Below are 71,434 nucleotides of genomic sequence, written 5' to 3'. Positions count from 1 at the left end.
ACTGATATGCAGCACACCTCCTTTCCTCTCCTACCTTTCCACACATGAGGCACTCACTCATGCTGTGAACACGCAGCCTGCATATCCACACAGTCAAAACTCTCTAACAGCCATTGCTTAGCTAGAAGTGACCAGCCAAGCATGGTAGTGAATGTATGTAATACACAAGAATTCAGGAGACTGAGGAAAGACGATCATGAGTCCAAGACCAGCTTGCCCTGCCAGCCTGCTCTGTCTGAAAAAGCAAAAAAAAAAAAAAAAAAAAAAAGCTGAAATAACCAGAATGATGTAATCACTCAGTCTCATCTATTAGCAAAAGAAGCTGGGAAATGCAGCCTATATTCATAGATTATGGTTTTTGTGTTTTTTTTTTTTTACTCTCTGAAGAAAAAATAGTGAGAGTAAACTAACAGTCTCTGCACAGACACATACCTTTTCACAAATCATACTTTTGTTTAGACAAGTAAGTTCTTCACAATCTGCTTTCAGAGAGGTGAAAGCAAGAGTTGGAGACAAGACAATCCTGTCAGTTATAATTGACGGTCAAAATAATTGCACACCTGAGCATTTTTCTATGGACAGCCAACATGAAGTGTTCCAACTCTGAAATTTTGTCTAATTTTCAGATCAATCAGGGAGAAACAAATGAGAGGGTTTTTTTTTTCATTCAGAAGATATAGTATTGTTATGGTATTCAATACAACAATTTTAATCTTAAACCTTGGGAATAATTTGGATCTTAAACAAACAGAAAAGTAAACCTAAAACCTGACCATACTTAGCAGAGACTTTCAAAAATACTGAGCCAGGGCTGGGAATGTGGCTTAGTGGTAGAGTGCTTGCATACCATGAATGAAACCCTGGGTTCCTCAGTACCACACAAACAGAAAAAGCCAGAAGTGGCACTGTGGCTTGAAGTAGGGTAGTAGCCTTGAGCAAAAGAAGCTCAGGGACAGTGCCAGGCCCTGAATTCAAGCCCCAGGACTGGGAGAAAGAAAATATATATATATATATATATATATATATATAGTGAGCTAGTACCAAATCTGAATTTGCCAATCCCAAACAAAAACAAAAAATGTTGTGGTGGTGTTCTTTCTGCTGGCCTCTCTGAATATTAGGACAGGACAGATTTCACAAAAAATTAGAAGCATCTTCCACATCATAAAATTGTAACCAAAAGTAGAATAATTGCAACCACATGTTACATTGTAATAATGTAATCATAGTGTAATCATATCAATGTAGGAAAAATGCAATTATATAATAACATAAGACACAACCTTTTTGTAAGTTTTTTATTGTGAAAATACTGTACAGAGAGGTTACAGTTACATGAGCAAGGTCATGTGTACATTTCTTTATACACTCAAACAACACTTTGAAATCTTGTGAAAAATAATAGCAATGATTCCATGATGAATATATCAGGCCTACCTCATCTGGGCCCCAGCAGGAAACCATTCTCCACTGAGGAAAATGAACTATCTCTCTATTCATAGAGCAAGAGAAGCTCTAAGCACACACATTGCTTTAGCTCTCATCTTGGTGAGAAACCAAGAATGAAGCCCCAAGCAGTCAGTCATTGCTCTTTGCTTCTGTATACTCCTGATGATCAGTGTTTTGCTATGTCCATCCTTTAAACCATGATGAACAGAGATCCTCAGATGTCAGTCTTCTGAGTAGCGGGATTACAGGCATGAGCTGCTTATCCGTTCCCTACCATTCAGAGCACTGAGTCACAGAATATGGCTGCAGAAAACAACAAATCACCCTACAGGTGAACACATCAGACACCATAAAGACTCTGGAATGGAATAGGACAGCTTTTGTTTATTTGTTAATTTCCATTATGTAAAGGTCAAAAATAACCTTAAAATGTAAACAGAGAAACTTTATCTTCTGATGCTTTCTTTATTAGTTATTTTGTCAGCAATGAAGACATGCAGAAGATAGATTATAAAAATAAGATGAATCTGGGCACCAGTGGCTCATACCTGTAATCCTAGCTACTCAGGAGGCTGAGAGCTAAGGATCATGGTCCAAAGCCAACCCGGGCAGGAATGTCCATGAGACTCTGATCTCTAATTAATCACCAAAAAACTGGCAGTGGTGCTGTGGCTCAAGTGGTAGAGCACTCACCTTGAGCTGAAGGATTCAGGGACAGCATACAGGCCCAGAGTTCAAGCCCCACAACCGACAAAAAAAAAAAAAAAAGATGAATCCCACCCAAATTGCCTTCTTAATACAGCAATGAACATTTATACTGGGCCCATTTATATCGCCTCATCAAGTATGAGGAAACTCACAAGTGTGAGCATGCTTCCCTTTCCATTTCTTTACACAGCCTCAGAAGAGGATTGTGTATACTGTATACTCAGATGCTGGCTTACTGTCTGAGACCTGGCAGCTAAATCCAGTATTCTGTTGCTATCATGTATAAATCATATGTGATTCATTATATTTGTAAGATTTACTTCATTGTCCTGATAAAACTCTTTCCTTTTATAACATTGTATTCTATATACTTTGTGGGCCAAGAGAGACAAGAATAAATATAATAAATTAGTATAATATTTGATAATTCACAATATACTTATATCTTATTTGATCCTGAGAACAGTCTTGTGAAGGGAAGACTGTTCTCATCTGAGAACATTGAGGCTTAGACAGCTGGATTGAGCATTGGGAGTCAGACTGAGAGCTGAGGACACAATCAAATATTATAGTGCACGCTTCCTCCATGTCTCATGCTTTTGTACCATGACTTCTGCCATAGCACTTAACATGGAGGCAGAAAGTATCAATGGCCACTGCTGTTAGAAGATCAATGTGGGACCTGTAAGATGTGCATTTAAATTGAGCATGGTTTTCCCTTATTGGCTGAGAAGCACTATGGTAGACAGCAAAAACAAATGCCTTACAAAAGGCAGCAAAAAGGGAGACAAGAGGGCTGGTAAGGTGGCTCAGTGGTAGAGTGCTTGCCTTGCATGCATGAGGCCCTGGGTTCGATTCCTCAGCACCACATAAGCAGAAAGGAAAAAAAGCCAGAAGTGGCGCTGTGGCCCAAGTGGTAGAGCACTAGCCTTGAGCTGAAGAGCTGAGGAACAGCGCCCAGGCCCAGAGTTCAGGCCCCACAACCAGACCCAAAAAAAAAAAAAAAGGGGGGGGAGCCAAGACAAAAGTGGTAGATCCATTTTCTAAGAAAGGTTGGCATGATGTAAAAGCACTGGCCATGCTCAGTGTAAGAGATAATAGAATAACATTAATCACAAAGACTTAAGAAACACAAATTGCATCTTAAAGGGTCAAGTATTTGAGGTGAGTCTTGCTGATCTTCAGAATGATGAAGTTTCATTTAGAAAATTTGAAGTAATTACTGGGGATGTTCTGATCAAAAACTGCCTGACTAGCTGGGCACCAGTGGCTCATGCCTGTATTCCTAGCTACTCAGGAGGCTGAGATCTGAGGATCGTGGTTCAAAGCCAGCCCGGGCAGGAGAGACTGTGAGATTCCTATCTCCAATAAACCACCAGAAAACCGGAAGTGGCGCTGTAGCTCAAGTGGTAGAGCGCTCGTCTTGAGCTGAAGAGCTGAGGGACAGCGCCCAGGCCCAGAGTTCAAGCCCCATGAAAGAAGTACAGGCAAAGGATTTGAACAAAGTAATTAATAAAATGATTCCAGACAGCACTGGGAAAGATATAGGAAAGGCATGCCAGTCTACCTATTCATCCATGATAACTTTGTTAGAAAAAATTAAAATGCTATGGTGAACATAGTAATTCTGGAAAAGCTAGTGTGGATGAAACTAGTACTAAAGTCAAACAAACTGATATATGTGAGCCACCAATCCAAGGAACCACTTAAAATTCAGATTTTTTTTTTTCTGGCTGGCATTATACCACTTTGAGCACTTCTGGCTTTTTCCTGGTTAATTGGAGATAAGAGTCTCTTGGATTTATTTGCTAACCAACAGACAAACAAGCTTCTAAACTTGATCCTCAGATCATGGGTAGCCAGGGTTACAGGTGTGAGACACCAATATCCCACAATTGTATTTAGTGACAAATAAAAAGATCTGTTTGTGATGGTTTGAGAAAAACAGGGTATATTTTAAAGAAAAGTGAAAACGTGTTACCACTACTTTGAAATCTGAGTGACTTTCTGTTTTTATAAGCAAAGGGAATGGCAAAATATTTTAAAAGATTAAAACAAAGCTGGAGGAGGCGGGGCAAGATGGGACAGAGAACCTGGGAATGTGACTTACCAGTAGAGTGCTTACCTAGCATGCATGAAGCCTTGGGTTCAGTTCCTTAGTACTACATAAACAGGAAAAGCCAGAAGTAGCACTGTGGTTCAATTGGTAGAGTGCTAGGCTAGAGCAAAAGAAGCTCAGGGACAGTGCCCAGGCCCTGAGTTCAATACCCAGGACTGGCAAAAAGAAAAACGAAAGAAAAGAAAGCTGGGCATCTGTGACTGACACCTACAATTCTAGCTACTCAGGAGACTGCTATCTAAAGGCTCCCAATTTGAAGCCAGCCCGGGCAGACAATGTCCATGAAACTCTTAACCTCCGATTAGCCAGCAAAAAACAAGTCATGGAGTTATGGCTGAAGTAGTAGAACACCAGCATGAGCAAAACAGTCAACTAGTACCAGCCCCAAGAAAGGGTTAAAATTTTAACCTATCAGTTGTCTTCAGAAAATAAACAGTACCTGACAGTTTGGTCTTGGCAAAATATAAAAAATATATATAAGCTGATTAAACTTATTTTAATGAGTATTTACCTGCAATTTGTCTCAAATCCAGGCGAAATGTAGATTCATTATCTTGGCCCTTCTGCCTAGAAACTGTATGCTAAGCACAGGTCTAGCAGGCTGGTAGAGAAAGAATTAGAAAGGGAACCATTGAGCCAGGAAACCCCATTCTATGTGTCTTTAGTATCCGTTTTGTTGCTACCTCAGAAGGAGCAAAGTGTACAGTGGCTAAGCCTAGGGCAGAGGCAGAGACAGGCACTAGAAAGAACTTGAGAGTCCAGCTCTCCTTGCTACCCCCCAAAGCTGCACAGCAAATCCCCTCTGCAGCTCCTAGCCTATGGCTTTGGACTTCCTAAGAGCCTGAGGGTGCCTTTTGGTAGCAGCCCCCCACATATACAACTTCACCCCATTTCTATGGCTGTATAGAAATCTCCATTGTAGACAAGGTAATGGGAAAAACAGGGAACTAGCCAATGTTTCTGTTTCCTCCAAGAATCTGAGAAAAGTAAACCAGTTGGAAAAAAAAAAATAATACTCAGCTTAGAAGACAAAATATGTTTGTGCTAGTGAACCTTGCTTGCCTTAGAACCCCAAGGGCTAAAGGAGAAAAGATGAGCACTTTGATTTGGCTTATAAGGTTCACAGTCAGATCGTCATTTTCATTATAGTCTGATTTTTATTTACACCCTTAGTAAAAAACTCAGTATAAAAATGTATTCCCCTCAGCCTTTAGTCAAAGGAGGTCACCAAGCTATACAGCTCTGCAAGATTTTTTTTTTCCAGAAGACAGATCTAGGGTATAGCAGCATCTGAACACTTCCTTGTCAAGTATGTAAAGGTTTTGGAAGCCTCAAAGGAAAACTCCCTGACGCACCTGGCAAGCCAAGAACCCGATCCCTCCTCCTTCCTCCCTGCTTCACATCGCACTGACAAGGTGCACAGGGGGGAGCTCTGAAAGAAAGAAACCAAAGCCCACTGCTAGAGAATTTCCATTGCATGGTGAGCATATTTCAAGCAACAATCCAAAGAAGCCGGCAAACCTACACACAGATTTACAAATCTCCAAGAGCCATCCCTGAGCTTTTTCTTAAGGACATAAATATCCAGCTTGCTTTGTCATCTAGCATTTGGCTAGAAGCAGTTACTCCAAATTTTTATGCTCAGAAGTCGCACACAAATGATAGGTGATTTTTTTTTTTCCCTCAAAGCCATTCAACCTAAAAGATTTCTGAACACATCACATGTCACATTTAGCTAGTTTTGCAATGAAGGGCTTGCAGCCAACTGGCTTGCATTCATTTGCCTAGAAAAGAAGTAAAGAAGAGAAATTCTTAGCCAGTCAAGAAGCAAATAAGTGAGCTCCTGAAATTTAAATTGTATTTTGCTAGTCCTGAGTAAACTACACTAGTTCTCCCATTTGGAGTATTAGAGCAAGATGACCCTTCAACCAAACACATCCTGCAGACTTACAGGTATACTGGTCCTACTGTTAAGCAAATCCTCATTCAACATGTCAGAATCCAGTTTACCACTTAAGACCCAGCTCAGATCCCATCTCTGTGAAGCTTTTTCCTGCTCCCCTTCCCCCACCATTTCTGCTTTGTCTCTGCCTTTCTGGTATGCATAACTTGGAGTGTTTGCTAAAGGGTGACTTATGTGTTTCTCTTAGTCACATTACCAGATTATAAGGAAATAAAGTATGTAGAAGGTGCTCTGTTTATTCTTTTAGAATACCTTGCAGATTCTAAATATATGTTGATTTCCTAAAAAGTCTAATTTTACTATCTGATGTTTGTGAGGTCCCAACCAAAAGTGTACACACACACACACACACACACACACACATGTTTATTCATGGTAACTAACTTCCATATAACCTATAAACCTTGCAAGTACCAAGTCAGAGTTTCTTTTAAGCCAGGCACCAGTGGCTCATGCCTGTACTCCTGGCTTCTCAGGATGTGGTAATCTAACGATCATGGTTCAAAACCAGCCCAGGCAAAAAAGAAGTCCCTGTGAGACCCTTATCTACAATTAACTGCTCAAAATCCAGAAGTGGCACTGTGGCTCAAAGTAGCCTTGAATAAAAGCACTCAGGATAGCACCCAGTCCCTAGGTTCAAGAAAGATGTAAAAATCTCTTATATCTCTGATCCTTTTCATGCTGGTTTTTGTTCAGGGAATCTTTTCTAGAACAAAGGAGAAATAAGAGAATCATTTAAAGAAATAAATATTTAAAGAAATGTTTAAAGTATTTAAAGAAATTAGAGACATATTTAAAACAGAAATAGGTTTCATTTGAGGTGTTATTTTTATTAATCATTCAAGAAATAGGCATTTAATTACTTGACAAGTAACAAGGCTGGGTACTGGGGATAAAATGAATAGTTCCCTGTGAATATTACTATATGAATAATAACGTCACCTTTTTGGTGTTTCTGATATGTTTGTTAACCATGTATATATGTTCCCTATGTAATGTTGCCTTCTCTCTTAAATATATTTGCATTAAAAAGGTAATATAAGCAAATAAAATGAAGAACTATCTTTTCACAAGTTACTTAAAATGCCTTGAAATCTTTTGAACATTTGCACACAGCTTATGTTTACGTGAGAGTAAACAAGCTTTTCATCAGAAAAGAATGCAGTTGGAACATATGCTTGTGGACCATAATATTTTGACACACACAAAAAAATGGTTTTTTTTCATCTTTTTTTTTCTGGTGAGTCATATTGAAGGGAGTTTTCCAAATGAAGGGTTTCATCTAGATTGTCTGCAGGTCCCATGCCCTCTAGAAAGCTCTGGTTAGTCATCATTGAAGAGTCTCATCCTTCCCTACCCATCCTCACACACTGTGTGCTTCACACAACCAACAGTTCCTTGATAACCCCAAGGGATGGCTTCCAGAACCCCTTCGGATAACAAAATCTACAGATGCCTTGTAAATAATGGCAGGAGGTTTGCATAGAACCTGCACAAACCTTCCTGTATACTTGAAATTATCTCAAGATTCCCTGTAATATGTAACACAATGCTGTGTAAGTAGGTATTATAATGGGTCCAGAGAAATAGCAAGGAAGGAAGTCTGTACATGTTCCACCCATGTCTTTTCAAATATATCCAGGCCATGGTGGTTTGAATCCAGAGATGTGGAATCCATTGACAAAGAGAGCCAAATGCTTGTGTCCTTAACTGTGGATTTTTATGAAACAGATTGTGGACGAGGAGTACTGATGGATTATATATTCTTTCTAAAACAAAAACCTATTTTTAAATATGAATAAACTGCCCATATATAGTAACTACTATAATTATGGTCAGTTAGTATATCTGTTTAAATCAGTCTGTATCTTCATTAAAACATTTGGGCTGAGGGGGAATATTCAAAGGCAAACTATGCTTTTGAAGACATGCTCCAACACAAAAATACAATCAAATTTAACCAACACCTGGAACAAGACATAGTTGATGTACCTAAGCATATAAAAAAAAAAAATCCCTATGTTTGCCAGCATTTTTTCAATATGTCAACATTTCTAAGAAGGTTGTCAGCTCCAATCAGAACTATAATCCTGCCAGCTGCTGGTGGTTCTCGCCTGAAATCCTAGCTACTCAGGAGGCTGAGATCTGAAGATCACAGTTCAAAGCCAGCCTAAGCAGGAAAGTCTGTACGACTCGTATCTCTAATTAACCACCAGAAAATTGGAAGTGGTGCTGTAGTTCAAAGTTGTAGACTGGTAGCCTTGAGCAAAAAGAACTCAGGGACAGTGTCCAGGCCCTGCTTCAAGCCCCACAGCCTACAAAAACAAAAATAAAAAACTATAATCTTGAAACCAAATTATCAAGTCAAATTACAATGGGATATAGGCATTTGTGTGGAATTCATAGTTCCTGAAAAGCTACATCGGATTTAAAAAGCATGTTGGATTCCTGTCAAAAACAGGACAAGGCCAGGTGCTGGTAGCTCATGCCTGTAATCCTAGCTACTCAGGAGGCTGAGATCTAAGAATCATGGTTTGAAGCTAGCCGAGACAGGAACCTCCCTGAGACTCTTCAGTCAACCACCAAAAAACAGAAAATGGACCTGTGGCTCAAATGTTAAAGAGCTAGTCTTGAGCACAAAAGCTCAAGGATAGTGCCCTAGTCCTGAGTTCAAGCTTCAGGACCAACCAAAAAGAACAAAAAAGAAGGGAACAACAACAACAAAAAAAAAAACCCTTACTCTAATCCATATATTTTTCAATTTGTGCATTTACATGTTTTTATTTCTACCTAAGTAAGTAGAAAGTCATAATACATTTAGGTATAGACCCTGAAAATATCCCACTAAGATACTTGGTCCAGTTTCATCAGTGGTTTGTAATTTGTAAAAAAAAAAAAATCTAGTAAGAATGGACTTCAGTCTGAAGGATTGTTTTAGCAGGAATTTTACATGCAAGACAAAAATGCTGATCCACAGAGCATAATATTGTATCCGGAAGAATGCTGGTGAAAGCAAATTTAACGTTTTCTTCTTCTTTTCCTTCTCTTGGAATCCTCTGCCATAGCGACTGCATTTGCCTCCAGACTTGTCAGATACAGTGAGCCGCTCAAGCAAACAGGATCTGGCAGATTCCGCCAAGCTGCTGGGCCCAGGTTGTGGCATGATGGCCGGAGGCAAGAAGCACCTGGACTTCTAGAGATTCCTCCTTAGTGGTTGCATGCAGAATTATATGACACTCTAATTATGATCGCTAACAGCTTGTATAAATATTGTTCTTAATGATCTGACCCTTCCAATCCCTGAAAAACACAGGATTACAAAATAGGACTGCCATTCTTTATGGGTTTTTTTAACCAACTTTTTATACAAAAGTATAGGGCTGAAATTCTTTTTTTTTTTTAACTTTGAAATTTTGCTTTTGCTATGTGGAGAGCAAATAAGTAATTTATTTTTAAATAAACACAAAAAAATCAAATGCTTTAAGTGATCTTTTTTTTTTAGTGTGTGTGGACTATCTGTGTATGTAGCATCACAGTGAAGTAGCATATAAATCATGAAATTTATGTTGGGCATGAAAAGTTTCTCTTCATTTCTGAAAAAGTCTCTTGCCATGAAGCTTGCCTCAAAGATTTTCCTAAATTGTATTTATTAATATATGAAATCAATTTGCATGTTTATCCTATTACTAAAGTGTAAAAGACAGAATAATATTTGGGGATTTGGACCCTGTTAGAGGTAACTAGTCTGCCATAAAAGTTAATAAATGTAAAGAATTTGAGTGATAGAAAGTGTAGAAAATGAAATTGGATAGTCTTTTGTTTGGTAATCCTAAACGATTAAAGTCAGCACTACGAAATCATATATCAGCAAGCATAATACAGGACTGAAATTCAGATTGACAACTACCTGAGGAAGACATGCATTAAAGAGTAGGTGAGAGATTTCAAAAATACAGGTCTAATACAGCGTGGAAAAATGAAACCGACCCAAACCTAATATGTCACATAAACTCTTCATTAATTGTGAACATTGGCTGAGTATGTAAATGTGTAAACATATAAGTATATATAAATAAAATATTGAACCAGTTTTCAGCTATAACATTAGGTTTTTAAATCATAGATCCAGATTCTCAAAACTGTTGACCAATAGGTAAAAAGTGAGAATTTAAAAGTAATTTATATATTTACAGAGTCTCTGTTTTTTAAAAGATGTTTAATACCCACTGGGAGAAACTAAATTTCCAAAATTTTGAAGCAGTTAAAACTAGCCATTCAAAGCAGTTTGCTTTTAATATACCATGAGTGATACTTTATTTGCTCTTGACAACATAGTGGGAAACAAAGACTAGGTTTTTAAAACTGTCTAACCAATATGATGAATGTCAGTCACTTAAAAAAAAACCAATGTAGCATAAACACACACTGTATACAGCTTTTATTCAGATTAGAATAATTGAATCAATGACAGTGATTTGCTAGGATGTCAAATCTCTCCATCATATCCTGTCACTACCAGTTTATTTTTTGTGATCAGAATCAAAAAGACAACTGTTTTGTCACCGCTTGTTTCATTAGTACTAAGAAATCACGTTTATTCTTCTATTTTTTAGAATGTCTGCTTTACTTTTTTTTCTCTCTTAATTCTAAAGACACAAATTCTTCTCATTTTCTTTTCAAAATAAAGTTTCAGAATTGATCTGTCAGTTAAAATTAAAAGGCTTTTATACTAAGCAAAGGGGCTTTTAAGATTTAAAGCAACTTCAAAAAATCGATTTAGTCCATAGATAATAATATGCAGTTACTCCACAGTTTTATTATGTCCTTTGAAAGCATTATGAATAGTACAAATATATTCCATATGAATGTTTAATCAGGTTATTATTTTAATAACTCTAACCTTTTCCTTACCTTGTTGTGATTCATTTTACACAAACATACAACAGAACAATTGCATAGCATTTGACTCTGAAAAGGAAATGTGAGGTCATCAGATATGTAAATTACTTGTCAAAATACTTAATAGGTCATTGATTTACTTCCCTGGCTGTCCTGTCTATAAAATTAACAGCCAATTACTAGTTAATATATGCTTTGCAAATAGATAAGTATAATAAAAATTGAGTGAACATCTTTCAACCCTTGTTTTAAATATAAATGAAACTTTCAAACTCAGTAGAAGTGCATTTGAATAATGAGAGTACCTAGGCTTTTCAAACACAGTAAAAGTGCATTTGAATAATAAAAATATCTAGGCTTTCTAAAATACTGGGTCCATGTGCTTTGTTTTTCTGATTCATTGGAAAAATAAGCTACTGCAGAGGGATGTATATTCTTGTTTTCTTCTGCTAAAAAAAAACCTTCTGGAAATACATATTTTCCTTCCTTCTGGAATCATTATTTGTTCTCTAGTACCCTAATAGCGTACACATAAAAATATTGGTTTCTAAAAATGCTACTATATGCATACATATTTATCTGATTGATTATGTGTACTCTGATAACAGGGGTTTTTTTAACTATCAATTTGACTCAAAAATTGAAATACTGAAAACTGCCAAATACAGTAGCTGAAATGTCCTCATATAGATCAGTGTTTCCAGTATATGAGCCCTGAGTAGTATTCATTTCTTGTGGTAGATTTGCCTTTCTTCAATATGAGGTCAATATTTTGACTACTGCAGTCTGCTCAGGTACTGTTCTAAGACTTACTGAATTTCTTGCTAATAGCCACTAGATTATATCCACTTTTCTCTTCCTCTTTTCCATGTATTTTTTTTTTTATCTCCACCTCCAGGACCTTGTAATTCTAAGCCTAGACCAAATAAAAACACTTCAAAAGGGACACTTTTCAACCAATTCCCTGTCTATCTCTAAATTTTAATGGAGACACATATAAACCCATACAAAAGGGAAGTAGAAGACACCCTATTCATTTGTTTAAGCCCATTATTAATGTCATTTCTGAGACATCATATTACTGTTCTCTAAAGGTAGTCACAACAGCATCAAAGTTAAGCAATATTAATCCTAACTTCTTATACTTTGAACTTTAAAAGGGAGCACTTTTAATTATCCATGACCAAGACAAAAAAAATTAAATATTGTCAACATTAAAGTGCAAAGCAGAAAGACATGAACAGCAGAGTATAAACATCATGCCAAGGTAACAAACACAGAACAATGTTGAATCTCAATGCCATAGAAAATAATCTTAGGAAGCTTAGTTATGATTTAAAAACAGAGGAAGAGGTGGCCATATTAGCCATAGTTATTTATCATTTCAGAATTAGGATGCACAACTTTAATGGGAAATATCCTTGGAAACTTATGGCAGTTAAAAGCACTTTCTACCTAGAGTGATTCAACTATGATTCTGTTGACCTGATTTCTTCTAAAACCAGTCAAATTTAAAAGAAAATTTGTAGATTTTCATCCTAGAAAGTAGCATCACAATATCCCTGAAGATTTCTTTTGATACAGAAATATACAGAAGTAAATGTTTACAGCAATGAGGAAAAGGCCAACTCCCAGCATTGCTACCACAGTGCTTGTGATACTGTCCCCGGAGGGCCTGGGCTTCCATACGAAGGGCAGCTCCTCTCCCTAGGGTGCAGACAGAAGGCAGATCAGTGGTTCCTGTCCTGCTGGACCAGAGGGCTTCCAGAGCTGAGCAGCAGTTTCTTCAGACTATACCAGGCTGTGTCACTGTGTCCTGGCAGCCTTGACCCTCAGAGGACATGTGTACGTGCTCAGGTGCACGCACACAGACAACGAGTTCCCGTGGCAGTCCCCTTCTCCAGTTCCCAGCACTTCTACCCACCATGCCACACCCAGTTCTCTACAATCATCTCTACCCAGCAGAGCCATGGCTGCCTGACCCTGGCCCAAATCATAGCCAGTTGGAAAATGTCCCTTCTTGCAGAGAGGAAGCAGGCAGCCAGCTGCTGCTATAGCACACACGCTCACACAGCTTTTCTCTGACAGCTCCCTCAACACATGTCCCTCAGGGAATGCAGACTGCAAAATGTCAGGAGGTAGAAATGTCTGCATGGACGACTATACCAACAGTGTGTACGTGCCAGTGTGTGATGCAGGCTGAGTGGAATATAACCACACACACACACACACACACACGCACGCATGCACACGCACACACACACACATGCACGCATACACACACACACACACACACACACACACCAAGAACTACAGTCAACTTAGGAAGTTGTCTCTAAATGCAAAGCAACTCTGAGAGGAATAAAATTATTAGTATATAGCAGCTGAGAGAGATGACTCCCAATTATCTGTTCCCAGTAATTTCTTGGCTAGAAAACATTAGAAGGATGGACTAGAAGGTTATGTTTAAACCCTCCAGTTAATGTCTATATTTCTGATCACTTACCTTCAGAGATTTAAAAAAATAAATAAAAGCAGGGTACAATCCCTTAGCAGTGTGATTTCCCACCAGAGGTTTGTTTGTGCAAGCATTTTAATACAGAATGCTAGAACTCCCAGCATTTTTACAGAAGTTTGCACAAGAAAACTTACCTATATTGTTTTATATGTTGCATAGGATAGACAGAAATAACAGTCTCAGACAAGCCTTTTTTTTTTTTTTTAACCCAACAAAGGCTTATTTTTTCCATCCTTTGCTTGGGCTCAAGCACCCCTGCCCTGCGTGCCACCACTTTAAACATGATCAGATCTGTGCTTCATTGCAAATAACAACTGACCAACAATGGGCCCTGCTTCATAGATTTGGGAATGTTTGGCTTAAGCTGCCAATGACTGAAGGCCTTTAACTCCCACCGGCCAGTCACAGTCCTCTTTGTTGTTGTCTGTTGATGTGTCTGTGCTCATTATTCCTTGACATGCAACATCCCCCCCCCCCTCCACCCTCCAACCATCCACAACAGCACAGAAAGCAAGATTCAAATGGGAACAGCTGTAGTGGTTCAATGGGAAATGATGCCTCGTGCAAAAGGGAGAGAGACAGAAAGGGGAGAGGGCCTATCTGAGAAAGGCAACAGCTTTCAGAGAGTCTTGTTTAAGAAATCTACTTGTGAATATACTTCAGTGAAATCATTGTTGAAAGAGGCTGACAATGGAAATCTGCCCAGATTGAAAATGCCGGCCCTAATTCAAAACACAATTCCTAGTTAATAGCTTGTTGCATTTTTAAATTATGTCGGCACTTGGAGCATTGAATTAAATGGCTAAACTAGGAAACCTTACCATTTTGTGTACAAGCTGTGGGTATAAATGGGCACAGAACATCTGCACACGGCTTAAAGTGGAATTTTTTTCCAACACATTTCCAATTTAGGATATCTATAAGAATTACTTCTTTAAGGGTCATTAGGATGTAAAATAGAGTATGTATGAAAGTACTTGTTGGCTTGGAATGTTAATTTAACATAGAAACAAAATTTGTAACACCACACTATAAGGTTAAAAAGAAAATAGTATAATAAAGAAAATACAAAGGCTTTGGCATGGTTTTTACAATCAACAATGGTTAATTTTGATATGTAGTTGTGAACAACTTCAAAACACTTAAGTTTAAAACTCTTGCAAGCACTTTTAATTGATTAGGAGTGATTCTAGATGCACAAAATGATTGGACTTGTGAACAATAATACAACTATATCTAAGAACAATTAACTTTTGCTGGCCAAAAAGAAACGTATGATTGAATGAAAATGTGTATAAAACATCTATAGAGTATTCTTGTCAAATATAAATGAAATTAACTTTATTATAGAAATCATTCTGGGATTTCTAGGGAAGACAAATACTTACATTTTGACATAAAACAAATCGGATTATATCGAAGACACACTCTACCTTTTAGCTATCAACTTTTTTCTTCCTTGAATTTATATCTTACCCTTTTTTTTGCACATAAACTTCATTTGTTAACAACCTTTGGAAAAACCAACAGATATTTCTTACATAAATCTAGTGCATGTTGTCCCAGGTTTAATTATATGCAAAGGAATGATACAAACTTGGAACATCAGTCCATAAACTATGAGCAGATGGGTAGAAGTATTCAATATATCTTGATAAAACTCTTAAATTCATGGCAAATCTTGTTGATCATGATTTCCTTTTTTTTTTTTCTTTAAACAACTTCATGACCAACACAGATCAAATATCCATCCAGTCTACGTTGTTCTTTTTTTTTTTTCATTATAACATACAAATGCCCATTTACAAATAATACATCAAAAGGAATAAAAGTTTGGATACCAAAATGAAGATTTGTTCCAACTGACACTGTGCCTTCTGTATGCAAAGGTCCTTGTTTCAAGTCCATCCCCAGGCTTCCAATGAGGACAATTGTAGAATGAAGTGCTTCTAAACAGCCATTTTTCTTTCTTTTCTGATCACCCAAATGTCGTGTCCACATAGTCACTGTCTAAATTAACATTTTCCTGTCTTGTTTTTTTTTTTTTTACTGTAATCTTGGCCAATATTGGGACATATCAGGTTCACTTCCAGGAACTTGAACTGGAACTGACACCCCAGGGGAAATGAGTCCTGGAAATGGATGGAAGAAATAGACATGTAGATCTTCTCTTCCAGAGATAGACATGGTGTATGAACTTACAGACTTTCTTTTAAAAAAAAAAAAACTAATACTCCTTAACATGTTTACCATACTTTAAAAACAATATTCCAACTCTTACAAACAAAAGCAGCACCTTCAGAACATGTTATACATTACTATTTGACTCCCAAGTTCCCCCACCACAAAGAAAAGAACACAGCATCTATCAACATATATGTATGGTACTTTACCAAGGAAGACAAACATGGGATATTCAGTAACAGTGGGAGACAGAGTGTGCTTAGGAGAAGCCCACAACTTCCCGAAGCCCACCCTGAGCTCAGTGAGCTCTATGGGTATGCTTTGACTAATAATCTCTATTCTCAGAAAACTTAAGTATTAAAGCCTTCTCTCCACATGCAACTCATAAGTCCACGTTCGGAAGACAACTACTGTCTATATTACGCCAAGTTACTCTCATTTTAGTCGGTTTTTTCCCTCAGAGACAAAGGAAGCAAGGGGTTAAATACATTCTTATTTCTATGCCTAGCCAGGTTTGTAAGTAAACTATGGGTGCCATTTGAGAGATCAGCTGGTGAAAGATGCTCTACAGGACCCCTCATCCCCAAGAGCAGAGCTCACCTGTGGAAGTGGTGCCCGAGGTGCCCATGGGCTGACTCGTCATGTGTGTCTGCATGTGCGGGGGTGTGTAGGTATCGTAACTCCGCCCATTCACTGAAGGACTGGTGGGCAGCATGCAAGAATATGAGGAGGTCTGGCTGGGGACAGGGGGCTGTGAGGAAAAAAGCAAACCTGTGGTTACTGAGCATACCACCGCTTCTCCGGGCTCACTCTTCCCTAGGACTTCTGCCAACAAAGTCTGCTCACAGAGAATGCTTTTCATGCCAGGCACTGGAATTCCAGGTGATAGACCAAAGGCCACAGCCAGGGTCCAGGTGCCTCCACACTGAACATCTAAAGCACTGTGAATTCAAATTCAGCCATTGGATAAATACTAACAAGACTTCATCCATGTTCCTCTTTCACCTCTGGTGGCATCATGAGAGAACTTACAGCACAACGTAAAACACACACCCGTTCTCTCTCAAATGTGGACCTATTTAGGACTTCCGTGACCCTCAAACCTGAGATCTCAAGCTTAGGGACAGAGCATAGTAGGAGGAGCCCTAGGTAAACTGTAGTGAACTTGTAGGATTAAAGATTCCTTGAAGTGCCATCTCTGTAATAACCTCGGGTTAAATCTAATTCATCCTCATCCTGAGAAATCATTATGACTGCCTAACAGATCCAAAAGCCCTGATTGAGTTTTGTCCACAAAATTAAGCACGGAGAGTGGTAGCACTGAGGAGGCAAAAAACCTTCTGGTAACTAGATAAGAAGTATGTAGATGGGGGGCTGGGAAAGTGGCTCAGTGGTAGAGTGCTTGCTGAGCATGTGAAGCCCTGGTTTCGATTCCTCAGTACCACATAAACAGAAAACGCCGGAAATGATGCTGTGGCTCAAGTGGTAGAGTGCTAGCCTTGAGCAAAAGAAGCTCAGGGACAACATTCAGGCCCTCCAATTCAAGCCTTGGAACTGGCAAAAAAAAACCTGTAGATGGTCCGTGCCTATAATGTCAGCTAGTTCAGAGGTAGAGTTTGGGAAGATCATAGTTCAAGGCCAGTCTGGGAATGGGAAGGAATTTTCAAGCCCACCATCTCAATCAACAAGACAGACATGATATACCTGTAGTCCCAATACAGAGAAGGCATATGTTGGAGAATCATGGACCAAACTAACCTGGGCAAAAATATATAAAGTAAAAACTAAAGCTGGGAGCCAGACACCACTAGTAGCTCACACCTGTAATCCTAGCTACTCAGGAAGCAGAGATCTCAGGATCACAGTTCCAAGCCAGCCCATGCAGGAAAGTCCATGAAACTCTTAACTCCAATTAATCACCAAGACGCCTGAAATGGAGCGGTTGTTCAAGTTAGCCTTGAGCATAAAAGTTCAGCAACAGCACCCAAGCCTTAAGTTTAAGCCCCAGGACCGACAGACAGACAGACAGACAGACAGACACACACACACACACACACACACACACACACACACACACACACGAGGATTTGCCTCAAGGCTTAAGTGGTAGAGCACCTAACAAGATTGAGGCTCTGAGTTCAAACACAGTGCAAAAAAAAAAAAGAAAAGAAAAGATGCATGGCCAGGACAAAGCCCCTCTATTTAACGGAAGAAAATTAACAGAAGCATAGACTCTGTAACAAGAGAATAATGATCCACCCAAGTAAATGGACAGAATGCTTACCCCCATTCCAAAATACAAAGAATAGTTTTCTCTGAACAGTAAAATTTACTGATCTGTTTTATTTTCATTATGCTTTATGAAAGCATGTACTTTTTGAACTATATAAGTTACATAATTTTGTTTGGTGGTGGTGGGATGGTGATGGTGATGGTGGTGGTGGTGGTGGTGGTGGTGGTATGGTGTGGTGGTGGCGGTGGTGGTGTGGTATGGTGGTGGTGGTGGTACCAGTCGTACTACTTGAACTCATGAACTGGATACTGTCCCTGAGCTTTTTTGTACTCTACCACTTGAGTCACAGCTTCATTTCCAGCCTTTGCTGGTTAACTGGGGATAAGAGTTTCATGGACTTTTGCTTTAACCCCAACCATGATCCTCAGATCTTCAACCTCTTGAGCAGCCACTGGCATAAGCTACTGGCATCTGGCAAATTGCATCATTTCTAAGTCAGAATTTGAAATAAATTGACTCAACATGCCAATGTGAATGTCAGGCAAAAAAAAAAAACAACTAATATCTTAGCCATGTGTTCATTTCAAACTTTTCCCAAATACACATTTTTGTCATCTTAACAGAAACCTAGGTGTCACTACAACATATAAAACTCAACATGATTCCCAGTGCCCTTATTGAAATCAGATGATGATTGCTCATGTCAAGTTCCAAGAGTCAAACAGGACAAGAGAGCCAAGAAAAAGCAAAGGATATGAATCACAATGCATAAGTCAGAATTGCAGCTTACATTTGTTTCTAATTCCTATAGTCACCTCCTCTCGGGAAACCTGACTTCTGAAAAATTCTGCACCAATGATAACAACATTAAAGCAGGAGCTGTTAATCCCCTAATCACCAATTGCACTGTGGTCAATATCCAGATGCAATCAAAATAAACATGTTAATAAGTCCTCAACAGTTGATTAGCTACCTGTTCTTATAGTCTGAAGACTGTGAAACATTTATTTTGCTGATATTTGATTTCAAAGACCAGCTATGTTCAGTACAGAACAATCTATGTAACCCCAGAACCATTTCCAGAGGGGTTCAACAGACTAGCCTCAGACCATTGAGCTGCTGTATGGAAAATGCCCACCTGAAGACAGATCTTTAATTTCCCACCAGGAAATCATCCCACCAGGAAACATGCCCTGTACAACTTACATTACAAAGCACTAACCAAATACAGATGCTAGTGAGGTAAAGATTGATAAATATTTGGGACAGAACTAAAAACAAGGGCAGGTTATAACACCAGGTGAATAGCATCAAGTTTCCAGTCAACTAGGATTGTCACAACTTATTACATCAGTTACAGCCCAGACACATTAAATTTCCAGCAAACATTTTCTATTACATTTTTATTTTAAGATGTAGAAAGAAAACGGGTTTTTTTCTACCATGCTAAACCTAACTCACTGTGTAAATGTAAGCCCCCTTTCTCATTCTTTTTTCTTCTATACCAGTTTATCCAAAGTACCCTAAATAATGCCCAATATGCATACATGCATTCTGTATTTACTAACATGAACACCAAATTGTCTAAATAGTATCCTCGTAGTGTCTCATAATTCACTAGCGTTATTTCCACAAGTTTCATTGGTACACAAAACACGCCTCACTACCAGCAACATTATCAAGCTAACATGATGATAAAAGGCAGATTAACTTGACTGAACAGGTCCAGTGTTTGTTTTTTAGGGGCATGAATCAATCAATCAATCAACTAAAAGAGATTGGATTGACTGTCTCAGACTTGACTGGTCAAGCTAATCACTGTCGTGAGAAAGGCTCCCAAGAGGGCAAACATAGCCGATGAGGTCTACAGGCCCTGACCCATTACCAGTTCCTCACTTCTGACCCATTACCCATTCCTCCCATTTTGTGCAGCTGGCGCTAGCCTCACTTACTTGCATAGGCAGGTTGTTAGCCATGGTGAAGCTGGGCATGGGTGGCAGAGCACTGTATGTGTTGGTGAGGGCGGTGTCTGTTCGGCCCAACATAGAGCCAGATGTGAAGGAGGAAACTACAGGGAGAGAGAAATGGCAGATCATCCTGGTGAGAGTCAGAGTCCACAGCAAAGAGGTTTAAGCACATATCTTGGTAGTGCTAGTATTTCAAGTTACCAGGCGTGGTGGGCTGTGGGATCGGTTGGTAGACACTGGTGCTGAAACTACTGCTGATAGGAATGTGACTAGGGGTGTTGCTAGCCTGTCTTCTCTGGTTCCGGAGTTTTTCTTCTCTTCTCCATTTGGCCCTCCGATTAGAAAACCATACCTAGAAATTTATGGAATAGGTTAGCCTTGTTTTCTCCAAGTCTGTTACCTCCACTGCCACCCTCCTGGGCTTATGGGTAGTAGAGTATTATCAGGCCAAACCTGACACTAGGTGTATAAAGGAAGCACATTTGTGTGTAGAAATATCCAATGGTATGCATCACAAAGCATAAAGAACACATGATCCCTGAGTACCTGTATTCTTGCTTCAGGTAGATCTATTTTGGCTGCTAGTCTTTCCCGGGCAAACACATCTGGATAATGGGTTCTCTCAAACTCTGAAAGAATAAATTGATTTGATATACTGTGGCCAAACTACACAAAAGGCATGAACCAAGCTTTCTTGATTCTGTCTCTCCACTCATTCCATTACCTCCAACTAATTTCCCTTCATTGCATCCACTGCACTTCAAAGAACCTTCCCACCAGAATCAACTTAAAATTTTGTGTGGAATGACATTCAATGACATGAACTCTGTCTGTGGCTTGAAATAGCCAAATCATCGTTTTCCCTTTATATTTCAGACGTTTAGTCTTTGAATCACTCACATGTGAAAAGAAGAAAGAAAACACACACGTACACACCCTGAAAAGGTGGCCGGAGGGAGGGAGGAAAAAAAAGGCAGAAAGAAAAAAAAAAAAAAAAGAAACCTTTTCAGATATCCCTGGCTAAATTTAGCTCTTTGTATGGAAGATGTGGCATTTGCTTTGATCTACTGCCTCTCTACTTCGAAAACTCCCATCACCTTTCTCCAGAGCCTCAATCTGCTCTTGGGTGAAGGAGGTTCTATTTCTCTGCAGCTTCCGCTTCAGCTGAAGGCGCATTTGAGCCTCATCTGAATCCTCTCCATTGGAACTGATGGAGTTGGTATTCTCTCCCCCTCCTTCCTGTTGCTGGCAGCCATCTGGAACAAAAAGAACAGGACAGTAAGAGAAATGTGGAATCACTTGGAGCCGCCAAAAGGGACCTGATGTAGTTATAAACTCCAAGAGCCAGATCATCTAAGTAAGTGTCACAGAAATATTCCCAAGGTAATGGTCAGCTTTCTTTAGTGAAAAGCATTGGCCACCACAGTGGTTACCAGATCACTATCCCTTTCTCCCTGTTTTTATCAAGATAATCACATACTCACTACGTGACATTTGTCTGACAAAGCAAAAACTGAAGTTTCCAATCAAAATGATCTTTCCTAAGTAAGCCTGAATCCCCAAATGCCTCATCCCAATCCCTTCCCCTACAGAATGTATTTACCTATAGCTGTGTTGGGAAAATAGAAGAGGATGTTCAGGATTTCAGCTGATCTATAATCAGTAATTCCTATCGAATCAATTAGATGTTGATAGGTTTGTAGAAAATGCTATTAAGAAACCAAACCAAGCTTGTAATCTTTAAAAAAAATATTTATCTAGTTTTTATTTGAATTCTGCACAGTCAATTTCATTTTAAAGGTTGTGAATTTAGAAGTGCTCGCATTGTTCTGCAGTTTTATTCAACTATTGTATGAGTGCGCTTTGCCTTGACACCTATTACGAGCACAGCTGTAATTATATCATCACCAAGAACAGGCTATAATTGCTGAAAATGGAATTTTATATTTAGATAAAAGGACTGTCCATTCTTTGTAATGTGTTGCACCAGAGAAAAGTAAGATTTCTTTTAAAATTTTAACGTGTAATTTTAAAAAAAGAAATAGTAGATAGTTCACTAACTAGCTAAATATGCTATGCTGCAGCTGAATCCTTGGCATATCATTTAAATGGTACATTTTTAATTAGGGCATTCCACCACTTTTAATGTAATTTCTATCATTAAACAGGAGAAAGTTTTATTGTTTCCTTTGCTGCTTGGAGGGCGAGATGTGCACTTTGGCTAGCTATCTCTGCCTCACACCTTGCCTGCCAGGCTCCAGCCTGTGGGGCAGGAAGGGAAGGAGTCAGGCCCTGGCAGAGTGGGTCTTAGGTTCTGAGTCCCAAAGCCTCCAAGGAACAGCAACAGGGACCGCCCCCCCCCCTCCCAATGGAGAAACTTGGCCAGTTGGGGTGGGGGTGGGGAAGGGCCCCTGCTAGGAAGCCATGGTGGGAATCGGCATGCCCAGGAATATCATTTATAACCAGAAGACAATGGGCAGCGCCTTCAAAGAGTTCAGGGAATTGTGACAGGATCTAGTGGGATCTTTTCAGGAACTTTCAAATGTTTTAAAACCCAAACTTTCTCCCCCATTTAAACAGGCGGATTCATCGGCACTGGCCACCATATGGGCCCTTGGAGAACTATTGAGATGACCACCAACACTTGAATAGCGAGGGGCTGCTTTTCAGCGCCACACAATGCCCTGCGAGTAAGGGAAACTATTAAACTCCTGGGGCAGGAGCGTTGGCAAACTTTCGTGGGCAGAATTTTGAGGCCACAATGAGCACGGACAACAAAAGGATTCTCTTGAGGCGTGCAGCGGGCCACATTGTGTAACAAGAAGCCCAGTCAACAGACTTTTCAGCGAAGTGTGTTAACCCCTCTGCTCTGCTATCATTAATCACTGTCCAAAGAGCGGGCGCCTCAGTGCTATTTAGGGCGTTTGGCTGGGGGATGGAGAGCGGATGGGGAGGGGGGAGGTAGGGGGTGGGGCAGGGCAGGGGGTGGAGGGAGGTAGGAAGGTGGAGGAGGACCCAGGCTGGGTGTGTGGGGAGGGTAGAGAGAGGAAGGATGGGGAAGGGGCAATGAGGGAAGGGGGAGGATGGGACTGGGTCCGGGAGGAGCCAGAGGAAAAGGGGAAAGGGATCTCCAGAGACATGGAAGCTGAGAAGGTAGAAGAAGAAAAGTATGCAAAGAGGAAAGAGAAGAGGGTCAAAGGAGAGAGAGAGAGAGAGAGAGAGAGAGAGAGAGAGAGAGAGAGAAGATGAGGGAGTGTGTCTTAGTAAACAAGCCTTGGTTCTTTGGGGTCACCTTGCATTATATTAGAAAGGTAGGGGAGGGAGCAGCTAGTCCCAGGGAGACAAGCTGGACTCACGTGTGCAGGCACAAGGGTCTGTGCTAATTTACTGCCCAAGTTTCTGGGTGACGTGTCCATGTAGGTTGCAGGGGAAGAAATGACTAGCGCGTCCCCTTCCCTTTCCCTTCAGGATGGGTGAATGAGGAAAACTAGAAAGAGCTCTTTTTGCCAACTAGAAAAAGTCCATGGGCTGTTGCTTTTGGCAAAAACACAGTGACCATCCCACGTGGGGGGGGGGAGGGGGAAAGAACACAATTGCCATCCCCCAGGGATGGTCACAGCCTTCTAGGAAGACTGTGAACCCAGCCCCTTTTCTGGCACATTAGGTCTTGCTAATTCAACAAAGCTGCCGAGGTCTCCTTCGGAAGACCCTTGCAGTTACCATTCTCGGCTCTCCTTTTTGCTTCTCTGACATGCCCCTAGTTTTATAGCATGGCAATTTATATAAGTTTATATGAATATTTATACTCTCTCTGTCACACACACACACACACATCACATGCATTCTTACACATGCCTGCCATCCCTACGTGCCTAGAGCCCGCTGGGTCTCAAGTGCAGGAAACATTTAAGGGAAGGAGGAAGTCACCTGGGACACCCCCCCTCCTCCCCACCCACCCCCAGGACTAGATTTCAAATTTTAAAGACAAAAACAGAAGGTTGCAGTGACAGCCAACAAGGAGAAAACCCATTGCTACAGGATGCCCTCCACGTTGCTGGAAAGTGTACACCTCTTACAATGTGTTTTCCTACTTAAACTAACAACTATAGTCACTCAGATTGGGCACTTTTTACTCCTCCCTCCTCCACCCCACACCCTTTAGTGGCTTTACCTTCCACTCTTTTAACAAAATAAAACTAGAAGTCAGACCTCAATTCCCCACACCATAGACCTAAGTGGTAGACAATTAAGATATCTTCTTTAAAAAGGCGCCCCCTCCGTGCTGCGCAAAGAAGGGGGGCTTCAATGGGCGCCGTCCACCTTCCAGCCTAATCCGTGAGAAGGCGAGAGAAATCCTCTCCATTATCCCAGCCCCAGGAACATCTGACGCTGGGGATAGGATTTGTTTCTTGGAAGGAGGAGAGGGTGGGGGAGAGACTCTGGGAAATAAAATCATTCCTTAGTTTCTTAGTGTCTAAATCAGTGAGGCGGAAAACAAGCAAGAAAAGATAGCAACCCGGTTGCGGCACCTTTTCAGCTTTGGAGCTCAGATCAAAACATTGTAGCATCTGTTGAAAGAGAAGACTGACTAAATCCTATAGAGGGCCGGGGTATTATGGAGGGGGGTGGGGGTGGGAAGGGAGGAGGAGATAAGAGAAAGTGTCTCCGTGATCTCCCCCCCCCCCAAAAAAAACCCACCAAATCACTGGAGAATTCGGGGCTGGATAGAGTTGTCTCTGGTTGTCAGCCCACCTCACGATTAGCGTGGATCAGATGGAAACCGTATTTGTCTCCCTCTAAGACCTAACCTTGCCTTATGCTTTTGGAGTAATGGACCCTTTAACACGTAAGAGGAGCTTTCTCCCGGGTCGGGAAAGGGGGCCAGGAAAGAAGGGGAAACCTTCTCGGCCACTGGGCTAAGCTCGCTTGGGACCACCATGCGCCTTTCCCACCGCAGCAGGGGCTGTGGCCGTGGGACAGGGTGGGGGGGGGGGGCAATCCTGGAGGCCTGAGTCCTCTGGACAGGTGATGTCCCAATGTTCTCTAGTACCTAAGCTTGTAGAACTGAAGAACTCCAGGATTAGCGCCACCTCCCGCCCCAAATGTCACCACCAGGCTACTGGCCCACCAACCAACTTGCCTGGATGAAAATCTGCCCTCACCAGGCCCTGGTGGCGCTTCTGTTCTGGAGCCAGGTAGCAAAAAGAGAGTATCCATCTCCTGGGCTCCTTTCCCCCCAGCAATGAGCCCTGGCTTCTAGAAGCCTTGTGGGTGGAGGCTGTAAACTCCACTCTTCCAGGCCTGGTCTGGAGCCCTTTCCCAAGAAATCTTTGGAGGGAGACTGCAGGGGTGAGATCGGCAGGGGGAATGGACGTGTGGAGTGTGAAGTTCAAGCGATCACTGGGGTGTGTCCAGTGTGACCGTGGGGATCCTACTGTTTCAAATCACTGATCTCGGTTGTCTACAACTGGGCAGATCACTCGCAGGTCCGGGAAAGTGTGAGCTCAGTGATGCACTCGCAGGGGTGGTGGGTTCGAAGCCCCGCAAGCGGTGGAAAGGGTGATGCAGAGAAGTGGAGCCCCTGGCCCAACAGGAGGCCTTCCAGCGGCCAAGCGGCCGCGCTGGGAAACAAGGACCGAGCGCTTTGCTCCCTATCTTCCCAGTGTCCGTCCTATATTGTTTTCTGCTCTTAAAACTGACATGTCTAATTGGCAATTGGTGCCGAATCGTGTCCAGAGGTCTCTTGTGGAACATTTCTACAGCTGTCTCCTTCAACTAGACGCTTATTCATGTCGCCTTAATGAGAAACAAAACGTTCTCTAATGAGCAATTACAGAGCGACAGGATTGTTCCCATAACAAATTCTTGCGAGTGACAGAAGCATCCTTTGTACCAGATATTTCGCATACTGTTACCGATTTTTCCCTTCTCTAGCCTGGCTCCGTGGAGGCGCGGGGCACGCGGAACCGACCTGAGGTCCCCAACGTGGGGACTAGCGGGCAAGCCCCGGGCAGCCACACGGTCATCGCGGTCCCTACGTGCCACCCCCGCCCTGGAGCCTCGGCCCGGGTCCCCAGGCTCTGTAGTGCTCCCAGGAGTGAGACGCCACGTCCCATTATCCCGCATATTATCTCCTTGTCACGAGGACAACAAATACCGATTAATCTTCCTAGTAAACTGTTTCCTATTCTTGACCAAGCTACTTGTGGGGGGAGGGGGCGGAGATTGCTAACCGAGCCCCACCCGCTCCTTTCCCTCCACCCCTTCCCACAGACCCCACCTCTGCGCCCAGCCCCGAGCCCACAGCGCACCTCCTAGTCTAGTTAGTAGCCTCCTCACCTACCCCACCTCTTCTGACTAGTCACCACCCACAGAGAGTGAGAACTGGGGGCTTAACCGGAGGGGAGGGGGGAGAGAGACGTGAGATGTTGACCTGGGTGCTTTAGTTGGGAAAGCACCACTTCCCATGCTCAGGCTTTCCTCTGCGCCCTACTCATAATCACATAATTTGTCAATTACGGCAAAAGGCAAAATGATACAATCATGTTTACCTCGCAGCCTGTCAGTGTGTTAACTTGTCACATTTCTACAGCAAGGGGGCTCTCCGTGCATTGTAATGTCATATTTGAATGGGGCCACCACAGTGCTTTGCTCTTACACATACTCCTACCCATGAGTGCGCACACACACACACACACACACACACACACACACACACACACACACACACCCCTAAGGTCAACAAGATGGTTTAACAAATACCACCTACATACAATGCAAGTCACGGTGACCTAGGCTTTCTGGCGCAGTCCCCTTACTACATTCTCCAGGTACCGAAGCCTGGAAGAGGAAAAGGTTGGAGCAGGAGAGGATGTCCATGGACAGAGGGAAGGATAGCTTGCGTAGATTACCTTGTGGAGGTTGCCCTGGCACCGAAGTCCCGGGATACCAACCAGGGCGGGTGCCCCAGCTTCCGGTCTGTCCATTCAACATCCTTAGCTTATCATACATGCCGTCTGCGCCCATCTGTTGCTTTTCGCTAGCCAGGTTGCGAAGAACTCTGTTTATTGATGACACCTGCAAAGCAAACCAAATCAAGCCAAATGGTAGCGTGTCCTGAAGATACACTCACTCCAACCATTTTATGTCCCCCATCTCAGCTCACCCAACACTTGAAAGAATGACTCTCAACACATTACAAAGCTCCCAGACTCCCCTCTCCCCCCAGTGAGTGAGTTTGAAGTTACTTCATGAAAAGAATGATGACCATCTTTTTGGGCATGGAGACTGAGTTGGGTAGGAAACTGGCAGGTACTTCATTTTCTCTAGGTGTCTTTGGTGACCTAATGCAGGGGATTGTTTTCTTTGTTTAAAACCTTCCTGATCAAAGAGTTAGACTTAGCCTAGAAATTGCTCTCATACTATTTGATGGTTTTCTATTAGAGCAGAACTAGGTGTAAGATGCCTGAAGAACTCAGGCAGATGCATTTGTAGGGAATAAGAACCAGTTTTCATTTTTATTTTCCTTCTTGATTCAAGTGTATTTCCCCAGCCTCTGCCCTTTGGTTTGAAGCATGCAAATGAAAAGAATAACTTTCTACACTTGATTCCTATATCTCAGACAAAACGTCAGGGCATTGCTCTCAATATCTGGCAGGTACAGGGGACACTTGCGAATCAGGGAAGGGACAATAATGAAGAGACACTGAGAGAGTGAAGAGCAGTAAAGAAAGAGGTGGCAAAAAGGAGAGGAAGACAGCAATGTGGATCTTAGTGCAGTGAAGGCAAATGTTCTCAGTGAACTTACACTTGGTATGTTATCGTTGGTACAGACCCCCTCGGACAATAATCTGTCTCGGATTTCCCAAGCAAAGATGGACGGGCACTCCCGCTTATACTGGGCTATTTTGCTTACAACTTCTGGAGTCGCTACTCTCGGTTTACTACCACCGATTGCCCTGGGTCTGATGGAGCCAGTCTCGTAATACCTGCCCAGAATTTTACTCACACATCCGTTGGACACCTGCATAGGGGAAGTGGACAGAAAACCACATTATTAATGATTTCAAGACAAAAATAAAATTGTTTAAGTATGCATTAAACAATGACAAGCTTACGTTTTGATTGTCCAGCACTTGGACTTTTGCATCTGCATGGGTCTATAACACAAAAATATACCTTCAATGGTATGAGAACTTACTGTAGAGAGCTTTTTTTTCTTAAAATTACATTTGTAGCCCTAAAAACTACAAATATGATGATACTTTCAAACATTTTTGAACTAAAAAAATAATTTTTAAAAATTTAAAAACTGTTTTCCTAAACAATGCCTGAAGATGCATCAAAACGAAGTCAAGTTAATTTTTGTTTAGTGTGCTGATTTGCTTAAAGTGGCATCATGTCTTAAAGAACAAAGGAGAAAAGTTAACTGAATTTTTGCATTTTCTTTTCCCTTACAAGTATGCCCAAATGATTAAATGTGAATTAGAAAGGGGCAGACAGCATTTGCTTTTTCAAATCAATATATATGCTTTGTATGCATGAAGAATGCAAACAAATCTATCAAAATCTAAGGTGAGCCAGGGGGGATGGGAAGAGGAGAATTAAATTAGGCCAGTTTATATAACTCAGCTCCTTACAGTTCATAAACTGTTACTACAATAAATGTATGCCTTTATCAAATGAAAAGAGAAAGGTTTAAAAAAATCTTCACACACATTTTTTCCCCTTAAGCAGATGAATTATCTTATGTAACTGACTCAGGTTGCTTGCAAGAGGTAGGGAAGGATGGTGGAAGGGGGGAAAGCGGGAAGGCAGGGGAATGGGGATGGGAACTGGGCCCAATAGGTAAAGGTGGGGGGGTCCATAATTAGCGAAGTTTACAGTAAGAAATGAAGAGAGAGCGCTGAGAGTGGAGGGCCGCAGGGGGGCGGCGGATGGGGCGGCGCGCCGGGAGGATCACCTGCAGAATTCGGGAAATGTCGCACGGCCGGGCCCCGCTGTGAGCTAGCTCTACGATCTTCTGCCGGGTGGAGTCCGGCAGTGGCCTCCCGTTGACAAATACACCACCGAGCTGATTCACTCCGCTGTGACCTGAGGAAAGGAGGAAAAGAGGAAGAGAGAAGAGGAGAGGACAGCAGATCAAAGGGAAAAGGAAGAAGAGGAGGAAGAGTGGAGAGGAGGAAGAGGAGGAGGAGGAGGAGAAGAAGAGGAGGAGGAGGAGGAGGAGCAAGAAAGAGGAGGTGGAAGAAGAAGAAAAAGAAAAAGGAGAGAGAGAGAGAGAGAGAGAACCACAATGCATCCTTAGCTCCCTGCCAACCTGTGCCAACCTCAGCAATCAGGTCCTTGGTATTGCTCAAAACACCCATGACAATAGGAGCACTAGCCCAGCAGAGCACTGGGCAGCCGGGCCTCACATACATTCTGTTCTCTGCACCCTGGATTGCTGAAACTCCAATGTCAGACCCAGGACAACCAACAAACCAGCAATGTTTCCAGCCCACTCCTTCATAAGTGATCCAGCTGCCTTGAAACTCACAAGGTGCAAACAAACTGGCTCTACAATTTTCTTCTCAAGAATCCTTCTATATATCTTTTCAAACCCAGATTCTATAGCACCCCACTCCAGCCTCTGTGGCGTAGGAACCGTGAAAGCAAATCCCACAGCCCCGCACAGCTCTGTTGGACATTAACATCCAGAAACATTTGCATCATGATCAAAACTCCAGCAAAGGCACCCCCACAGCACAGGGGCTTTGTGGACTGCTAGCATTATTATTATTATTATTTATTTATTTCAATAGAAGAGAAAGGAAAAGAGTAGAGAAGAGCCAAAGCAACAAATCTGTAGCTAGTGAACCCTTCGCTGGGTTTTTGTGCCACCACTTTCAAGCACTTAGGTTCAGAACCCGCACCCAGCTGAACAGTGCTCCAGCCCCGCAAGTAGAACTGAGAGCGAGGAGTTTTCTCACCCAACACCAACACACTTGCTTTACTTTAGAAGCCGAACTCTCGCCCTCCCTCAGCCAAGGACACAAATACTAGCAATTTTTTTTTAAAAGACAGAAAAGAAAAAAACAATCTATCATAGTGTCTACATCCCTTCTTCTGTATCCTGTATCCCACAACCTCACCCCATTGTCTGGTCTTAGAAAACACTTCTAAATTACCCCCTCCAGAGAAACCACAGACACACAAATACATTTCCACTTCCTCAAAAATTCTCCAACCTGCAGCCCCGACTCTAGCAAGCAGCCCTCCCAGGAGAAGATGTGGCTTCCTGCTCGTCTCTTCTCTCTTCTCTCTTCTCCTCTCTTCTCCTTGGAGCCTCCTGATAAATTGACTCCAGGAGCCTGAGCTTCTTAGCAATAAATAAGCTCCAAATATAGAAGAGGGGGGAAAATATGATGAGCCTCTCTGACATTTGTCTTTAAAATAAAACTAGCTGCACGTCAAGTTTGAGCTTAATTTCTGGAAATAGGCGGAAGTCGCTCCGGATCATGCATGGAAGGCTAATTGAAAAGATCAGTCGGGGCGCTTGTGGCAGCCTTGTCACTTTGTGACAGTGCTCCGCTCCGGGAAATTGCATCGTCACGACAAACGGGACCGTGATAAAACGACCCTTTCCGTCCCTATTTGTAGATCACTCAGACAAGATTGAACTGCACTCGTTTCCCCTTCGAGGGGAACCGCGTTTTCAGGGTAGCCCAAGGCTTAGGGCTGGGGGGGGGGCTCACTCAGGGAGGGGGACCCAGAACTTCAACTGGATGAGAAGTGACAGGCCTTTGGGGATCTAGGCTCCAGCCAGGGCAAGCACAAGCCAGGACACATCGAGGACAGCGCTTTGCCTACAGAGCAAGGCCTATGCTGTGCTTCGGGTTTCTCCTGAATTCCCTTCATCGCCTTCCTTGGTCTCCCAATTCTCCTATAATTGCTTCAGCTACAAAGCCCCACCTCTGGGCACAGAAGCCTTCCAGAAAAAAGAAGGGCTGGCCCACAGAAATGGAGAGGACTTTCCAAACTCCGTGCATAAGCCGGTGCAATTCCAGCCTCCAGAAAAAGCCGAAAGCCGAAAGCCAGTGGAGGCATGCAAGGCCACCTCATCTTAGACTTTCCTCCTTCCCCATCTATTGCAAAAATAACGTGACCACCACAGCAGCCACTATGGCTGGCGGGTGTTGGCCCAGGAGACACCAAGAACCAGACAGTCTCTGCCAGCATCGAAATGGCAGGGAGGAAGCCCGGCTCTCAAGTCTCCCTCCCAGGTTAAGCCTCAATCATTGTGTCCCTTCCCTAGGGACGGCTGGCGCTCTCGCCCAGTGGCGATGATTATGCGCCTAGAATTCAACCGCGAAGCATCTAATAGGAAAACATATGGTGTCAATTTGGATGCTCCGCTCCTCCTGCACACCCGGGGAATGAACGGCACAAAGCCCTGCAGGCTGGCCCGCGACCCCGTGGCCCTCTGGGCCTGCCAGCCAGACCTCAGTGGTAAATGCTCGGGACTGAGAGCCTGGACCCACCTAGCCTGCTTCTAAGGAAGTCTGAGTTGGGGGTAGGGGTGGGGATCTAGTCACCTGGTAGGGTAGGCAAAAGCATTTGCCACATGATGGAGGGTAGGGGGATCCTGGCCAAGCCCTGGGCTTTGCAAGGTTCTGTAAAAACGTGCCTCAAGGCTCTACCTCTGTGCCCTTCCCTTACCTTTGTGTCTACCAACTCCTGTAGCAGTAGGAGACAGCCAGCTCCACCAGAACTGATGGGGACTCTCTTAAAGATGGGTCACCAGAAGACCTAGGCCTTCGCACACTTCAAGTGAAGCCTAAGCCCGGGTACAGACTCCAAACCTGAACCCAGCCTAGTTTTACTGGGCCTTCAGGCTGCCATCAGGCCTGAGGCTCTAGGCCTAACCCTGCCATGCACCAGCACCTACTGACTGAAGTCAGGCAGGTGGTACCCAAAACGGCCCAAGCAAAGGAAAGCAGACAGACACTGGAATATCAAAGGCACCCGTGGGCCTGGGATCACCAGGATCCAAGCAGGGAAGGGTATTTCCAATTCTTGACACAGCCTCCATGCTTTTTCCATGTCTACTAAACCCTGCTCTCAGCCTTACACCGGTAACAATTCCCGCAGTGCTGTTTACCAGCCCCACCCTGCCTCAGGCCTGGGGTGAGGCTTTCCTGCAAGGCCTCTAGCTGAAATGGGGAGGGGAGGAGCTGAGGGTGACTAGCGGAGGGAAGCCCCCCACCTGGCCTTGTCTGTGGAGACATTCAGTCTTGGTTAAATCCAAAGGGGCCTCCTTCTCCCAGCACAACCAGAAGCCTTCGCCCCGCCCTAACTCAGCCCAGCCCTTCTCTCTGGGGTCAGAGCCCGGGCAGGGGCGGGGAGGGGGTGTGAGTTACAGGATTTGGGGGGGTGGGGATGGGGTTTCTCTACCGCAGCACGGAAAACTTAGGCTGTTTCTGTTGGGCGCAGCCCTTGAGTTTCCAGAATCAAGAAAAGCAAAGCAAATGTCCTCCCCTGGCGGGCTACTTGGCGCTGAGGGGTGAAGACACTACGGCCGATCCAGGGCTTTTTTTCCCCCTCCCGCCAGGTGGCCAGACCAGCTCCAGTTGCCCTGAGCCTCTGAGCCCTCCCCTGACCAAGGCTGGTTCCCGCGCCTCCAGCCCCGAAGTCCGCAAAAGACCGAGGCACTTACTGTTCTGCATACTGACGCTGGCGGGGGGCTTCAGGATCCCAGGAGGCTCGAATTTGGGGCTCTGTTAGCAAGAAAATAAAAGTTAATCACCAGGTAGACTTGATTCCCACCCAACAGCCTGGGGCCAAGACGGGGAAAGTCTTCCTCTTTCAAGAAACTGATCTATTCTACCACTTGGGGCCACCACAGGGTCAACAAGATCCTGCTCTCCAGTGCATACCAAAATCTACCCTTCAGCCTTTCAAATAAAAATGCTCCAAGATTCCCAGTCCCCCCCCCCAAAAAAAATCCTTTAGTAGTTAATCTTTTAATCAGAAGAAACGATGACCCGATTTTGATTCCCCCCCCCCCCCATCTGTACTATGATGAGAAAATATTCTGGAATGGTTTGTTTCAATTCTTCCAGGTTTTAAAGCCCAGAGAAGCATCGCAGAACTTGCCTGAAATCTTGGATGTCTGTCCACTCTTATAAAAGGCCTCACACATCTGCACAGCCCTAGTTAAAGTCTTCCCCCTAAGACAAAACAGAGAGAGAAAGAGAGAGAGAGAGAGAGAGAGAGATGTCAAACTGATTTGGAAGCACAGGTAGATGGGTTAGGGCTCAATCTCTCTGCCATGAATCCCAGCACCCTCTCCCCTAGCCATCAATCTCACTGTTTAGAAAAGGTTGCTTTGGCCTGGTTGAGAGAATTAGAGAATCTGATCAGCTGTGGTTCCATTTTGCAAAAATATCAAGAACCAGGAAGAGAGGAAGGGGTAGGTCAGGGAAACAGTGGGATAAGGAATGGAGCTAAAAACTGGGCGAGCGGGGAGGGCATAATACCTAAACTTTAGAGGTAAAGAGGAAACCTCTAAGAACTTGGTAGTTCCTGGGGGGGGGGGGGCACAGGTTAGAGCCATCTGAGAGAGCTGCTGGTGCACATTCCCTCTTTCTGTAAAGAATTTCACCCCCTCAGTTGTCCCAAGGTCCCCAGATTTTCCTTCCCAGTCATACCTCCCTCTCCACCTCACTCCCAGCCCTTCTGAGACTTTACAAGTGGTGAGCCCAACTTTCTTCCCCAAACTCTATTTATTGTGATTAAGTTCTCTTTTGGTGTTTAGATCTCCCTTCTTTTTACTGTACTGTGACACACGCTGCCTACCTCGCCTCAGTGCTTTAAAAAGTACGAACAGGAGGGGGTGAGCATGGTCGACAAAGCCTACAGGCGGTGAACAATGGCTTCTATTCTCCGGCTTTCCCCAATCCAAAGAGCAAAACCCAGACTCCCTAACCAGCAACACAGCTTCCAACCAAATGTACCAACAACTCACCAACTCACAAAGGGAAAGGAGGGAGGGATTCTTCTCACTTCAGAAGTCCTGACCCAGCGCAGGTCCCTGAAGGCTCTCTCACTACCACCCCCTCCCTATCTTTCCCTAAAGAAGGTTCTTGGGGGAGGATGGAGAAAATAGAAAAGTAATTTCTTGTTATAAATTTCTGGAGGTAATTGTGTTACTGGTGTGAGTTGTTAGGGGCTGTAAAAAGATACAAGGGCACCGTGGGGAGCTCAATTGGGAAGGGAGAGTTACAATAAAGAGTGCATTCAGGAGGTTCGACCAAAAAAAAAAAAAGGAAGAAAAAATAAAGAGCTAAAATAATGAAATACTGACAGCATCATCTATTTTTAAAAGCATTCTTTTATCCATTTTGCTTGTAATGCTTATTAATTTTGCCTGCTTATGAGTCAAGAATTTCAAGAAGTACCTTTTCCTCTCCAAGGCCTGTTCTGGTCCAATTTTTTAACTAACTGGGAGACAGCTTAAATTCATAAAACTGAAGCTACTAAGAAGACTTTTTTCTCAGCATCTGATTGTGCCATAGCAAACAGTGGCCACAACAAAATGTAACCTCTAAAACCCTATGGGGTTTCACTCTCTAAAGAGCCTCCCTCCATCTCAGTCCTAGAATCTACAGCCCTGCCAACACCAGACATAAACCCCAACTCTGGCTAGAATGTACTTTTCCCTAAGTGCACGTAGCAAAAGGTAGAAGATGGGGACAGAGGGAAGTGAATTCCAATTGGAGGGGTAAAACTTTCTGAACTTCTCTCTTTAAACCCACCCCCTACACCATCACAATTGCTTGCCCTCATCCTTAGCTAGTTTCTTCTTCTTCTTCTTCTTCTTCTTCTTCTTCTTCTTCTTCTTCTTCTTCTTCTTCTTCTTCTTCTTCTTCTTCTTCTTCTCCTTCTCCTTCTCCTTCTCCTTCTCCTTCTCCTTCTTCCTAGCTGATCCTTGAACAGCCTCACTGATTAATTTTCGAAGCAGCTGGGAAGGTGATAGCATTTCAAGTTCCGGTTCTCCTCCATTCCCGTCTCCCCGCGCCCCCCCCCCCCCCACAACTTGGCTAAGAAGCTATCTAATTACTTAAGTAATAGTTCACACTTAATGCAAAAGTAACTTGGGAAGCAAGGCACACTAACACCGGAAGCAGTCCAGTCGTGTTCTTAGTGCCGCCAGACCCCCAGCCCAAGCCCAAGCCTCCTAACCCAATCTGGGGCTTTGTATGGCTTTGGTAAGGCCAAAGACCCACATTCAGATGGAAGTCTTCACAAATCTCAAACTCCACCAGCATACTCCACAAAAGGCCGCTGGGCTATGACCCCACTCCCTGTCCCTAATACAACTTTGAGCTTTAAATGCTGCTGTTTGTTTTAATGCCTTAATTCTCAAAATCCACACCAACCCACCAGACTCCTTAGCTGGGATGAAGGGGAAAACTCATTTTCGGGACTCTAACCCCTTCCCCCAGTAATTAGCAATTAGGATGACAAACTTTTATTCTCTAGGGCCAAATAAGATAACAACTAATCAAATTGCCTTCAGACATATGCAAAGGTCACCGGGTATTACCAAAAAAAAAAAAAAAAAAAAGTAATGTCAGTGGCAGCAACTATTATTTCTCCTTGGTTCACTTGCCAGCTTCCAAGTACTTTGCTTTTCATTTCATTTTCTGCTGTTTTTTCCCCCTCTTCAAGCCTTCTCAAGTTCAAACTAAACATCCAAAATGGCTTAGAGAGCTTGGGAAAGCAAGAGAGAAAAAGAAAGAAAAGAAAACCACAATCACTTTGTTTTTAAACTTTCCAGAAACCATGATGACTGAAGGGCTAGGTTTTCGCACTTGAAAAAGAAAGCATTTCCACTTGAAATTCAACTCCACTTCCCCCAATTACACTTGCTAAAATTCAGGGCTATTATGGCAGCACAGGGAGACTGAGAAAAATCTGCACCAGGAAAGAAGGCAACAACTTTATGAACTTTGAAAAGACACTTTTCCTCCGGGGGTCTTAGAATCCCCAAACTCTCAAATTACTCAGACTAATTAGTTGGGAGAGGATTTGATTAGATGAGAGGGAAAGCCAATGCTTTCTTATATTTTTAAGGCAACACAAAAGAAAAAAATGAGGGGATTCAGAGTACAAAAGAAGGAAAGAAAAAGAAAGAAGGAAAAAGGGAGGAAAGAGGGAAGGAAGGAAGAAAAGAGCGAGAAAGAAAGAAAGAGAGAGAAAGGAAAAGAAAAGAACAGAAAAGAAAGAGGCCACCTTTCCAGTTGGAAACTTGTTGAAATGGCAGCACTACGAGGCGACTTGGATCGAACAGGACAAGACCGAACACCCACTGAGCTCTAGGGACCAGTGATGAGGAGCACCTCAACTTTCTCCGAGAGGGGAAGAAGGTGGAGGGGCGCGGGGGGGGGGGGGGGGAAGGGATCAGAGAGTTTGCCAGCGCGAGCTTCGCTCTCAAGTTGAGCCGGACGCGGGAGCCCGGGGGGCTCGGTGGAAGCTGACAGTCCTCCCGTTTGCTGGGCTCCGAGCTCTCTCGGAGCGTGCGTCCCACCGCCTTGGCCTGCTGGCTTCTTTACCGGCTCGAGCTCGCTTGTGGTTTCTCTCCGCCTCCAGCTTGTGGCTGCCTCGCCGACTGAGTCCGATCGCGCCGGGGGCGACGGTGATGCCCAGTGCTTTTCCGCGCCAGGGTCCAGCGCCGCACAAAGCCGGAGGACCGGCCGGCGGGCGGCGGCGGGACCAGCTGACTCCCCCCCGGCGCGCTTCCGCGCCGCGCCGGCTCTCTGCGCGCTGGCTGGGCCCGGGCTGCACAAAGCCGCGGCGGCAGCAGGTCTCAGCCGCCGTCCCCAGGCCTTGGGGCTCCATGGAAGAGTCTCTTCGATCTCCCTCGAAGGCCTGGAGTCTTTGGCGACACCCGGGCCGGGAAGGGAAGCTACAGCTTCGCTTGGAACCCCGGTGGTGGCTGCTGCGAGATCCACCCGCGCTGGTGCATCGCCGGCCGCCCTCGGGGTCGGTGCCCGCCACCGCTCCCGGGGCCGTCGCCCTTCCGACGCGGGCTTTCGCTGGAAGTAGAAAGTTTGGGATCCTGCGTGGAAACTTCTGCCCAACTCTCCAGGCGTCGCCGTGGGGGGAGGGGACCAGCGAGAGGGGAGGAAGGAGGAGAAGGGGGGAGGGAGAGGGAGACCTGCCTGAAGATTACAAGAAACAATCATCATAAAGCGAGAAGAAAGCAGCGCACTCACCTTTCTGAGGCATCCTCTCTCGTGGTCAGAGCTCCTGTCAAGAGTTTTGTTTGGTTGGGTTTTTGATCTTTTTTTTTTTTTTGGTGTTTTGGTTTGGTTTGGTTTGGTTTTTCTGTTGTTGTTGCTTAAAGACCCACAACCGTTTGAAAGGATGGTGTTTTAAAAGAGTTGCTCGTAAGAGTTTTCTCCACAGACGCTGCAGGGTTGGTGTGTGAGAGCAATTCTCAGATCCCTGGGAAGGAGACAGAGATTGACAATAAAATGGGCTGTCAGCGGCTGGAGAGTGAGAGATAAAGAGTGTGGGTGAGGGAAGTGGCTGCAGCCAGCACACCTATGCTGATTGGTGATGGCTCAAGTGTGTTAATGTGTGTGTGCCGGCGCCCGGCCTCGCCTCCACCGCTCCTCACTGGCCCATTAGCGAAGCCTGACCTCTGTCATCATCCTCCAGCAAAACACTTCCTCCTGCGCCTGAACCAGAGCGGGAAATGAGGCCGAGCCACGGTTCGCTTTTCAAACCCACTAATCACTCCGCAACATGCAAATGCACCGCTCGCTCCCACACAAAATATTGCTTTATGCAAAGCAGCGCCGGGGCCTCGCGCCAGCCGATTGGATGCTCCCTCTCCCTGCCTGGTGCAATTGGTCCGTTTGTTTGAATATGAATACACTTGTTTTCGGCTCCGCGGGTGGGTCCCGGGCTCCTCTCTCCGGCGCTGGGCCCCCCGCTCCCGGGGGGCGCTCTGGCGCTCAGCGACTGCTCCCCCGTTCCCCGCGCGCACCGGGAGCCGGCACGGCCCCAGCCTTGAGGCGACGAACTTGATGGGTCAAGTGGAGACCTCTGGGCTGGGTAGTCGCGCTCCCGGCGGTCACCTCCTCAAGCTGGGGTGCGGGACTCCCAGACCACGGAGGTAGCAAGTTTCGGCTCTCCTTTCTGGCCATCCACCCCCAGTGTGTACCGAGGCCGGACGCCCCTCCCTCATCCACCCCCCCTCCCCACGCCCTTCCTACCCCCCGTCCTCGCCCGGGACCCAGGTTGCCGAACACGACGGTGGCTGCGCTCTAGCCACCTGGCCTCTAGAGAGGAAGAAGAGAAAAGGGGCCGGATCTTTGCTGGGTTCTGATAGCCTCCCCGTAGTGGTGGTTGGCGTAGCAACGCCGGGGCAGAAAAGAGGCCTCCAAGCCGTGAACCCGGAGAGATCGGCAGCCTCCGCAGCCCTGGCCTCCCGGGCCTGCCCGTTTCCCCCACCACACTCCTGCTCCTCTAGCCTTTTCTTTCTGTCTCTTTCTCCTTTCGGAAGCCGCGGTGCGCAGCGGAGCGGAGGCGCGGCCCGGGCTGGAGAGGCCCGAGTAAACACACCACTTACTTTGTGTACAGAGGATTCTTGTGAAAAGCCCTGAAGAGTCCTCACCAAACACTCACCAACTTCTCCCACGTGCCATTTGTTGACTAAGTGAGGCTGCTTTTGCAGGCGCCAGAGAGGAGGGGAAGTGAGGGGAAGATGAGAGGAGGGGGGAGTGCGGGAAGAATTGGGGGGGGGAAGAAGGGGGGTGATCAATGCTGAGAGAGATAGATTCTGCTTGTGCGTGTCCCGGGCGGCGTTCATCGTCTGTCAGCGTGTGTCTCGGTGTGTCACCGGCTATCTGTGTGTGGGTGCGTAAGGGTCCACGACTCCCTCTCCTGGGTCAGCCTTGTTCACGGAGGCGGATCTCCTTCGGCAGTTGCCAGAAAAAGCGAGCAGGAAAGTAAGTAAGTGGCCTTTCTCTTCTGACCACACACCAGAAGTCCATTTGTTGAATCCTGGACGATTACGATACACCTCAGTACACTCCAAAGGCTCCCTCTGAGCTCGCAGTTTAGGTGACAGAGGAGCCAGTGGTCTGTTCGGAGCTGTCCGGGGCTCTCTCTGGGAGCGTGTAGGCCTTGGATCCGGGGAAAGAAATTGGCCCTGGGGTATGGGACACCTTCCCTCCCTCAAAAAAAAAAAATCAGGCAAAAGGTGAATGGAGGTGGAAAAAGCTGAGACTGAGAGGTCGAAAATGAAGCCCCCAGCCTGAGACACTCGACTCCTCCAGACTTAGGAAAAGTGTTGAAAGTCAGAGTGCATCAATAGTCTGCGATCCCCAACTGGCCTGCCAGGCCGCACCTCGGAAGCCCCTGCGGAGCCGGGATGGTGACAACGCAGCAGGCTATCTCGGGCCTCCCGGCCTGGTGCAGGTCTCACCGCCCGGTGCCCACTACTGGACCGAGAAAAGCAGCTACGGATGAGTCCGGGCATAGTTTCCTGGGAGCAATGGCCACCGAGCCAGAATAAGGTTTTGCTTACGTCCTCAGCCTGAGAAGGGTAGCCCGCTTTGTCCCTTCTCGCTGCCCAAGAGCACTCGCGAGGAGCGGGGAGGAAATCCGGGCCAGAGGCGAAGGAGGTGGAGCCGATGCCCAGGTCCGCGGCCTCCTAGGCGAGATTTCGTAGGACCGAGAATTTCGGAGGATCCCCAGAAGTGTGGCGTCGGGGGGGTCCAGGTCCCAGGCCAGTCAGGATCTACGTTCTCTTTTTCTCTTTATACTTTTTCAAGGGAGCATTTAAGACGCATAGGCAAGAATGGAGAGGGGAGGAAAAGGATGCAGTAACTCCGTCCGAACTGGAGGCAAATATCATTTTTACAACCTCTCAATTAGCAACCGAGTGGATTAGCACCTTCTTAAGCTTTGCCTAAGAAAGAAGCTGCCATAATCTTGTTGCTATTTCCCCCCAGGGCACTGGCCCTTAGAATCACCTCCTTCTCCCACCACAACCCCCCACTCCCATCTCACCTCGTAGAAAAGTTTTAACCAGCAAACAACAACAACAACAAAATCCAAAGGAGACCAGGAGCTGGGAGAAAAGGCCACTGACCTCATGGGAGGGGGGGTGGAGATAAGGGCTCAGAGAAGGATTCTTGGAAACTCCTAGGCACAAATAAGAAGAAACAAAAGGGACTTGGCTGCTTCCAACGTGTCAATATTTGGGAGGGGGGGGGAGGGGATGAGCTCAGCCCTGAAGGAGGCAGGGTTTTAAAAGTTTAAAGAGAAAGTGGTAAGAGCAAGATTTCCTTGCTCTCTCTGGGCTGGATTCAAGGAGACCAGGCGACCCATCGATTTGGCCAAGTACCTACAGTGGAGGCTACTATGGCCTGGAGAAAACGGGATTGGGATACAGTGCTGGGCACCATGACCAGGGGTGTCCCCCCAAATCGAGACCATTGGAAAGTCGCCATTTTAATTACGGCTTCCAACACCACCGAGGCCCACCTGCTGCCCTTCAAGGCAGGGGTGTATGGGGGGGGGGGCGGGGAGATCATGCCTTCGGTTTTTTTTTTCTTTTTCTCCACTCTGGATTTCCATCCACTCTGTCCACCCTTCTCTGCCCCCTGGCGCCGGACAAGGACCTCTCATCCGAGAGCGGGGAGCTCTGGGCCGTTCCCGGAGGCAGTAGGTGCCGCGGGAGTCACGCTTGGGAGATCGCGGTCCGCCAGGTAGGGCTCAGAACCCCCCTGGCCGGTATCCAGGCATCGGGGTGAGATCACGCAGCGGGTCCCCCCGGCCCTCTCATCCTTAGCTTTCGCCCGAGTCTGCCCCATCAGGTCTTCATCCCCAGGGCAGCCTCCAGCGAGGCAAAAATAAAAGTATCCAGCTCTGGGAAAGTGTCTTTGGCACCTAGCTCCCGAACCCAGGTTCCTTTGCCAGTTGTTCGCAAACCTCCGAACTTCGACTCTTCCCCGGGCCCAGCAGAGGCGCGTTCGTGGCGCGCTGGGACTCAACTTCTTGGGAGAAAAAACAAAAAGTCTCCACAGACTTCCTCATCACTACGTAGAGTCCCAAACCTCTCTCTCCGCAGGCCCTGGGAAAGTGGGTTCCCTGGATTGCACAGCTGATAAATGTGTCCAAGAAATACGAAGGCAAAGGCCTCCCACGCCCCGGTTGCCTAGTTCCGGGTGCCTCCCCGGAACTGGGGGCCTCCCCGTCTTTTCCTATCTTCCGCAACCTGCAAAGTTCCTGATCACCCCCCCTCCCCAAGCCTCGCCAAGCCCGGAGTGTAAAGGGAAGCGGAGCAAAGCCCAGAGCCCGCCTAGCAGCGCCTCCAAGCTGTAGCTACGCTTGGCTGGAGGAAGCCACGGCGCCCCTCGCCTTCCCTGTCTCTTTCCAAATAGTTACTGTGTCAGAACGCTCTGTGGGGTTGTTTCCCTTCCATTCCTACTAGGCAGCAAGATTCTCTTTTCTCTCCCCCTTTCCTTACCCACTGCACCCCCTCCATGCTTAAAACAAAACAGCATATATTGCTGGGTTTTTCATTGAAGAGATTTCTTGCAGCGGGCTCGGGTCAAAGCTTCAAGATTTGCCTTCTATGCTGTTATCTAGATAAGAGCCGGGTTTAAAGTTCTTGATGTGTAGGACTCTTGAAATGCGCTCATAGCTTTGGATTCTTACAAATAGAGGTCCTACGAAAGTTTGCTTTCCATTTCTTTACCGTGGGAGGGACGATCCTTCATCTCCCCTTCCCCTGTTAAGCTCTATCCCCTCAAAAAGAAAAGTTAGCCGGTGCCACCTCAGTCCATTCTCCCTAGTGATCCTCTCTCTATAAACAGCAACCTGTCCTAAAGGCCGGGGACTAAGTCTTGCAGTTTTCTGGGTCCCAGGAGCTAAGAATTGGGGGCTTTGGGACTAGGGAGCAGGAGAGAGCAAATGTCATGGCTGGCTTGCTCCAGCAGCCAGAGAACCGCAGCTAAGCGCATCCTGACAGGCTTTTAAAATGACATTGATTGGGACAAGCTGTTCCCAACCCTAGTAAGAGTTAATCTGCCTGTTAATCAAGGCACTAAGGGGCTCAATGTGAGTTTTATTAGCGACTGGAGAACAGAGGCGGCAGCAAGGGATCAAAGCTGGGATCCTAGATATTTTGTCAGCGCACGCTCTTCAAAAAAATGTATTTTCAATTAGAGAACAATTCAGGGCTTTTCATCATTTCCTAACCCAGCCTCACAGATGGTGTTTTACAAACCTGCTTGGGGTGTGTTTGGGGGGGGGGGAGTGGGGAGAGAAGCTAGGGAGAGATAACCCACAAACCCCAGAAGTGTAGAGAGAATTGTGGATCACTTCAACCGAGTTTGGTCCTGGAAAATTTAAGAACGCTTAAGTTTCTCGAGTCCTTCCCAAGAAGAAAAAGAATGCAAAGTGAAGCAACAAATACGCCTAAGATCGGCGTCCACCTCAGTTTCCCATTCCCCAGGTGCTAGTGGAATCTGACCACCTACCAGGGTGGGCAGGAAAGTTCACAAGAAGTCTCCTTCCACCTTTCCGGAGCTGCCTCCTCCCCTTGGTTGGAGGGGCTTGGGTTTCCTTCAGTTTTCTTTTCAAATTCTTAAGTGAATAAGTAAAATTCTGGGCTCAGTGAAAATTTGAATAATAATTCCTCCAATAATGCAAATTATATGAGAAGATGGGGGGGGGGGTGAGACCAGACTGGCCAACCCACACGTACCCTCTGATCAAGGAGGGGACAGGAGCGGGAAGGCAACTGAGGAAGTCCTCGGATCGCCCCCGATGCTGGGATGAGGAATCTGGTCAGAAGTAATTATGTCACCGAATTTTCTCGCTGTGACAGCCGAATAAACACAATCTCCAATAAACATCTCTAATGAGGGAGGAGGCCCGAGGATGGCTGGGGTTGATTTATGACTGGGGAAGGTCTACTTCCCACTGCGAAACGGGCAACCTGCTCACCACCCCAGCTCCCGGGGAAAAGGAACCTACAGAGGAGAGGAACTCTGCTCAGGTAAGGTGCATGGCTGGTCGGGCAGTCCCTTCGCCCGTTTGCCTGGCTTCTAGGTAGGGTGAACCAGCCGGGGTTGGGGCGAAGGGGGGGGGGGAATGTGTGTGTCTCAATCCCTTGTCACAGGTACCTGAGGTCCAAGCCTTCTCCCAAAGTGCCTCCAGAGAAGGGCAAGAAAAAAGACACCAGGATCGTGAATGGGAGTTGGGGAAGGTGAGCGGGTAATAGATCTCCCAACCTGCCAGGCGGGGTGCTCTGGTGCCGGGCCTAAGCTGGCCTGGGCGTCTCTCTAGTAGCTCAGAGCTGGAATCCCGGAACTTGATAGCCCTGCGGAACCACAAGTTAGTTTAAGTTTGGGGTCGTCTCTTACTTGATCTATTTGGGAAAGCTTCCAGCACCCAGATCCGGACATTCCAGAACGAGACGGTGGCTGGGCGCCGCTCTCCTAGCGCACTCACTCAGTGGCCGGACTCCACTAGCGCCCACACACTTCCCGGCGAGGGAGAAAGCGCTGCCCCGCTGTAGCCCTCCCGCAGTAACCCGAGCCCACATTCTAGCTCAGTGAGAATCGCTAATTATTAGGTCTTTCGAAGCGAAGCTCAAATCTCATGCTGGGGGCTCTGCGTGCTGCCTAGCTCAGGGCCACCGCATTCTTTCGTCCTCAGCTCCTTTTGGGGCAACGAATCTCATCTCTTTTAAGACTTTGTGAAGGTCCAACCACCCACCTCCACGTTGCAACTGCGAGCAACTTTTGCCGCACCTTGCCCTCCCTCCGGCGGGAGTGTGACCATGAGCTCGTGGCGCGGCTAAGGGGTGCACTTCCCCACGCGTGGAAGTCGTAAATTGCAACGCGGGGTAGGAGGGGGGTGGGGAGAAGTTCTGGGTGCAGCAACCTGCATCCCTTCCTCTTGCAAAGTCTCAGGATCGCAAGCGACTTGTGTAGATAGCAGCAGCAGACACCCCCACCCCCACCCTCAGCTCCAGGCCAGACTGGAGTCCGCTCTTGGGACTACAACATTTTGCTACTTTTGCAGAGAAGCATGCATGCTCGGCGCAGACAAGCCCTCCTCTTCCCCCTTCCTCACCCGCCGTCGGTAACTCCCTTCGATTATTATTATTACTATTATTATTATCATTACTACTATTTGGGGGGGGGATAGGATTTCTTCTCAAAGCAACTGTCTAGTAAGCCCAAGGGGGTCACTTGGAGAGGACTTGGATTTGGGGAACGTGGGTCGCGGGCCACGGAGAGGCGCCTCGGGGCTGCGAGACGGGTCGGGGTGGAGGGCGCCCCCCGAGCCTGGGCGGTTACCTGGGAGCGGAGGGCGGGGTGGCAGGTGAGCCTGGCGGCGCCGGTTCCCACACTTCTCACCGCTGCTCGGCAGGGGAAGTGGCAGATCTGACAGCTGCGTTCTATGCGTGGACCTGCCCCAGAGTTTAAATGTCAAAGATAAGAAAAGAGGGTGCTCAGGCAGGCGCTAACTTTCCTTAATATCCACGCCAGCGCCGTCCTCATTGGCTGCCCGGCCCGCGTGACGTCACGGCGGCCAGAATTGGGCGCTGCGCGGTGCAGGCGAGCTTTCCCGTCCAGCGCGAGCCTGCCTCTCCCCGCCCAGCCTCCGACCCGCTCCACACCCGAACTCTGGCTTTCCCTGGATCCTGGCTGGTGTCTGCACCAGCCCAACCCTGCGCTGGCCTGTCCCGTCCTCTTTGAGGGAGTAGAATGACCACCTCCAACACCCCAACACCACCCCTCCGCCCTCCCCACCCCCAACGAGTTCCGTTCGGTGGAGTGTGCTCTTTCTCACCATCCCGCACGCCGATCTCACGGTTGGACCACCTTATCTCCTCTTGGATTCTCTTGAGAGGGACCCATATACCTCACTGAGGTTTGTGAAGGGCCCGGGGCAGCACCCGATTTCTGGAGGAGCTCCAGGTGCAAAGGAGAACCTGGACTCGTGGCCCCTCGCGAGCCTAAGTAACCAGCTGGGCACAAGCAAGACCTGGGAAGAGGATGAGCAGTCCCTTCCCCAAAGCAGGCCAAACCTGGGCCTACTGTGTGGGTTTGTTGTTGCTGTGTCTGTTTTTGTTTGGTGAGGGAAGCCCCACTTGGGATCTGCCTTCCTTCATCTCATGGACTGAAAGGCCAGTGTAGGTCATTTCATTATATGTATCCTTGACTTGGGGTTTAACTATTGACTTTGTGGCCTCAAGAAGAAAAATGAGAAAAATCTCAGATTCTAAAGTCAAGATTTCTTCTCCCGGTGGCAGAGTAAAAGGCTGAGCGTGGGAAGAGGTCAGGAGCAGGGTGGCCTCCCATCTTGAAGTGGATACTCATACCTGTTTTGTCACCTTTCCCCAGGGAGAGGGGCTTCTGAACTGCCAGTCTTTTCTGCTAGACTTAGGAAGTGACTTGAGTTCAGGCCTGGAAGGACAGAGAGTGCTTGAGGGGGTAGTGGAAGGGAGAGGGAGGAACAGGGAATTATCTTTAGGGAAATGGAAGTCTGGATGGCTCTAGATGGGTCTGTGGCTGTCAAGGTATGGTTGGGGCGCTGGAGACCACCAGGGCCAGAGCCTGCACACCTTGGTCAGGTGGGGAAAGTGAAAGATGATGTCAAGGTGCAAAATGGAGAGGTTCCCCCTCCACCTCCAGCCCACTGTGACAGGTGTGGGACTATACAACCTGCTGGAGGTGGGCTCCAGGCAGCCCGTCTGCCTGCCTCTGTTGACCTGGCCAGCTGGCAGCTGAACTTGATATTTTATTAATCTGGTTCAGTGGATTGATCCAGGAGGTTGGGGTGGGTTGGAGTAGGGAGGAGAAGAAAGGGAGGCAATTAGAGGAATGGGTGGGGGGGAGGGGAGTTGTCTTCTTTTTCACAAACCTTCTCCATACTTTGCTCCAGCAAGCCCAACTCTCTAGTCTTGTCAGGTCAAAGCTTCTACTCTGGACTCTAGCATGGACCCTTTTGGGGTCCAGTTGCCTCAAGCTCTGCTTGGCTGGGGAAGTGGCACTCACACACTTGCTAGGGTTTCTTCACTGTAACCAACCATCTCCCTTGACCTAGATTTTTGGTAAGCCCTTAGTTTCGTTCCAGGACCTGGTTCAGCCCTGGTGTCAAATGTCCTGATGGTTTCTCTACTCCATCATCCATCTAAGGTGTATAGGTGGGTGAGTTGGGGGATCCCAAGGGCCTGGGCCTGGATGATCCTTTCCTGCAGTTTCTCTTGCCATCTTCACCCAGTTCCAAACCGGAGGCTGCTGAGAGGGCTGCTCTGGGCTTGTTTGGAGTTCAGGCCATTAAGAGTGCGCGGGATCCCTGCAACACAGCAGAGTACTCAAGAACAACACTGGAAACGACACGGCCTCCGCCTGCTTATCTGCCTGTCAATAAAGGGCACACTTGGGCCCCTCTGGAGAGCCAGTGGTAGAGGCGAGGGCAGACCTCAGACCTTCCAAGCTCCGGGCCAACGCCAGAGCCTCTCTCCAATTGCCCCGGGCAAAGAAAGGGGGGGGGGAGTTGGTGCTGGGATCGTCAGTCACCTTGACTGGTATAGGTTTAGCTTCAGTCTAAGCCTGATTCTTCAGATAGCTGATGACCCCCGGAACCAAGCCAGAACCTGTGGGCTGGGGACTCCTTTCTGTCTCTGAAGCTAATCTTGGGGGAATCTCCCTTAGCCCTGTGCGGTGCCTAGCCTTCAAGATCTACCTTTCTAGGCCGTGTGATGGTTCACATCTAGGGAGGGGTGGGGGGGTGTTCGTCCCCAGGGCACCGCAGATAGCCCCGAGCTTAGTGGACTCCTCTAGTGCTCCAAATGGGAGTGTTACCCCAGGCAGGCTGTAAATGGGGATAAATTCCTTTTCTTCCAGGCTTCTCCAGAACCCTGACTAACCCAGACTGCAATTCTCTGACATTCAGGGCAGTTCCACGCTTTGATTTCCACAGCAGCCTTGAGCTAGTTCAGACAGCTGCCCAGCTACCAGAAGCTCCTGGGCCAACTCTGGTCCTAAACTACTTGGAAGCCCAGACTACCACTGCATTTGGGAGGGGCGGGAAGCAAGTACATGAGGGTGAGTGAATAGGGAGGCTCTGGAATAGGAAGATTGGAATGGAGGAATTGGCTGAAAGTCTAGAGTGTGTGTGGGGCAGGGAGGGGGAGTCAAGATGGGGGGAGAAGAGAGTTTGGTCCTGGGCTTGCACTATAGCACAAGACTTCATGTTTCTGTACAAAAAGTATGTATGCTCCTAGCCCCTCCTCCTCCAAGTTTCTTGACTCTCTAATTTCTACTACTTTATGCAAATAAATCACCTTCCAGATTGATAGTCTCTCTCACTGGAACTGGATACTGAGTGGATGGGAATTGATTCAGTATTTGTCTTTTCATGGAGAATGAATACGGAGTCTCCCCAAAATTGAGAGGTGGAAATGAATGTTTCCACTTATATTTTCCAATTTCATCCTGATAACTTTTTTTTAATTAAAGAAGAGTATTCCTGGGTGAATGCTAATTGATAAAGGAGTTTAATGAAGGTTCCCTTATTAAAATTAACAGGAGGAGAGAGGAAAAAGTCTCTACAAAATCGGAATAAAAGCACAGTATATACTTGCAGATCCTCGCAGACAGTCACAGCCAGTAATGCTAAGACCATCTAAGGAATGAAATGAACTGAGTACATTTGTGGTTCCTGCTCTTCTGTCCTTCTCCTCCACTTCCTCCCTCTTAAATAGCAAACTTGTTTTAACAAGATCTTTATTTTAAATCAAAACGGGAGGGATATTTTGTGAGTTCAGGCATCAAAAAGGAGAATAGTTAGCAAAGATAATATTTGCCATATCTTCACGCTTGTCTAAATGACAGCTTAATAGCATGCTTATATGTGATCCTGTGGTATCTCTGCTATCAATTATTTTCCTGCTCTCATACAAAGAAATGCCTTACTTCCTCTCTTCTCTTCGGTTTGCTCCACCACACCATGAAAAGTTTTCTGGAACCTTTAAGAAAATCTCCAATCCTTCCAGCTTTTTTTTTTCCTACCTAGAAAATCTCTTGCTACAATCAAGTCAAGAAAACTCTGCTGTCTCGTCCTTTTAAACATTTTCATATTAAGTCAGTTTGCGGCACCATGTTTGATTTCTTTCTCTCCCTTGTCTTGGTAGAGATGGAGACATTAGCTGAATTCCCTGGGGGTGATTGGATGCAATTCACTGAAAGTAGACAGGCACGTCCTGGATGTTAGAAATTCACTTTTTCTCAACGTGACAAGGCCGGCTTCGATCTACAATTGTATTTGAATGGGCAATGAGCGGAAAGATCTCTCATCATTAAGTCTGCTTCTACTTTAGCAAAATAAGGCGAGCCTTCATTTGCACACAAATGCTCATAAAACAGCATCTCTGAAACTCTTTAATAAAAAGGAATGGCTGTGTAATTTAAACTGGAGGTGAAAAGAGAGAGAGAGAGAGATAAGAGAGATGGAGGGAATTGGTCCACATGGTTCTATTCCCTTTGCCCCAAAAGGTTCATGTGATCGAGTTGACTTTTTTACTTTAAATCTTAAATAAGATGTGAGTTGTAACAAGAGGATTGGCACTTACTCCGTGACCCTTATAATTGGATTAAATATAGACTGAGACATACAAAAACACACCAAGATTGACACCTGCCAACTGGACTTCCTTATGATTGATTGTGATGCTTCGTGCTGGCAACAATAATGAAATAAATTGTACGGATAAAACAGCACATTTGTCATTTCCGTGCCATGAGTGAGGAAGTCAACGAGTTAGGCAAGCTGTTAGCTGACAGGCGCGAGCAGGAGGCAAGCTAAAGAGATAAATAAGGATTCCAGGCATTGACAGGACAAATTATAACTTGTCACAACCTTTTTAAATTCAGAAGTTTTCAATTAACATATATATTGCTGTTACATATAAGATAAAGGGGCACCTACATAAACATGTGAAGGGTAAAACCCCTACTCCAGCACCAAAAGCTTGGACACTGGAGCCTCTCTGGCTATGTTAAAGGGCAAGCACTCACCTTGGTAAGCCAAGGCACCCAAGGACCAAGGTTTCATGATCTATCCCTCCCCCTTCCCTTAGTAATGTGGGTGACAGTTAGGCTAACGGGTGGCTCCTTCCTCCACTCAAACCCATGGTTCCTGACTGCAGCATCCTTTTCTCTTAGAAGCAAAGCTCCCCGTTGTTGAAAGAGCTTGGTCAAGTCTTGTGCCCAGGTTGGCACTTCTATCCCTGCTCTCCCTGTGTCTACACATGGCTGTGAATGGACTTAAGGGGTAGAGAGCATAATAATCTCTCCTTTACTTTCCAAAAGTTTGCTCTCAGGAGATTTTCTGAGCTTCTGGACCCAGTGTCTCACCAATGACCAAAACAAGCTCTGTATCCTACCAAGAAGAATAGCAATCCCCCCTGTTCAGCCATTCACTTTTGTGCAAGTTCAGGGGGCTTTTTGTTGAAACAAGAAAGTGTGTGTGTGTGTGTGTGTGTGTGTGTGAGAGAGAGAGAGAGAGAGAGAGAGAGAGAGAGAGAGGGAGAGAGAGAGAGAGAGAGACTGTGTTGTATGGTAGGTGTATGTGGACATGCTTGGCAGAGCATTCCTGAGTAACCAGGAGACTTTAGGGGAACAAAATGCTGAAGTTACTGTACAGGGCTGTAAGTAAAGAGTGGCCATAGGAATTTGGGTGGTTGATGCAGTGATGTGCCAGAGACCTGTGGGTGAAGTTTGAGAAGTATGTGAGGAAATGTAAATCCCAAAAACCAACCCCAACCCATAAGAGGCTGACTTCTTACTTTTGAAGCTTCTCATCCCATCCTAAACCGATCCCTGGACTTTCATGGTGACTTTGAATTCAGGTCCCAGCATTCCGTCAAATTCCAACTAGAATGGAAAGTTCATGGCAAGAAGCAGCCCAGGTCTGAGGCTGCTGGTCTACTCAAGAAGCACGGGAAACAAAAGATCAGGGCTGAAGGGATCAAGCTACAGGCACAACCCAAGGAACTATGCAGGAAAGTTGAAAGCTGGGAGCTTTCAACTGAAGGGCTCCATACTTTCCTCCCTTGCATGTAGTCAGCAGCTTCAGCTCTTGTTACTCCCTAGCCTCCCTGTATAGTTTTTGGAGTCTGTGTCCTCCTTTTGATTCTCACGAGGAAGAGGCCAGCCTTGCTATGGAGGCCAGAACACAGTCACCACAAACAGCCTCAGTTAGAGCGCGTCTACTCTAAGTCTATACCTTCAAGTCTTAACTTCCAGGAGCTAGCCATCAAATTATACACCACCAGGGCCCTGCTTCCTGGCAAAGATGGAGCCCAGGAAGATAAAAGAGGAAGGCAAAGAACAAGTTACGTGGAATTAGTTGGAGGTGGCCAAATTCCCCAGCGACCACAGCCATTAACATTATAATCTCAAACGCCATTTTTTTTATGTAACACTATTGTTAGTAAATCAGCTCCTCAGGTCCTCGGAGACGCTGACCCCAGGCAATTCAGTGAAAGTGTAATTATCTCCCCGAATCTTGCACAGATTTAAGAGATTACATTTCAACTAAATCTATATCAATGCTAATTCCCTCTCTCTCCCTAGCCTGCAGGTGCCAGGCCCGGGAAATGGCGTCAGGCCCCAGCAGAATGCTTCACAAAGAGGAAAGAGCTTGCTGCGTACAGGGCCAAAAGAAATGAAGCCTCACATAAAATTACACCTATTTTTTTTTTTTTTTTGCCGCAAAACCTGGTTCTTATATAGCAAAGTTAAACAAAGCAGCTATGCTAAATTAGCGTTACATAAAGGCGAGTTTAATGCTCGGTTACAGTCAACTGGTGTATCTCTGATGGCTAATTGTCTATCAAAATTAAAGAGAAAAGAACAAATGATTCGTTATAAGAAGGTGTTAAAAGCCTCAACAAAAGGACATTTCACAAATATAATATCGGCAGCTCGGAGATTGCCCGCGGGGTTGTTCAGGCCCCGGCCTCGCGCAGCTATGAGAAGTGGGGGTGCGGGGTGCTATTTGCCTGGCAAGAGCTCATTTCCTCCCCAATGAGTACACTACTAATAATAATATTTAAAACCCGAGAGGCGATATTGGTTTAAAGATCGGGATTAATCCTAATCCACAGGATTAGACGTGGGCTTCAAAGGCGACCCTTACTCTAGTCAGTCCAGGCTGGCTGGGAAGCAGAGAAGGGCGCTTTGACAGATCTGCCCGCCACCCCCACCAGGAACACCACACCCGACTCGCCCCTGGCCCGCGTTCAGGGCCGGGAAGGAACAAGCACCCACCCGGCTCAACACAGGAGTGGGGCTGCGCCGCCCTGCCCCCTCTGGGCTACGGGGACATCCTTTGGGCTTTCGGGGATCTGGAGCACCCGGGAGGTCTGAGCTCAGTCCAGCACGTGTCTGTCTGCTGCCTGGAGGAGGCGGCCTGGCATGTGCAGGTAGCCAGCTCCAGCGCGCAGCCTCCACCCTCGGCCTCGGGCTGCGGACGGGCTCCGAGGCCCCTTTCCCTAAGGTGACAAATCCAGAACTCCAAAGCATGTTTGTTGTTTAAAGTTAATTCAAGAGGAAAACCAAGAAGCCCGTGCTAGGCGCACAGAGACCGATTTCATTTTATTTTTTGACCGGCCCAGATTTGTCCCAAGAAGGGAGTAGAGCAGAGGAGATTCGCCTCATTCAGCGAAGTCTCTGCAAGAGGATCTGAGGCAGGTGGGGGGGGGGGGGGAGAGAGAGAGAGAGAGAGAGAGAGAGAGAGCCGAAATCAAATCAGGCAGCGAGAGTAACAAACGGTCTGGAAAATGGATCCATGGAGCTGCAAGAACGTACTTAAAACAAACAAAAAAAAAATCTTTGACAACTTGTGTCCTAAAGAAAAGTGTACCGAAGATAATTGAAATGATTGCCATCCAACGCCGCCTGGCTTTGACTGTGACGTCGTCGCCATACACCAGTTTAATTTCCACGATCTGACTTCGGAATCTTTGCGCCCGCCGCCGCGCGACGCGACACGAATGCAGAAAGCGGGGCTCGCGCCTGCATTGTTCACTTTTCAGGGGGCGTGTGGGTGAGAACATTCCCGGGACCCAGGCACACACGGAGGAGCCCTAGCGCCCCCAGAATGCCAACCGAGGGGCTCCAGGGGCCACTGTGGCCGACGGGACTCTGGGTGACCTCGCAGTCCGGCCGTCTTCATGTCCTCTAGGGTTCCCAGACCTTCACTGGACACATCCTTCCCAGCTCCCACTCGAGTCGGGGGGGGGGGCCGAGAAAGACCTAGGTTGGGGCCCTTTGGAGGACTGCCTGCTTCCCTATGCTTCCCCCTTTCCTCCAGCCCTCAAGTCTTTCCCTTCTTTTCACTTCGGATCAGTCAGGCTCGCGTGTGGAGTGGGCCCAGCTCCCCGAGTCTCTTCGTGGATGTGGGAGTCGCTTTTGCCTGGACTCTTTCCCAGCCTACCCGCCGCCACTCCACGCTCCCGGGACCACCAGGAAAGGACGCAGCAAAGTCTCTCGCGCAGGAAGCTGGTTGCTTGGCCTTCGTGGAGAACTCTAGGCCGGGATGGGGGAGTCACATTAGGGGAGTGGGTGGGAGCCGGAGGGGTGCAAGCTGGGCTGAGCCCTCTGCAGTGCGCAGGCGCCGCTCGACCCGCCGCGTCCCTCCCCAAGCTCAGGGTCGCCGGGACCCCGCGCCCCTCTCCAACCAACTACAGCGTCTAAAAAAAAAAAAAAAAAGACCATCTGGTAATTGTCTTTCTTTAGATCTTCCCTTAATTATGCTTTTAATTAAAGATGGTTCAAGGCACCGGACCACATGAAGGGCAGTAATTACAAATTACATTACAAACCCGACAGATGTAGCGGGGATCTGCTGGGAAAAAGGTACTGGAATAAAAATTTGACTCAACTTTGGGATAAATTAATCGATGGCGTGGAGAACAGAAGCACAGTGCGGAGTATGTAGGTTCCAGCCAGGATTGAAGTTTTGTGTCATGATTGTTTTCATATTTCTTTGACGTCTATTGATTTGGAGGCAGCTGCAAGCCTTTGTCACAGGAGAGAAGAGCAGTCACAATATATTAGCTTGATGGCATAACTCGAACCGGAGAGGCGAGGGGAGCCGGAGTGACGGGGAGGGGGGGCGCACGTGACCCCCCTGCCCGGAGCCCAACCCTCACTTTTAACTTGTTCCAACAGGAATAATGGAGTGTTACTAGGAAAGCATGGTCAGGAGGTGCTTTTGGGGTCTAGATCGCGCGCGTGGCCGGAGTTGCCCCAACCGCCACCTGGGAGGCAGAGCGTCCACATCCCGTTCCCTCCGGCCGCTGGGGCGCACGCAGGCTCGGGGCCACTGAGCCCGGGCCGGGTGGTGTGGCAGCTTCAGGAACCGCCCCCCACCCCCACCCCGCTTCTGGATGTCGATGGACGGACGCTGGATTTTAGAAGAAGTTTCCAGGGTTTCCATCCATGGCCTGGAGGTACTTGGCTAAGTCCTGGCTTCTGTCCCCTTTTGGAGGGCCTCTCGCTGGGGACGCGTCGCAGAAGGACGTGGGGCCCCTGGAAGGCGACTGCCAGGCGGGCACCCGCCTGACCCGGAGTGCACAGCCGCCCGCTCGCCCGCCCGCGGCGGGCCCCGGACCGTCTCGGAGTACAGGAGCGTGACGCAGATTGTACAAACAGAAGCCAAGGGAGTTGGGTCATTTCCTTGGCCAAGCCTTGCCCCGCTTCTCCTCTCGTCCCAACCCATCCCCACCGACGCCCAGCCTTACACAGGCTGCTAAGCCAGCATCTGACTCACGTTGAGCCCCTGGCTGCACTTTATGGAAAAAAAGTATACGTGCCCATCATTCATCTATTTACAACGTCAGTGCGCTGCCTCGGGGAACGTGTATGGACAATTAAACACACCTACTTGGGGTGGGACGATCGGGGCTTTCTATGAACCGTGGGCTTTTGGAAATGGATGCAGCCCTAACCGTGTCACCCTGTTATAGATAAAAGTTCCTCTCAAGGTGCATGATCCAAGTGCGATCAGAAAGAAACTGAGAGAATCGGACTGTCTTGGCAGAAGACCCAGCGGCCTAACTCTTTCTTGCTGCCCAGAGAAGGAAAGTTGTTTTTTTTTTTTTTTACGTTTGATTCATCCTCTCACCGTGTTTCTCTTTTCCTTTGCCTTACAGTTTCTGAGAGGAATGTAAATATTTTGACTGGACCTCTGCAGGGGCCTTTAAACACGAGGCACAATCATCAGTGGAATACTGTAGTTCATAGTTTCAAAACTTGGGTCTAAGAGTCTGTCTTGCTGAGAATCCCATAGAACGGATGGTGAACTCTCAACTCCCTATTTGTACAAGGCAGTGAAGATTTCCCTGGAGAGTGTCCAAATTTTAAGGGCTGCTACTTTCCAATTGTTTGCAGGGAAGAAAAAAAAAATCAATCTAACAGACTTTTGATGGGTTGTGGCCAGATCAGACCTCAGTGTTTCACTCTGATCTCCTGCACCTTCATGCTAGGTGGCACGCAAATGAAGGGCACAAAAGTCATTGAAATAATATTCGAAGAATTAAAAGCCTGTTTGGTTTTTCTGTGTACTTGAAGTGGGGATTGCTTTTCTTGTTTTGGTATTTATTTAATACGGAGCAGATAAGTTGATACAGAGCAATAAAAAGGAGGAAGAAAATAGTACTAAGAATTCCCTAATTTGTGTATAACAGAAATTGCATAATGTCTTCTCATCCGAAAGACATTTTGCTTTATGAAAAATGAAGCAAAAACTTCCAGGAAGCATAGTGCCTCACTGAATATGTGTGTGTGTGCTTTTAAAAAAATAAACATTGCCTGAATATTGAGATGCTGTGGCTTTATAGTCTGAAAATATTTTTTAAAACACAGTATGGCATTACCTGCTACCCTTGTTTTTGTTGTTGTTGTTGTTGTTTGTCTTTAAAATGACAATGCATAAATCTTGGTTTTTAAACACCTTCACTATTAATATTGGTTCTGATCTTTTTAGGGCCTAGGTTCTTTAGGAAGATTACATATACTGTGTTTATGTCTCTGCATAGTTCTTTCACAGTGTAATGTATATTTTAAATATAATGCCATCATCATTTCTAAGTTTTTTTTGAAGAAAAATAAAAATATGTTTGTGACAAAGGCTGAAAATGTTTTCCTTTACAGCAGTTTTTAAAAGATATAATTTTGTTATTATTTTATAGCAATTTCTAACAAATGAAACACCACAACAAAGTCTTGTGCAATATCACATTTTTTTTCAGAGTAGAACTGCCTATAATATTGCCTGTGATCCTAATTTCTTTCTTAATGTAAGGAATCTGAGTTTCTCACCTAATATTATTCAGCTTCCTTGTTTTATCTTTCTATTGGAATACTTACCCTTTTTTTGCCTTCTTTTGCTATCTTTCCAGAGCCTGTATGTACACTATGCATTTCAATAAATATAAATCAGTGCTTAAAAGGGAAAAGAATAGCTACTTTATGTCTCATTGTTTTCTCCCTACAATCTTTCAAAACTCCTTTTCTTTTCTTTCTTTCTTTCTTTTTTTTAAAAAAACAAATCCCATTGTAGCTATTTCCCCTCAATTCTGTGATGAAAGTGAATGGCAAATGCCATTCAATTTAGAGGAACTCAAGCACAGAGAATGTAAAGGTTTTGTTCAAAGCCTCCCTCAAATCTATTTTTGGACTTGGAAACAGAACTAGTCTGGAGGCAACATCAGTACACATCTCTGACTCCATATGAGGCTACTTGAAGCAGGTGTCTTTTGGGTTCATCTTAGAAACAGAAAACATGCATAGAAGTATATATTCCTTAGAGACTGTCAGACTACAGTGGACCTCAGGAGGAATAAAACAACTTAGGTTTCTCACATTTGCAGACCAGGAAGAATTTCCTCTCATTTTTCTGGCTTGCAGTATTCCATGTGTGTGTCCCCCCACCCCCCAAACCGGGGAGGGGGGGAGGGGTGGTGGTTTGTCAGCTAAACTAGAGAGCAGCCTGCAACATCTTGCCTTTGGGGATTTCCTGTGGCTTTGCCACATTCCCTGAAGAGACTTGAAATCCTGGAGTTGATGGAGGGATTATAGAGAGCCACAAACATTATTCTCCCTCTAATCCATCTGGGCAGATGCAGTATTGATAACAACCTTTCTGTTAGTTGACAGTTTCAGACCATTCAAATGAGAACAAATAATAGGAATTTGGTAGTGGAGGTGGAGAATTGGTAGAGTCTTTTGACTCCTATTCTTTAGAAACCAAGCCTTGGTTTCTATTCCCAAACCATGGAACCAAGGGCAAAATTAAATACTTCCTGCTGAATTCTTTTGAAGTGTTTGCTTCTTTTTGGCTACTGTAGTGCATTTGGATGGAGAACTGACAGATTCATTTACCCAAGAAATCTCATTTTGTCCTTAGGAACAGACACTGCTCAGTTGTTTGAATTTTGTAGCTTCAGTTTACATGGCTCTCTGCTTGAAACTAGTCTGTTAGGCAATAAGGAAGCCTATTTGCATTAGATAATAAGAATCAGGGACAAGATGGACACAATGCTGATTAAATAAGGGCTCATATCCCACTTTGAGAGCTGCCTGATAACAAGAGCCACAGTCATATTGGTTGGTTGAGCAAAAATCTGAAGATGAGAGACTCATTGGGACTCATATTCAGTAATCATGTCATTAAGAACTTCTCTGTTGTTGATGAATTCAATTATGCGGTAGGCAAAACATCTCCTTACCTGTATCAGGATGCCGATAGCATTCCTCAGCCTGACACAGACTTGCACAGAAAATATGTTAATAATTGAGACTGGGTTGCTTTGTCAGATAACGTGAATGGAAATTTGGGAATGATCACATAGAATCTGGAATATGGGCAAGGACTAAGCCTTTAGATGTGAAAGAGGAATTAGTAAAATCAGGAATAGACTACTCCCCTTACTCCAGCTTTATTGGAATAATTCCAGGAATACTTACTGTTGTATTGATTAATTTATTAAATAATTTGAATATGGTTACTTTTTAATATGATTATAGCTTCCTACGGTTCTGAATGCTACAATTCAAAAAGTATTTTGTGAAAATTCTCCTTCCTATTCTTCTACCTGCCACTGAAATTCTGACCCAGTGAACACAACCAATACCATCACTTTCTTGTGTATAGAGGAGATTTAAAAATATAGAATTCGAAGGTATATTTAATGAGAGTCTTTGGAGATAGTGATCTTGGTAATTGGTTGTTGTTGTTGTTGTTCCTTTTCTTGCTGGTCCTGGGCTTGTATTCAGGGCCGGGGCACTGTGCCCAAGTTTTTGTGCTCAAGGCTGGTAGTGCCCTGCCATTTGGCCACAGCTCTACTTCTGGCTTTTGGTGGTTAATTGGAGATAAGGGTCAATGGACTTTCCTGCCTGGGCTGGCTTCAAACCATGATCCTTACATATCAGCTTCCTGAGTAGCTGGATTTACAGGTATGAGCCAACAGTGCCCAGCTTGATAAATGTATTTAAAAAATATTTCCAACCAAGTATAGTGGTACAGACCTGTAATCTCAGCACTTGGAATGATGCAGCAGGATCAAGAGTTCAAGGGCAGCCTGTGCTACATAATGAGACTGTCTCATAAAGCAAAGCAAAGCAAAACAAAACAAAGTCAAGATGATTTTGTTGAGCTGGATACTTCATTGATTTTTTTCAACTTCCTTCAAACACTGAGATTTTGTGGAAAGCTATACTCTATGCAATAGTATTTGTTCTTCCCATTCTTATATGTGAAGTATATATATATATATATATATAATCTAATATAAAATACAAAATCTAAATAATAAATAAAAATATAAAATCTATCTATTAAATCTTTTGTGTGATTAAAAATGTGGGATCCTCTACCTCTTCTTCTTAGGCCATAGCTTGGTTCCTGGGCCATAGATTCCTCCAGGTTCTGACTAGAAAGAGAAATGGAGAGAATGCAGGAGGCATGTCCATGGTCTCTAGATCTCTCTTGGAACTAGCACATATCCCTTCTGCTCTCATTCCTTTGTCCAGAACTTAGTCACATGACCAAGACAAAGTAGAAGTAGAATTGATCAACAGATAGACAAAGATGGGAAAGAATAATTAATAGCTTGTAGTAAGCAGCATCTATAACAACTTATCATAATGCAGTGTGCATCTTGAAAATTTTTCTAATGTATTGGATAGGATGTGAGAAGAAAAGTCAAGGAAGACTTTAAGGTTTTGTCCTGAGAAACTAGAAGAATAGATTTGCCATTCATAAATAAGGAAGGCTAGTGAGAAGATTTAGGAAGAAAAATACCGAAGTTGTTTTTGATATATTGGATTGAAAATGGAATTGTAGATAGAGATCAAAGTTTGTTTTTAAGACTTAGAGAGATAGCATAAACACATTTGGATTTCTACAGGAAATATTGCACTAAAGAAAAGTTGATAATGTAAGGAGAGAAAGAATTGTAAGCAAGAGAATAGGATGGGATGCAAACATAGAAGTATTGGTCCAACTGAGGCATGGCTGACTGATCCACAGTGATGTGGGAGCAGAGCTGGTGAACTCAGACACAGGGAAGAAGAGGGGGAATGTGATAGAGCTTGTTCTTTTCTGATTTTCTCATTGAAATAGTAAGTCTGGTTATGAGTTTAAAGTGAGAGTGCATGAGGAGGCATTGTGGGCTTAAAACAAGGGGAAAGTTGTGAATGTCATCTGGCCAATGGGTACATGAAATGCCTGGAGTCTTGCACAGGGTCTGTGGGCATTGTGAGCTCCAGTTAGTCTCACTAATGTTTGCTCAGGTGCAGAGGAGGCACAGTTGGATTTGACTAGGGTTGAAATATTACAAGAATGATATTCTATGAAATGTGAAATTAGAAATTAGTATGTACAATACAAAATAAGCTGGGTAGGAAAGAGAACAAAGAGATCTGAGGAGATGATGGCCTGCAGATGAAGGATGAAAGGAGTTTCGATATTAATAATATTATTGTTCAAGTGATGGAGCAAGCTGGGAAGACAGAAAGCAGGAACTGGAGAGTGGGATAAAATTGCAATGATGGAGAGATGAAATTCATGTTGATATCAAAGTTAGACCCTGCAGCAGGAGGACAAGAAATGGAAAGGCAGAATGCTAGGAAGATGATAGATCTTAAAATTCCTAAGAACGAGGGTAGGATCATGCTAGAGAGAGGGATGTTGGGACAGAAGCTAAAACGTACTCCAAGATTGAAGGAGAAAGATGTAGGGACTCAACCAGCCTTAGCCACTGGGTAAGAGCAGTAGGTACTAATGGTGTGAGAGTGAAGGGTAGATCCTTGCTCAACCTTTCAGCTAAGATCAAGTGGAGCATCTGAGTTACCAGAGGACAATACATTAAATTAATATTTGGAGTAGGGAGATGAAATAGGGCTTGCAGTGTCCACTCTTTGCATTGACAAGGTATTGAAATGTCTTCAGAAACAGCGCACCTCATTTTCCTCCAAAGAATCAAAGAGGGAACCAAGCACCAGTGGCTTATACCTGTAATCCTAGCTACTCAGGAGGTTAAGATCTGAGGATCATGATTTGAAGCCTGCTTGAACAGAAAATACATTGAGATTTTTACTTCCAACAACAAAATGGAACATCTTTATAAAATGCATTATTCAAATAGCTAGGATAGCATTTGGGGTTATGTATTTTTAATGGAAGTGTGGCTCAAGTGGTAGAACACTATACTCTTGAGCAAGAAACATAAGGAAGAGTGCTCTGGCCCTGACTTTAAGCCCCAGTACCAGCACAAAACAACAAAACAAAAGCCAAAGGTGGGAGATTTTAAGGAAGATGGAGATATAAGCATGAGTCAGAAAGAACAAACTCTGTAATATGAAGAACATAGAGAAACAAAAGGGCCATTTAAGAGGGCGCAGAGGAAGATCCAAGTGTCAGGAAAGAAAGGGAAGATGTTCCTTTGGAAGATGATGGTGTTGAGAACAGACCTGAGGGCACAACGTGAGAAGATGGGAAACATGAGGCCATGTATCCCACGTGATCCTGAGCCTCGTAGACTCCAGTCCTTCATTGACTGTGGACGCCTGTGACCTCTGGCTTCCTTCCTCTCTCCCTCCAGCTCCTCCTCTCTTGTCTCTCTGCAGGTCCATCTCTTCCAGTCACACCCAATTCTTTCTATCTGTGATGTCACTTACATTCATCTTTCAATTTTTCCACTGATTCTCCTCCTTCATTCCCTCCCTCCCTGTTTCTACTTTCTTTTCTTCCCTCCTTTGGTTACCTTCATTTGTTCTTCTGTCTTACTTAGAAAATAAGGGGCAAAATAGCCAAAAGAGGAAATTATGATAACCAATTCTTTCATCAGTACTTGGCAGATAGTGTGTCTTTGAGGAAACTATGGCGTGGGTGCCTCCTTTCTTGGTCAGTCGTATCCTGAAATATTAATTTGGAATCCATATTGACAAAATCAAAGAGAGGAGGAACACTCTCTTGGGAGAATTTTTCATTCAGCTATTCTCTGTGTGTGTGTGTGTGTGTGTGTGTGTGTGTTTGCGTATAATCACTTGTGTGTGCAAGGTACATAAACACTAATACAGAGGTTTGAAATCAGGGCTTTGGGCTCTTTGTTTTGTTTTGCATAAGGCTGGCACTCTACCAATTGATCCACACCTACAGTACACTTCTGGGTTTTTTTTTTTTTTGATAAGTGTTGTATAGACTTCTGCCCAGACTGTCTTTGAATCATGATCCTCAGATCTCAGCCTCCTGATTAGCTAATATTACAAGTATGAGCCACCAGTGCCAACCCCGGGTTAGATTTTGTGAGCCTGGCACTTACCAGATGACTTTCTATATTCAGGGCATAGGAGGAGGCTCCAGAGGCCAGATAGAAGAGGCAGAGAATGTGTTCTTTTTTTTTTTTTTTTTGGTTGGTCGTGGGGCTTGAACTCTGGGCCTGGGCGCTGTCCCTCAGCTCTTCAGCTCAAGGTGAGTGCTCTGCCACTTGAGCTACAGCACCACTTCCGGTTTTCTGGTGGTTTATTGGAGATAGGAGTCTCACGGTCTTTCCTACCCGGGCTGGATTTGAACCGTGATCCTCAGATCTCAGCCTCCTGAGTAGCTAGGATTACAGGTGTGAGCCACCAGTGCTCGGCTAGAGAATGTGTTCTTGCTTTGCAAGAAGCTAGAGTTGAAGAGCCTTCAGAAATGGCAAATGGGCACATACAACCTTTCAAACTAAGGCGTATTTCCCTCATAGTCATGCTATACTCCAAAAATACAGTCAAGGAGTGCTTGTTACAATCGATCACTGAGGTATCAAAAGTTATGTATAATATTGCTAATATCTTTCTTGGGAAAAGCTTTCCATCAATTTTTTTTTTTTTTGTCAGTGTGGGGCCTGAATTCTGGGCCTGGCACTGCCCGTCAGCTCTTCAGCTCAAGGCTAGTGCTCTACTATGTGAGCCACAGCACCACTTCTGGCTTTTTCTGTTTATGTGGTGCTGAGGAATCAAACCCAGGGCCTCATGCATGCAAGGCAAGCACTCTACCACTGAGCTACCTTCCCAGCCCCTGGGGATGAGTTTTTTTAAAAATGGAAGAAAACAAGGATGAGGGAGAGTTTTGAAAGACAGAGAAATTGAGAAAGGTCACCAAAAGAGTAGACAACAGGCATGCTTGCATCTTCTAATATCCCATTTAGCATACTTTTCCCTGCCCAGGCGGCCTTTGCTAGTCTGTGGACACTATAGGAATGAATTTAAGAATTTAAGAAAGTTGAGAAATTCAATCAAGCTAGAGGCCCAGAGCTTGAATAGAGATCCCATTTCTTGAAGCATTGTCTTAAGAACCACCTGGGCTCAAAGACAAAGAATGATGTTCCTGAGATCCAAGGATCACAGCTCAGCATCCAGTTAGATTAACTGGGCCTCCTGTCTTGATCCCATGTCTAATGTCAGCAGCAAGTAGCTGCTTATTTTGCTGCCTCATCTCCACCCACCTGCTTCAAAACTTAGTTCTGACCAGCTTTTTCCCAGAACTCAGGTCCTCTAGGCTGGAAGGAACTAACATCCCACAGAATTTATGCTACCTTGAATAGAACCTCAGCATGAACTTCTGACTCTGCAGAAATAAGTTGGGATACAAATTTTAACTTGTAAAAAATCATTCAAGAAATAGGAGCACATCGTAAGGAATAACTTCAAATTGAAACAGTACAGAAATTTGTAAGGTCTGAAGAGTTTCCTCTCCTTTTGTTGTAATCCTATCCACATCCCCGTTGTTTATTTTTTTTAACTATAAAAGAAGAATCATTAACTGCATAGTGTTGAAAGAAAAGTTGAAAAGAAAGAAGACAAGAAAACTGGCTTCACACTTTCTAATATCTCATTCAGCCCACCTTCCCCTCTTTAATGCCAATTTCATATATACATATGTAAATAGTTATTTATAGCAATAAAGGGAGGGATTTTATTCACTTAACAGATATCCTTTACTACGTGGGGCTTGAACGCTGGGCCTGGGTGCTGTCCTGCAGCTCTTCAGCTCAAGGTGAGTGCTGTACCACTTGAGCCACAGCCTCACTTCTGGTTTTCTAGTGGTTTATTGAAGATAAGAGTTTCACAGACTTTCCTTCCCTGGGCTGACTTTGAACCTTGATCCTCAGCTCTCAGCCTCCTGAGTAGCTAGGATTACAGGCATGAGCCACCAGCGCCCGGCTTGAGTATTTTATTTTTAATAGCCACGAAATGCTCTATTATTTTATTTTTTGCTGGTCCTGGGGCTTGAACTCTGGGTCTGGGCACTGTCCTTGAGCCCCTTTTGCTCAAAGCCAGCACTTTACTACTTGAGCCACTGTGTCACTTCTGGCTTTTTCTGATCAATTGGAGACAAGAGTCTCCTGTACTTTCCTTCCCCAGGGTTGGCTTCAAATCACGATCCTGAGATCTCAGCCTCCTGAGTAGCTAGGATTACATTCATGAGCCACCAGGGCCTGGCTACAGTGATCTATTATGTGTATACAACATACTTCGTTTAAATGTTCCTTTAGAGATGATCATTTTGGTAATATGGAACTTTTTCTATTATAAACAATACTATAATATGCATCTCTAGCACATATATCCTTGTGCTAGATTTTTATTTATTTATATATATTTTTTGTCGGTCATGGCGCTTGAACTCTGGGCTTGGGCTCTGTCCCTGCGCTCTTCAGCATAAGGTGAGTGCTCTACCACTTGGGCCATAGCGCCACTTCCTGTTTTCTAGTGGTTTATTGGTGATAAGAGTCTCCACAGACTTTCCTGTCCGGCTGGCTTTGAACCACGATCCTCAGATCACAGCTTCCTGAAGTAGCTAGGATTACAGGCGTGAGCCACCGGCGCCTGGCTCCTATGCTAGAATTCTGTAATCAGCTTGTATGTATGGCACACTGGAGATGCACTTTAAAATTTGACAGACACTGCCCAAATTGTCCCATTCCCTAATCATGCACTAATTTACAATTTCCCAATAGTATATGAGTGTACCTCTTTCCCCAGACCCTATTCGGTAATTTGTCTCCTTCTCAAGGTCTGCAAAGAAGCAATCTGTCAGATGGAGGAAGAGGCAAATGAGAATCTGTGTACACTGAACACACCTGACACCTTGTTGAATCCTGGAGCTTGTTCTGCTGATCTGTCTGCCTAAGGGGGGTCCCCCTTTCTCTGGGCTCCATGGGGATCCCAGCTGAGGAGTCCTTGATGAGGGACGCTGGGCACTCTCCTTCACTTTCATTTACAGTCTGCTTCTCAGTCCACTGCTACTCAGGGATGACATGCTCTGATGGCTGATAATGCGCTCTATTTGTATTCTAGGTAGATACAGGTAGAAGAGCCAAGTGTTTATTCAGTACCATCAGAGAGAGTCTTCAGGCACCCAGTACTCATCCTGGCTTTTAATTATATCCACAAAAATCAAATCCTTCATGTCAAATCCTCACTCAGACTCCACATGGAGTGTGGGAAAGTGAATTGGCTGGCATTTCTGATGTGTAGGACCAATGCTTCCATTACAGAATTCCCTTCCCATTGCCTTTACCCTGATTTAAAATCAAACACAAAGGAAGAGAAAGCTAGTGCTCACTGAAGCTCCAACTAAAGCACTCATAATTTGCATGAACAACTATGCCTACTTTTGTTTTTAAGACCACTTAATAAGCTTCATTTCTTAAACCAAAAGCAGAAATTAATCTATCTGGACTAGGTCCTTGGGAGAAATAGCTAAAATTTTATTTTGAGCACTATAAGCAATAAAAATAATGTGCAGTTCATTTTAATGGGTTGTAAAACCCCCGAGGGGGGAGGGAATAAATTGTTCCATTAGTAGAGTAGATGTTTCCCAAGACTCACTTTTCTTATTTTATCTTATTTGGAAAGGAGAATGTTTTTGAGCTAGGCATCGGTGGCTCACATCTGTAATCCTATCTACTGAGGAGGCTGAGAATTGTGGTTCAAAGCTATCCTAGTCAGGAAATTCTGTGAGACTCTTATCTAAAATTAATCACCATAAAGAATATATAAAAAAAAGAGGAGATGGAAGTAGAGCTGTGTCTCAAGCAGTAGAGTACTAGTCTTGAGCAAAAAAAGCTGAGGGGTAGAGCCAAAGCCCTGAGTTCAAGGCCCAGAGGCAGGCAAGGCCCAGGAAAGGAAAGAAAGGAAGAAAGAAAGGAAAAAGAAAACAGAATGTTTTTGTTTTTCATGGAATCGACACATCTTTAGTAAAATTGATACTAGAGATGATAGCAGTGTCACCCCAACATTCAGGAGGTTGAAGAAGGAGGTCCATGAGTTCCAGGCCAGTCTGGGTGCCAAATAAATAAATAATAAGGTAAAAATCTATCTATGCAGGAAAAGATAATGAAGAATGTTTTGTTTAGAAAACATAGCAAATCCCACAAACTAGAAAAAGATCATCAACATCTTGGTGGAACAAACTCAATATATTTATATATGTATGTGGACTAGTCTCTTTTAACAGTTTTTTCCAATAAAATAGGCAATTACCATTTCATTATACATATAATTACTGATATATAAATACCTATATCAATATTCTGTATCTTGAGTAATTATGTAATATGTAGAGCATATGTTTAAAATAATTTTTGTGCACTGTATGACTGAGCTATGTGTCAGATTTACCTAGTTAAAAATTGGTCTTTTGCTACTGCAAACTAAAATGGCAATCAATGTTGTTTTTTTTTTTTCCTCAGTCCTGAGGCTTGAACTTAGGGCCTGGGTACTGTCCCTGAGCTTCTTTTGTTCAAGGCTAGCACGCTACCAATTGTGTCACAGCACTACTTCTGGCTTTCTATGTACTTAATTGGAGATAAGAGTCTCAAGGACTTTCCTGCCCAGACTGGCTTCAAGATGCAATCCTCAGCTCTCAGCCTCCTGAGTAGCTATGATTACAGGTGTGAGACACTAGTGCCTATTTATAAATGTTCTTAAAATATACATTCTTTTGCATGAATGTGCATGTATTTGTTGGATGAATCATCAAGATATGGAATTTCTGCTTTATGAAAGAAAATTAAATTGTGTGATTAAACAGAACAATTTAGTAATTTTTATTTAATTAGGCCACCCTGTCAAACACATCATCAGTTTCTCTTTCTAGAGGCATCTCAAACTAGATGCAAACCGCAAATTTCTGAAATGTATGGACAAGTTATTACAGTTGGAGATGTGGGACTCATCGGTTCAAAAACAATGTTAAGGGAGACCCACGATTCCATGCAGGTCCTGTTGAAAAACAGCAGGGCTTGAAATATAGCTGACTGGTGATGCTACGTGGAAATAGTTCAACTAATACTAAGTTTATTTCCTAAGCATTCCTTAGGTAACTGGGAAGGCTTTCACAGGGAAAATGTAAGCCTGGGTTCTTAGGAGCAGAAGGATGGGAAGGTGGTCAAAAGCATCAGGAGTCAAGGGTAGAAAGGCACTGGGAATGGGTCTGTGGTGGTAAACGTGTGTGTGAGTGAAAGCATGTTTCAGTTCCATAAATTTTCTTGAACTGAAGTGGATCTCTCCGCTCCATAAACGAAGTAAAAAAAACTTTAGCAGTAAAAATGATTGAGACAGGGAAAGGATATCACACATTCCCAAATAGATACACCAGGACTACACTGTTAACCTCAAAATAGATGTTTATTTAAGTAGACATTTTTGGTATAACTTGGGACCTGGTACTAAAAACTTCAGTTGAACATTGGGATCAAAATCTGCTCTTTTTTTTTTATTGTGAAAATACTGTACAGAGGGGTTACAATTACATGGGCAAGATAATGAGTACATTTCTTATCAAGCATTGTAGCCTCCTCCTTTGTTTCCCCTTCCCATCCCTTCCCATCCTCCTCCCGCCCCCCAAAATCTGCTCTGTTAAGAGGTTATTTTTGTTTTCATTTCATTTTGATTTGCCCTTTTTTGTTTTCTTCTGATTTGTTATGTCTTTGGGAGTGTAAGGGGAAGTACAGAAATGGAGGGACAAGGGGTGAGCAAATGCAGCAGTGGTACTCACTGGACACTATGTTGAAAAGGAACTACACAACTTGTAGGTGGGAATGGAAGGGAAAAACTGAGAAAGAGCAGGTGAGGGGTGACATTGTCCACAAAGAACTGCATTCTTTACCTGACTTATGTAACGGTAATCCCTCTGTACATCACCTTTACAATAACGATAATTTTTTTTTTTTTTACAAAAGGAAACAAAGTCTGCTCTGTTAAACACATAGTTAAAAGTAGCCTTGAAGTTCACTGTTCTAAACATTTGCTAAGAAGATGATTATAGAGATTTCTCTACATTGGCAGAGGAGTCATTCTGGAACACTGGGATAAATACATAGTGAGAGAAAGTGTGTTTTCTTTTCAAAATTATAGATACAATAGAACAACATTAGAGTTCAGAACAAGAAAGGAAGCCCCACCTACAATCACTATCCTAGCAAACAGCTTTGAATGTTTACACAATTCTTCTGCTCCTTTGCAATTTGTCTTCAGAGTTTCACCCTGTTGCAATCTCAAGCTTCTCCACCTTGTATCTCAATTTTGCTAATTATTTTTGGAAATGACTGCATACCAGCGCATTGAGTATTTATACTCTAACTTCTCCATTTATTCCTTTATTCTCAGACATTTCAGTTATTTCTAATTTTATGCTGTTAGGGAAAATTCATTTGCAAAAGGGCCATTGCTTTGTTGTTGTTTTCTTATTACCCTGACATATGGCTTCCCTCTGTCAGCAGAGAAATCAGTTTCTCTGTTTTATTCAAGTTCAAGGAGAGGGTATGCTTCATCAATGTGACCTATTGTTACTACTTACTCATCAGGGATCTTGTTCTTGAGACCAGCAAATAAAGAGCGAATTGGTAAGGTGTTGGATCACCCATAGAGAATTAGGATCAACCAAAAAGGGACCTGAGGGAGGCTGGCAGCAAAAATGTCACCCAGATCATGCCACAGGGCCTGTCTGGTTTCTGAACCCTTCCACTGCCACTGCTGATATCAATGTCCCTAGATCCGGGTATGACACTACTATCAGGGAGAATTCTAGATAACCCTTCTGTCTTTGTATTATCTACTTAAGATCTGAAGTCCTGGGTGGGAAGTTCTTAACTCAGGTTGGTTTGTTTAGCTTTTTCATTCAAAGCTGGCACTCTACCACTTGAGCCACATATCTGCCTCTGGACTTTTGCTGATTAATTATAGATAAGAATCTCACAGAATTTCCTGTCTAGGCAGGCTTCACCACAATCCTTGTTGCTTAGCCTCCTGAGTAGCTATGATTACAGATATAGGCTACCGTTGCTCAGCATAACTCATGGTTTCTGAGTCATATAGAGTTATAGAGTAGGAGACAGAACTTTGACTTCCATTAAGACTCTGATATCAGGAAAAGCAGCCCAAGGGGGAAAGTAAATATTTTTCCTACTGGGTATTCCTCCTCTTTACACTATGGCTAGTCAATAGAGGGACATTAAACCAACTTAGTGTCTGGAGGCAAAAGAGCCTCTGGGACAAACAGCAGGTTTCCTGTACCAGTGAAAGTGCAGTTTTTCATTCTCAAAGAGTACTTGGGGCTGGGAAGGTGGCTCAGTGGTACAGTGCTTGCCTTGCATGCATAAGGCCCTGGGTTTGATTCCTCAGCACCACATAAGCAGAAAAAGCTGGAAGTGGTACTGTGGCTCCAGTGGTAGGGCACTAGCCTTGAGCTGAAGAGCTGAGGGACAGCGCCCAGGCCCAGAGTTCAGACCCTACGACCGACAAAAAAAAAAAAACAAAAAAAAAAAAACAAGAGAAAGAGCACTTGAAAGACAAAGACTCAATTTGTCTATTAATTCAGGTTTATCTGTATTATTTCATGATTTCTGGAGTGGCAGAATTTTGTTTTTTGCAGGGGTGGGGGAGAGATTACCACAAGAATGTGGTAGTCTATTCCTCTTACTATTCCTCTAAACTATTCCGCTAAACTATTCTTCTTATCCTGTCAAATTATAGAATCCATAATGTTGATGTACTATATCTGATTACAGTAATCAAATGATAACACCAGCTACTTAGGTAAGATGATAGCTACCAGATCTTGCTATGTCAAGTTGGTAGAAGCAACTCATAACAGACTAGCATAAGTTTGGCTCATAACAGACTAACATAAGTTCCATCTGTTGGAGAAAGAAGAATCACACAATTTATAGACAGGCTGGAACCAAAACTAGTCATTTATTTTGAAGGAGAAACTTTGAGGCTATGTATTTATACTGTCCTTTCTTAAAGTTTCATTCATGAATATTAATACATGTATCAGCGGGTAGCAATTATTATCATAGATATCATGAGTTATTGTTTGTTTAAAACTGACAAATTCTTGCTCATAAATACTTTGAAATTTGCAGTGTGTGTGTGTGTGTGTGTGTGTGTGTGTGTGTGTGTGTGTGTGTGTGTAAAGCAGAAACATTCTTCTAATGGCAAAGACTATCCCTCTTAGAGGAATGAAAATGAAGGCTACCCTTGCATTTCCTTTTTCTAATCCTAACTACTTTCTTTAAACTAGAAGGACATTTCTAATTTTTCTTTTTGTCAGTTGTGGGGGCTGAACTCTGGGCCTAGGCGCTGTCCCTCAGCTCTTCAGCTCAAGGCTAGTGCTCTACCATTTGAGCCACAGTGCCACTTCCGGCTTTTTCTGCTTATGTGGTGCTGAGGAATCGAACCCAGGGCCTCATACATGCAAGGCAAGCACTCTACCACTAAGCCACCTTCCCAGCCCTGACATTTCTAATTTTTCAGTTCAGATATTTCTGAGGTAGAGTAAGACTAGAGAGTTAAAAATAACCAAATACCATCAACAGACTAGGGGTGATTACTAAGGCAGAAATTCCTAATACAAAGAAGAAGCTTGTTGTATTTTCAGTTTTATCAGCAAATCTCAGAACCTCCAGAGTCTTAAAAGTTGCTTGAAATAAAGGAAATTTTTTTTTTTTTTTTTTTTTTTGGTCGGCTGTGGGGCTTGAACTCTGGGCCTGGGCGCTGTCCCTCAGCTCTTAAGCTCACAAGGCGAGCACTCTACCACTTGAGCTACAGCACCACTTCTGGTTTTCTGGTGGTTTATTGGAGATAGGAGTCTCACAGTCTCTCTGCCCGGGCTGGATTTGAACCGCGATCCTCAGATCTCAGCCTTCTGAGTAGCTAGGATTACAGGTGTGAGCCACCAGCGCCCAGCTGAAATAAAGGAAATGTTTTCAAATCACTATCCCTATCCTTGCTCTTTCTGACATCTTAAAGCACATTTCAATGTTAGCTCTCCCCAGAGGCAACAGGTTGGTAAGAGGGGTGGCAGTTTCATAGATAGTAAAGCTCCTCTAAAGGGACAGATTAGTATTATTATCATTTTCTAATTATTCAGTTGTGTGTGTGTGTGTGTGTGTGTGTGTGTGTGTGCTGGTCCTGGGGCTTGAACTCAGGGTCTGGGCATTGTCTTTTAACTGTTTTGTTGAAGGATAGCACTCTGCCAATTGAGTCAAAGCTCTGCTTCCTGTTTTTTGTTGTTGTTTGTTTGTTTTGGTGGGTTTTTTTTCCTGATTAATTAGAGGAAGAAGTTTCCTGGACTTTCCTATCTGGGTAATTCTGAACTTTGATCCTTCGATCTTAGCCTCCTGAGTAACTAGGAGTACAGGCATTAGGCACCTGCACCTAGCTCTGCTCAACTAACCCTAACCCTAACCCTTACCTAACCGAAACCCTCACCCTAACCCTCACCCTAACCCTAACCCTAACCCTAACCCTAACCCTAACCCTAACCCTTACCTAACCGAAACCCTCACCCTAACCCTCACCCTCATCCTAAAACTCACTCTCACCCTAGCCCTCACCCTAACCCTAACTCTAACCCTCACCCTCACTCTCATCCTCACCCTCACCCTCATCCTAATCCTAAACCTAACCCTAACCCTAACCCTAACCCTTACCTAACCGAAACCCTCACCCTAACCCTCACCCTCATCCTAAAACTCACTCTCACCCTAGCCCTCACCCTAACCCTAACTCTAACCCTCACCCTCACTCTCATCCTCACCCTCACCCTCATCCTAATCCTAAACCTAACCCTAACCCTAAACCTCACCCTCACCCTAACCCTCACCTTAACCCTTACCCTCACCCCAACCCTAACCCTAACCCTAACACTAAAGCTAACCCTCACCCTAACCCTAACCCTAACCCTAACCCTCACCCTCACCCTAACCCTTACCCTCACTCTAACCCTAACCCTCACCCTAACTCTAACCCTAACCCTAACCATAACCCTCACCCTAACCCTACCCCTACCCCTCAGTCTAACCCTCATCCTAACCGTAACCCTAACCCTAACCCTCACCTTCACCCTAAACATCATCCTAACCCTAACCCTCACCCTAACCCTAACCCTCACCCTAACCCTAACCCTCACCCTCACCCTAATCCTCACCCTAACCCTAACCCTCACCCTAACCCTAACCCTCACCCTCACCCTAATCCTCACCCTAACACTAACCCTTACCTAACCGAAACCCTCAAACTCACCCTCACCCTCATCCCAAACCTCACCCTCACCCTAGCCCTCACCCTAACCCTAACCCTAACCCTCACCCTCACCCTAATCCTAAAGAACATTGTTTCATTTCTTGGAGCAAAAGTGGGAAAAAACTTTGTCTCCATCTGCTAGGAACACCAAAAACAGACCAACTCTTTAGCGACTGTGTAATCTAATGAGTACATTCTAATGACTGGCAGGGCCTCTTGGA

At 44.9% G+C, this 71,434-nt stretch overlaps 2 protein-coding genes and 1 pseudogene across 8 annotated transcripts in view; 2 read left to right on the top strand and 1 right to left on the bottom strand.

The window, feature by feature from the left end:
- Window positions 1-9,640, top strand: part of Elp4 (elongator acetyltransferase complex subunit 4) — a 172,515-nt gene extending 162,875 nt beyond the window's left edge. Inside the window, exon 10 of the mRNA XM_042691717.1 lies at window positions 9,305-9,640. Within this exon, the coding sequence (XP_042547651.1) occupies window positions 9,305-9,436 (132 nt within the window). The 3' untranslated portion in view covers window positions 9,437-9,640. The remainder of the gene's footprint in view (window positions 1-9,304) is intronic.
- A 5,335-nt stretch (window positions 9,641-14,975) lies between these two features.
- Window positions 14,976-44,540, bottom strand: Pax6 (paired box 6). Of its 7 annotated transcripts, none has more exons than XM_042691458.1 (11): window positions 32,738-32,792; window positions 29,003-29,133; window positions 28,158-28,199; window positions 27,848-28,063; window positions 26,952-27,117; window positions 21,138-21,296; window positions 20,587-20,669; window positions 20,242-20,392; window positions 20,026-20,141; window positions 16,441-16,591; window positions 14,976-15,788 (listed from the first exon to the last, which is right to left on the bottom strand). In XM_042691458.1, exons 1-11 carry the CDS (start codon window positions 32,745-32,747, stop codon window positions 15,703-15,705), a joined length of 1,311 nt encoding a protein of 436 aa, XP_042547392.1. In that variant the 5' UTR covers window positions 32,748-32,792; the 3' UTR covers window positions 14,976-15,702. The 7 variants fall into 7 exon arrangements, with proteins under 7 accessions (XP_042547392.1, XP_042547393.1, XP_042547398.1 ...); XM_042691460.1 differs by having other exon boundaries at window positions 15,703-15,788; window positions 27,956-28,063; window positions 32,738-32,747; XM_042691462.1 differs by having other exon boundaries at window positions 15,703-15,788; window positions 28,049-28,063; window positions 32,738-32,747.
- A 14,903-nt stretch (window positions 44,541-59,443) lies between these two features.
- Window positions 59,444-59,605, top strand: LOC122117945 (annotated as a pseudogene).
- The last annotated feature ends 11,829 nt before the right edge of the window (window positions 59,606-71,434 follow it).

This window comes from Dipodomys spectabilis, unplaced genomic scaffold, assembly GCF_019054845.1.
Source record: "Dipodomys spectabilis isolate Male_0828 unplaced genomic scaffold, ASM1905484v1 ptg000145l, whole genome shotgun sequence".
Taxonomy (NCBI): domain Eukaryota; kingdom Metazoa; phylum Chordata; class Mammalia; order Rodentia; family Heteromyidae; genus Dipodomys; species Dipodomys spectabilis.
The sequence above is the reverse complement of the archived record's forward strand: the minus strand, read 5'-3'. Positions and strand labels throughout refer to the sequence as shown.

Coding starts and splice junctions, on each gene's coding strand:
- Pax6 (XM_042691458.1), bottom strand. Junction 21,297..26,951: donor GCCAGGGCAACCTCCACAAG/GTAATCTACGCA, acceptor TTTTTGTTCCAG/ATGGCTGCCAGCAACAGGAA. Junction 20,670..21,137: donor GATTGAGGCTCTGGAGAAAG/GTGATGGGAGTT, acceptor TTATTCTTTCAG/AGTTTGAGAGAACCCATTAT.